The following is a 72,089-nucleotide window of genomic DNA, read 5'->3' as shown; positions in this document are numbered from 1 at the left end:
TCTTTTCGATGAGAGTTTGGACTTGATTCTTTCTCTGTCTCAAGATGATATACGGGAATGCAATTTAAATCAGGTGGCTGATAAAAATCAAACACATTGACACAGAGACTGTGCAGGTGTTATGAATTCACTATTCACATATTATTTACTAGAGCATTTTTCAAATCAGTGTTCTGTGTTTCTACACTTTAGCCCAAGTTTGGAACAATAAATCTTCAGGAATTTGAAGATATTATGGAGGTTTGAAATCCTGACCGATCCATCTGATTATTAATTTTATTTTTCTTGTCCTGTTTATTCTGTGGTCATGTAAATTTTGACTGTAAATAAATAATAAAGACACTATTTCAAAAGAATGTTCAGCTAATTTTACTATTATCAAAGTATTAAGACACATCCCACTCTACGTGTCTTAAATATTATGTCACTCTACTTTGTCTTTGTCTGAATATTATCACCCTTTTGTATATTATGTAGATAGCTGCCTATATGGACATAGTTGTCTCTATTATAAAGTATATGTCTCTGTATTTGTCTATTGGATGGATACTAGTGTTTGTCTATTTGTTGAATTTATAGAGAGTTAATAAAACTGATTCTGATTGCCCCTTGAGATTTGAATTCGGTGACATAATTTCATTTATGGATCTTAGAATAGAAGTCTTGCAAAGTAATTCCACCAGGTAGGCGACTGTGCTGAAACATGTATATACACAACAATATCTGTCCTCATTCTCAAAGAAATGAATTGCCTTTTGACCAAGACACAGTCTTTGCGAGTGTCAAGCCTGGCACTGCCACAAGGGGGCCCAGAGTGAAAACACACTAGAACCAGAATCATATATGGTCACCAGATGAGCGTTGGAGCGCTGGAAAGCCCATCATCGAATTAGCAGGGGTGAGTGGTGGTTTCATGACTGTCACCACCCCAGCCAAAGTTATTTGCCACAAACCAAGTGCACTCCCTCATTTATGCACACAGTCTATGTTACCATTTTTCTTGTCCTGTTTCTACTGTTGTGATGCAAACATTGACTACCACAGGTGAAACCCACCACTGACCAAAGTAATTCAGATTGACTTAACTACTCATGCAAGTGTTGTGTCCCTTACCTAACTACTAACTGTAAATGTTTCATCATAGGAGGACCATAATCCAACCTCTGAAGGTGGTATGAAGGCCATATTACTGTATTAACCAAATGTCTTCTGTGTTTTGGCTATGTAGACCGGGTTAAATGCTCTTTTTGAATACAATAAAAAAATTCTTCAAATGGATCTCAGTACTTCTGAAACTCTGGCTACAGCCATAGCTGTGACGTGCAACATATGACATGAACTCTTCTTTCCATGAAAAAGGAAAGTTTGCTCCCAGTCCGTCCCTGTGTATTATGTCTTACAATGTTACAAAACATTTGCTGTTTGTTGTTTGTTTCCCCCTGTAGCCTAGGCCTATGTCATGCCTGTGTGAGAATTCACTGAATTAAACATTGAATAATGATGGCAATAATGCAGCACTTCAGACTTCAGACTAGGTGGGGACGTAAGACAAGGAAATGTGTTAAATGCTATGTATGACCGATAACTCTGAGTCACGCAACCGACTCAGGTGTGAATGTCTCCCTCTCAAACAGGCATCTTCATATATGGAGCCTGTTCTATGCCAGCTCTGCTGCTTAGGGTCCCAGAGTGAAATTCTGCTAATTACTGGCCCCCATATGGGCATTGACTAAAACAACAAGTTTATTCAGTGGGAAAAATATATTATTTTGTGAGCACTTGTTTATGTACTCTTGAAAGGCAGTCATGTGCGATTTTGTTGGATCTTGGTCAATGAAGGCTTTCTCTTCTTGCCTCCAATGCTTTCCAGTGCTTTCAACCGAACCCGCACCCCTTACATTTTCATCAGTTCTCGCTGGGGTCTGGGGTGGTGGAGACAGAGGGTCGCTGATGCTGTCTGAGCATGAAAGAGTGGAGCTGGGTGGCACCACATCATGCCCACTGTCCACATCCATCTGGTCATCTGCGCTTGAAGAGGGTGGTGGGCTGGGACTTGGTAGAAGGCTTCTTGGCTTTTTAATTGGTGTCAGTCGGATTTTCTTCACCGCATCGAGTTTTTGATTTAGAGCTTTTGTTTCAGGATCAACCGAGTCTTCATCATCCATTGTTGAGGTTTGTGGCAGTGGTACACTGGGTCGATTAATTGGTGTCAGTCTAATTTTCTTGAATTCAGAAAATGCAGCTTTGGCTTTGGAACAGTCCACCTCATCCATATCCTCCTCGCTGAGAGAACAAATGCTGGTTTCCCCATCATCATCAGTTTGAGGGTTTTGGAGTGTAAGGTTGTCAGAGATGGTTTCCTCTGGTTGTTCTGCCATCGTCTATAAAAATTCAAAAATAATCCACTACACAAACCTTCAACAGTTGATGCAACCACTTGAAATGACTGCAGTGAAATGACAAATTATGAGGTGGTTGGTGCTTATATCTGCTACCTGCAAAACACGAGCAAATCTGCTACAGTGCAACACGTGCAAATCTCTCTCTCTCTCTTTCTCTCATATTCATGCATCCATAATACATATCATAGCATTTTACCATTTTTCTTGTCCTGTATCATCTGTTGTGATGCAAACATTAACTGCAAATAAACAATAAAAACAGTAGTTCAAAGGACTTCCCGTGACATCATGGAAGGCATGGCAGGATAGAAACGGAGCTCCAAAAACCAAAAAAAGTGACAAGTATCGGTAATAGACGTTCAGATATCAGTAAATCTGCAGGCTACACAATGACTATGAATGCAAGACAAAGAACTCTCAACAAAGGTAGCTAGAAAGAAAAGGAAGAAGAGGCATGGAGACCATCGAGTCTAGCTAACGTTAGCTTAGACACCTCAGTTAGCAGCGAGAGTCAATCAACGCTAATGCTACTGGAAGAGTTAAAAAAAAAAAAAAAAAAAACGCCAAGAAAATCAAGAAGGGCATAACCAAACTAAAATGTCCCTTGGACAACTGGAGCAAGCAGTTACAGATATAAAAGACCAAATGGCTAAACATGAAGAACGCATGGGACAAATAGGCAGAGCTAGTGCGGTTGAAGACACAGTCATGCGACACCAGAGAGCGCTGTGATACCTGATTAACCGTGATATATAGACCTCTCAGCAAAGTGTGAGGATCTCCAAAACAGACTGAGACGAAACGACATAAGGATTTTTCAGATTCCAGAAGGAAGCGAGGGCAGTGATACAACTGGATTTGTGAAAGGGCTGCTCCGAGAGACATTGAAACTATCACCAGAAATGGACATCGATTGAGAGGGTGCACCGATCACTCGGACCTAAACCTAAGGATTCAGCGGCACCTCCCAGGTCGATAATAGTGAGATACCTCGACGCAGCGGTAAAAGATGAGGTCATACGGCAAGCATGGAGCCAGAAACAAGTCTTCTTCCAAGATAAAAGGATTTTTTTTGACCAAGACTACTCTCCTGATTTACAAAAGAAAAGAGCAAAAGTTCACGAAGTTATCAAACAACTTAAAAATAAGGAAATACAGGCAAAATGCCTGTATCCAGCACAACTGAAAATAAGATTGAAGACCGGGGATAAGATCTTCGTGACACTAATGAGTGCCGCACCGCTGCTGAAGGAGCTAGGAGTTGAGGTGCGCTCTGGAGAAAGAGAGCACATTGAAGATGAGCTGAAGGAAGGCTGGGGGAGCAGCACAACGAGAAAGAGAGACACGGCGTTGTCAACATTGGATCTTAAGGCTCTTTTGCAAGGACACACCTGAACCAACTCCACATATCAAGATAGCCTAGAAGAAGTTTATTAACTGAACTGAAAGGAAAAGGGGATGTCAACCTCAAGAATAATGAACGTCATAAACACTGTTATGATACAAATGTGAGTAACTTTGGATAGTTAAATGTCACAAATGTATATATGTTTTACAAAGTTCTGACGGATGCTGTATTTAGGGATAGCATGAGTGGACTACACTCACGTAGACCTTTCTTACACACTAGTGTAAAATTGGTTGCTCTCGTACTGAGCATTGTTCCCACAGAGAGGGTAGGTCACACCCCTCTGTCCCATTACCAACGGGGGTCGACCACAGTTAAATTAATGTGGACAACTGGAAATGTGGAAGTTCTGTTCTACGTTATTAAGGTTAGGTTTCTGTTCTCGCTGACATATGTTATGGACCAAAGTTTATTCAAGTGCATACAAGTAAAGCAAATCTAAATAATAGATTTGTTTAAACAAAAAAGGGGAACACATAACGTCACACAGAGATAATGACTTACTTGAATTTTATTAGTTACAATGTAAGAGGAATTAATAACCCAATTAAGAGGAAAAAAATATTTGGGAAATTAAAGAAATTACATTGCTCTGTAGCTCTACTTCAAGAAACGCATTTACCTGAGATAGAACACCTTAAATTAAAAAGAGTGGGTTGAGCAGGTCTATGGTGCATCATGTAGAGGGGGGGAAGAAAAGAGGAGTGGCTATTCTGTTTAACAAGTCTGTTTATAATAATAATGAAAAAAAATAATCCAAGACGAGGAAGGCAGATTTGTCATGATCACTGGAACGATTGGAGGCACAAAGATAACCATTTTAAATCTATATGCTCCAAATGAAGACTGCCCTTCTTTAAAAAGATTGCAAGCCTAGTGGCAGATAAAGGAGAAGGAATCATACTGGAGATCATAACTGAATTTTGAACAAAAAATTAGACCGACTACCAGTTATAATAAGACCTCAGTCCAAGATGTCTAAAAGCCTATCAAGCATGATGACAGAGTTGGGGTTGATGGATGTTTGGCGACATTTTCATCCAAAAGACAGGGATTTTACTTTTATGTCCCAAATGCATGGAAGTTACACAATGATAGATTTTTTTCTGCATGTCAAAAAAAAAAAAAAAAAAAAGACTTATATCGAGTAAAAGAAACCACAATTGAACCAATCACTATTTCCAACCACAGCCCAGTTGTTATGAAAATTGATATAGCTAAATGACCATTTCAAGTACTGGAGGTTAAATGTTTCATTACCGACAGATACTCAAGTTAAACAAGAAATACAAGTTGCTTTAACCGAATACTTTGCAATAAACGATGATGGTATTGTCTCTCGTTCAGTAGTATGGGATGCAAGTAAGGCCACAATACGTGGGAAGATTATTTCTATTGGCTCTAGAATAAAGAAACAGAGGCTTATGAAACAGCAAAAATTGGAAAATGAAACAAAAAGATTAGAGAAAGAACAAACAATTTAGAAAAGAAGATATACTTAAAAAGCTTAGGGAAACTAAACAACAATTAGATGAGGTACTAACACATAAGGCAGAAGGAAGCGTCAGGTACATAAGCAGAAAATATTACGAATGGGTAATAAAGCTAGCTGTCAGGACTGAGCAGGTAGGACCCAAATGTACGACCACAGACACGGAACGTGAGGTAGACCAGATGTTTATTGGCACCAGAGGAGAATTCAGGCAGAGGTACAAAAACGACAGGCAAAGGGCAGGTCAAACAACAAAAGATAAAGTCCAAAAAACCGGGAAGCACAAACAACAAGAGAACACTAGGATGCTGGTACATGACACAAGACAAACTGGCACCGGAGGTAGGAAAGGGGGGAGCTTAAATAGGGCACAGGTACCAGCCCAAAAGGCGGAGCTGTTAATAAGGCTAGCAGTGGATAGGGGATGTGACACAGGTGCAGCCCCGAAGGGTGGAGCTGTTAATAAGGCCAGCAGCAGACAGGGGATGAGACAGGCTGTGACACTAGCAGCCTTTCAGCTCCGGAAGGCCCAATCCAACCGTATAGTTGCTAAGATCAGAAATCCAGAAACCAACCTTGCTGAGACTCATCCTAGGGAAATATCAAATGCATTTGCAAAATATTACGAACAGCTATATAAGGCTGAGGTACAAGAATGAAAGAAAGAAAATATTAGTGAGTTCTTGAAACCTCTCAAAATGACTAAATTGTCAAATGTGGAGGCAACTAAACTAGTAGAGCCTATCACAGAAGCTGAAATAAGAGAAACTATTACTAAATTAAAAAATAACAAATCACCGGGAATGGATGGATTTAGTGGGGAATACTATACAATTTTTGTAAATTAGCTTGCCCCTATACTATGCAAAGTATATAATTATACATTAAACTCAGGAGATCCTCCAAAGTCATGGTCAGAAGCAATTATTGCAGTCCAACAAAAAGAAGGAAAAGACCCCATACAGTGTTCTAGTTATCGCCCGATAAGCCTCCTATGTGTAGACTATAAAATTTTAACTTTGATCCTAGCCACTAGAATTCAGAATTATACAAAGAAATTGATAAAACCAGATCAAACAGGATTTATTATAGGCCGTAATGGAACGAATAATATAAGGAGAGTGCTAAATTTACAGTCAATTGCAGCAAATGACAGAACACCTTCAATGCTTCTCAGCCTGGATGCTGAGAAAGCATTTGATAGGGTTGATTGGCTATTCCTGGAACAAACACTGTTAGAAATGGGATTTGGAGAAACATTTGCTACTTGGATTAATACACTCTATAAAAATCCTAGGTCAAAAGTTAGGGTTAATGGTTGTTGTTCTGATGCACAAATACAGTTCGGTCTCAGGATACAAAATTAATGAAAACAAATCAGAGGCAATGATGATATCAGGGAATTGGCCTATACAGCTGAATGAAAATGTCTCCTTCCACTAGTCCAAACAGGGATGTAGGTACCTGGGAATTGTTCTCACTGCAAACTCCACACAATTATATGATGTTAATATAATAAGCTAATCAGACAAATACAAAATGATATAACAAGATGGGAGGTCCTTCCCCTCTCTTTGCTTGGAAGAGTTGAGACAGTGACCTTTAATATGTTGGATAAACTAATTTCTAAATTTATTTGGCAGAGAAAGAGACCCAGGATAAGACTTAAAATTATTCTTCTGCCAAAGGAAAAGGGGGGTCTAGGCCTTCCAAATCTCAAATATTATTATTGGGCGGCACAGTTAAATGCAGTTATGGCATGGATTAAAAATGATCAGGAAACTGGGTGGGTTCAGATTGAACAGAGTACAGCTAAGGGTATACCTTTATCAACACTGCCCTTTATTAATATGAAATCTGTTAATAATGCTAAAATTGAAAAATAAATGGATAAAACATACTCGGTTTGGACAATAATTAGAAAAAAGTTTGGAGGCCCATTATCTGTATCAAGGGCCATGCCGATAGTGGGTAACATGGAATTTCCTCCCTCAGTGTGGGATAGTGGGTTTAAAAGATGGGCGGATAAAGGTCAATCAACTCATTATTCAGTGGAACAGAGTTCAAATCATTTACCCAGCTTCAGGAGCAATGTCAACTTCCTTCCAATGACCTGTATAGATATTTTCAAATAAGACACTATATAACAAATCATAAGGAATGGGACTTGCTTAGTAAAAACCCAAACAATATTGAGGATTATTTTATTATTCTGGCGGAAAAACACCTCCCAATCAAAAAATATGTTTCACATATATATAAAAGGCTTATAAATGATACTCTGCAAAATACTGAAAGTATTAAGGGAAATGGGAACTGGAATTAAATGTTATAATTACAGATAATGTATGGGAAGAGCTGTGTATAAATTGTCATAAAGGACTTAATAGCCAGCTATGGAGAGAATTTGACTGGAAATTAAAAATGAGGTATTTGAATACACCATTCATAATTTCAATGTATGTGAAAGAACCTAATGTGGAACTGTGCTGGAGAAAATGTGGAAACATTGGAGATCATTCTCATATTTTTTGGGACTGCCCAGTAATCCAAGAATTGTGGAAGAGAGTCAAGGAAGAAACTGATAAGATCTTACAAGTGAATTCCCCATTGGACCCACTGATATTTCTGCTGGGAGCTATACCTCAGGAGACATATAGTTCAGATCAAAGATATATGTTACGGATACTTTTACTGATTGCTAAGAAAATGATAACTGTTAACTGGAAGGACCCAAAACTAATAACCATAACTCAGTGGGTACAGAGATTGAAAAGGGTTTACACAATGGAGCGAATGACTGCAAGTCTACAACTGAAAATGGACACTTTTGAACAAAGATGGAATTGTATTACTCTCTATTTGGAGGACTAATGGAGGAATATGGGTTATTATAAGACTGTCATGTATCTCTAAGTTTGATATTGTACTGCTGTTATTCCCTTTGGTACAAATATTTATTCTCTGTGTGATCTCTCTTTGTGGTATTTTTATTGCATTTTATTTACTTGTATTTCAATTCATAAGGTCCTATGTCAGTGAATGTTTTGTTTTGTGGAAAAATGAAAAATAAAAAGTAAAAAAAAAAAAAAGTAGTAGTAGTGAACAGTAGTTCAAAATTAAGCCCTTGGGTTTGGACAATAAATTCCCTTTTATTATTGTTATTATTATTACTCCCACAAGGTGGCCCAGCTGAACTCCAAGCCATGGGACTTGGCTATTGCCAGTGGATTCATATGTGATTCCAGGGGTTGCCCACGGCTGTGTCTCGGCAATGGAGCCGTGCACAGACCACAACTATCGCATGTGGAATCCACTACCATGGCTATCACATATGAAAATCACTACCACAAGAAAAGTGTTTTAGCCATAACTTGTTTGTCTGAAATCAATTAACATGTGGGAAAAGTTTGCTAACAGGCCACAGTATGGAAAGCTTTGAGCATTGTCCTGTAAGGTCAGGAACATTGGCAGTATCCAGTCCAGGCACGAAAACAATTGTTATTGTAAATCAGCAGCTGATGATCTCTCTTTCTGCATCTTCTCCCTTTACCTTTGTCTTTTAAGACAAAAGTACAGATCACTCTCCTCCTCCTTTTCACTATCAAATATTCTTAGAAATGTTTGGGAATGTATAATGTGGCCATATTATTTCACTCACAACTCTAAGTATGGCACTATGGTATGAAGTACACCAATTGGCCTTGCTGACAAGTCATTTTGCAGTTTTCCTCACCTACAAAAGAATGGTCTATAGTCGCCATTTTGTGGTCAATTAATGTACAGCACTTTTTCAACTTTTTTGCAATCTTTTTGTTGAATGACAATTTGGGAAAAAGACTTTGGGTGAAAGAACTATAACTATACTATAACTCAAGTGCACCCACTGGAACTTCAGGCTAAAACCCCCTATCCCTCAGCCAGAGTGAATTTTCGCTAAGGCCGCACCCATATATGAGGCTCAGAGAGCGTACAGAGCGTATCTCAGTAACGCAAGCTCAGAGAGACTCGTGGCTGGTGCCATTGGAAAGCCCATCGTAGAATTAGTGGGGGAGCATGTGGGTCTCATGACTCTGCGACCACCACAGACAAAGCTATTCGCCAAAAACCCAGGATAAGACTTACCCTAACCCTAACCCTAACCCCTCGGGTGAGGGTGTCTAGTGATAATGGCCGAAACACCCAATGATCCTGGGGTCCACTACTGATGATGTGTCCTGAAATTCTTTTAACGACAAGACTCGACTTACTAACTACAACACATTTCTTCCCTCATGTAGAGATGCACACTGTGCGGAGTTCCTAGTAGCGATATGCGTCGGCCCGTGCATTACCTTTGGCTCTCCACACCAAACCGTTGAGTCGGCGGACGAAATGGGGAGGGTCAAAGAGATATTCTAATAACCATAACCCAGCCTGTGCCATCGGACAGTCCAGGTTCTCTTGAGACACAAGTGCATCTCCTTCAAATCCTCTTTATACTCTCTCTTTCTCCCTCTCCCTCCCCTGGGGGGGATCTCTGATCTCTCCTTGGGGGGAGTGGGAGATACGGGTTACGCCTAATCGGGCAGGGGTTGTGGTGACGCGTGACGATCCCCCCCACTTCCTATACCTGTTCTCCGACACTCTCTCCCTCTCTGTCTGTCTCTCTCCATCTTCTTCCCATCTGGTCTTGGGCTGGAGATCTAGTGTGGCTTGGCGCTCCCACGTCACCCTTCGCTATATCCTCATTCAGGGAGAACCTGGGTCATCCAGGGTCCCAGTGGTGCGCTCGGCGTCCACTATACTCCCTGTTCCTCTCTGTGCTTTTTGAGTGTACTTCCGGGACCCAGGGCTGTGGGGTGTTCCGTCACCCCACTTCCCTCGTGACACTCTTCCTCCTCTTTCTCTGCCCCCCCCATCCCAATCAGGTTGGGGGTCTGATTTGCTGGAGTGCTCCCACCTTCTTACCAGCCCCTCTCTCTCTATCTCTCTCTCTCTCTCTCTTACACACACACACACACAGATTTTCAAACATCTTAAAATCACAAAACATGATGAATAGAACTTAAAACCAATTTTGTGCAACATTTCAGGACCTCAAGACAATGAAATATGCCATTTAAACTTCAATTTACAAATTAAACCTCAATATAGGAACTAAGTTACAGAGAATTACAAATTAAATTTGTTTAGAGTTTGTTCACCAGGTCTTGATTTTTTATCACTGGATCTGCTGGGTGGATTCTGGAGACCTTCGCCGGACCTTTCCCTAACCCAAACCTCTCAGGGTTTGTGCCTATCCCTAACCGTGTTTGGATTGGCTTCTGGAAGCCTTTCCCTGTATCTTTTCTAAATCCTAACCTCTCAGGGTTTGTGCCTAACCCTAACCCCAACCTCAACAAATACAAGGACCATGGGATGCCATATCCCTCCTGTCCTTAATGACCCCGAGCTCCTTAAGGTGCTCACCTTCACGTCTGCCATTGGAATGATACAAAATGGAGACTTTGTGGACTTCAAGTATCTCAATGATGTTCTCAAAGAAATTAGCTTGGCTGGAATGACCCAAGTACAGCTCCAAAAGTTACAGATCTTGGGAAAATTCATTCTTCCCAATATCTTCAACATGACCATTTTTACTTCATCAAGACATCCCCTATCGTCTCACATCAAAATCAAGATCCATCTCCTTTCTTAATTCCCCTGAAAATCCAGACAGACCTGAGGATGACCAACCTGATGAAGATGTGCAGGAAGTAGAGGAGCAGGACCATCTCAGACCACCAGTCCACTCCTCTGAAACCTGACTTCCATTCAACACTTCTAAGTGCTGATTCAAGGAGGAAGAGGCCATGATCAACCCAGATCCCAAGCTCTCACATTTAAAGGGATACAAACAATTCCAGAAAGCCTGTCTGGAAAAAAAAATGCATGCAGGAGCTACAAGGCTTTCAACTACAAGCTTAAAGCTCTTAGTAAAAAACAAAAGTGCATGTAAATACTTCCTTGTGTCATGTTACCTCTTTATGGTTTGTTTCTTGTATTGTGAGAAATGTATATAGTTTGATCCAATTACATGTTTAAAGTGTTGTTTTCTAGTTTTCTACTTTTCATTGTTTCCTGTACTCTTGGCTTCCAACCCCCCCCCCCATATATATATTTTTAAATAAATAAACCATAACAAACAAAAAACATTGCCCCATATGGATTCTGCCTTGGCGTGGTATGGGGGCTTGTGTACCTCTGTCATTCTTTGGGGTGTGGCTCCATCAAGGAGAACTTTATCCTCTTTGGTATGCTTTGCTGGGTGGACGCCCATATAGACACCCCAAAGAATCACAGAGGTCAAACCGAAGAATCCCACTATTTACCTTCATTCTGGTTATACTTGCTTCCTATCACATACCTGCTGTGTTATTTCAGCTGTTACTTAGATAGGTGACTTTAGTTCCACTTAAGTACAGTTACTTGCTTGTTATTATATACCTGAACCATACCTTTATACTAACCTTAACCACTCCCTTGATGGTGCCTAAACTCAACCAAACTCACACAACTTACCTTTATTCTGTTTATACCAACATGCTGATACCAACCTTTGGGCAATATCCATGACTTTAGTGCCACCTACTTGCCCAAACTATATCCAACAAACCACTATCAATTGACTCCAAATGACCTGAACGCGCACCTAAACACTTCCCCTGGGACACCCATGTGCCCAGGGGGCAGCTGTGGCTCAGGAGGTTGGGCAAGATACTGAACCCCAAATTGCCTCCGATGTGTGTGCATCGGGGTGTGAATGTGTGTGACTGTATAGAAAAAGCACTTTGTATATACATGTGCTGTATGAATGTGTGTGAATGGGGTGAATGTGATCTGTAGTGTGAAGCGCTTTGAGTGGTCGAAAAGACTAGAAAAGCGCTATATAAGTACAGTCCATTTACCATTTACCATAAGAGTGTTGGAAATTTCACTCCCTGACCACCCCATTCATTCCCTATGGTGGGACATTTTGGACTATAACTCCATAACGGAAGGTCGTAGAGACTTGGAACCTCTATCCGTCAGACATAATTTGACCATGCTGAACACTGCATGCTGTTTGTCAAATTCTAATGTTCATCAACAATCAGGATGTATGGAAAGTACATAGCCGAAGGGAATCCTTGTGCCTATTGTAGGTGATGTAATTGCGGGCAGTGTGTGAAAATCCCCTTATCACTGCTTGTGGACGCTTGATAACCTCAGAATGAAGAAATGCTGTCTCCCAAGAAAGAAGAGGAGAAATTGAAGTCTCAACCGCTCTAACAAGAACCATTTCCTATCGGGACACCTTTTGCCTTTTTTGCGCCCTGTGGTTTATTGAGTTATTTACTTCTTTATTTTAAAAACATATAGCTACCTTTATGTGAACACTAATGGAAAAAATGGGAAAAAAATATATATTAAACTACAATCAAACTTACGGACCATGTGTGCTTACATTGCCTTTGCAATGCAAAAAAGGTAGAAGTACAATATTTATTAAACCCTGTAAAGAAAATGACAATGAAATAGGGTTTGGAAGCACATGCAGGCAAACATTTACATTGAAATGCTAAGTTTTTCTGTTATGAAGGCACATCAGAAACAAGAGGCTTCCCTATCCTCTTTATGATGTGTCGCATGTGGCATGTTTTTTTTATCACAGTATTTAAGTAAACTACCTACTAAAAAAGTGTTACAGTATGCTGAAATTTTAATCAAATTGCTGTCTGTAAGTTTTGACAGTTTTGACTGCCCTATAGGGGAATGGTAACTAATTCTGGCACAAAGTGGGTTTAAACACAATTGCAGTTTGGTTTGTTTATTCAGCTCTTTTACAGAAAGGGCTATGTAGGACATGTCTTCTGCAGAAAGGAAACATGCAAATAAATGTAGTGAGTGCAGAGCAGATTTTGTGTTTGTGCATCATTGGTCTCATTGTATTGCATGATAATAATTTCTCTACAAAATATAAAATGTAGAAAACATTTTTCTTTGCTCAAAGGGTTTACTGGACACTCAGAAATGAGACAAAAATACAACACCATAGAGGTCAGGCTTGTGTTTGAGCATGTGGAAAGATGAAAGGATCTGAACCATGGAACAGCAGGTAAACTTGTTTCATGTATGTGCATGTGTGTGGACTTCAGTTGACCATTTGGTTGTTTGGACATGCTCAGTGAGAGTTGGTGGTAAGTCTCCATCCCTCATCCATGGCCTATTTAGTATGGTCCTGTACCCACTCACACAGCCTGAGGCAGTAAGTCTGTGGACTGACAGTAGAGAAAGACCGGCCTGGATGTCTCAGCCTTTTCCACCAGTGCTCAAGCCTCTTCTTAAAACTGTAAACTGTGAAAATGTCAATGATGCCAATGAAGTAACGCTGCTCAGGCCCATCAATGACATGCAGAGGATTCTTTAAGTTAGGTAGTAAACGGCGGTTTTGGGCCCTGAAGTCAGGAAGCTCAGTTGCATCACTGTCTGGCCCAGCATGCTTTTGGCACATTTGAGGAGTGCTTCCACTTGATGCATCTGCTTCTTGTGGTTGCTTCAAACACCTGCTGTCCATTTCAGATAAAAGTAAGATGGAATCATCTTCTGGCACTTCCCCAGGGACAGCAGCTGTGCCTGTATGAACAGGGCTGTAGCCTGGATTCACAGATCTAAAACGACAGTCACAGGGAAGAGAATAAGCATGTGTCACAATTTTGCCTACATAGGCAAAATCACATTTCTGCAATGAGTCTGGAACCTCTCAGTTCATTTTATTTTTTTATTTCCAAGCAGGCCAAAATCCTTCTTTTCGTCTTCCACTCTCCTCTTCCAGTCACTGTATCAAACCTGCCCTATTTTAAATGGTTGTGATTTGCCTGACCTGTCTCAGAACGGATGGAAAACTGTCTGAACTGGAGAGGGGTCAAACCCATCTACAAGAGTGAATAAACATGAGCTCACTGATTCGTCTTGTTTACAGGCTACTAGATTAAATTATACATCAATTTATCAGCACAACAGATCAAACTGGATTAAAATATTAATATATATAAAATCATTTTATGACTCATGGCATAACTTCCAGTGAGAGAAGCAAACCCTCAGAAGAATCAGTGAAAGTAACAAGGGCGTACTCATCTGACTACAGATGAAAGATATAAAAGAAAAAGTGTGTGTATACACACACACACACATTCAATATTCTCTTTAAATATGCCTTTTTCCCTTTGTCTCTATTTTGTTTTTGTTTCTTTTGAAATGTGTCTCTGTTTTTTGTAGTAACAACCAAAACACCAACTGATTTATTAGCATCCCCTGCTGACCAAAAATCCACCTAAACTAACTCCAGTGATGCAGTAGCCTACTGACATTACTATTTGTGACCTTGGTCAAAACACACTTCTTTCACTTAAACAGTAACATATGTCAGTCATGCCCCCCGGTGGCCAGCATCATCATGCACACCCCTCAGCACTTGACCCCACAGATTGCTGACCAGATTCTGTGTGTGGAGTGGACAAACCCGGACTCCTTAGTTATTGTCCTTGGTGAGTTAATTAAATGCCCAACCAGAAAGGAGAACATTCTGGATCACTGTTACACCACCATAAGCAATGCTTATAACACACACACACACACACACCAGGCTGAGTTACAACAATGACAAACTCTGGTTCACAGCCAAACTCAGACAGCTAAGGCTGGAGAAGGAGAAAGCGTTTAGGAATGGGGACAGAGACAGGTTGAGGGAGTCAAAGTACAGGTTCAGCAAGGTGGTGAAAGAAGCCAAATGCCTGTACTCTAGGAAACTACACCAGTTCTCAGTAGGTGACTCTGCTTCTGTCTGGAGAGGGCTCAGGCAGATCACTAACTGCAAGCCCAAAGTCTCCCTCTCCATCCTGGAGAGAGACATCAACAGACTTTTTAAGAGACAGAACCCTCACAAGGCAGCTGGGCCAGACTCAGTCTCTTCATCCACCCTGAAGCACTGCACTGATCAGCTGTCTCCAGTGTTCACAGACATCTTTAACACCTCACTGGAGACATGCCATGTGCCAGCCTGCTTCAAGGCCTCCACCGTCATCCCTGTCCCCAAAAAACCAAGGATCACAGGACTTAACAACTACAGACCCGTCACCCTGACCTCTGTGGTAATGAAGTCATCTGAGCGCCTTGTGCTGTCCCACCTCAAATCCATCACTGACCCACTCCCGGACCCCCTGCAGTTTGCCTACAGAGCCAACAGGTCTGTAGACAATGCAGTCAACATGGCCCTCCACTTCATCCTGCAGCACCTGGACTCCCCAGGATCCTGTTTGTGGACTTCAGCCCCACCTTTAACACCATCATTCCAGCACTGCTACAGGACAAACTCTCCCAGCTGAGCGTGCCTGACTCCATCTGCAGGTGGATCACAGACTTCCTGTCGGACAGGAGGCAGCATGTGAAGCTGGGAAAACACATCTCTGACTCTCAGACCATCAGCACTGGCTCCCCTCAAGGCTGTGTTCTCTCCCCTCTACTCTTCTCCCTGAACACCAACAGCACCTCCTGTCACCAGTCTGTCAAACTCCAGAAGTTCGCTGATGACACCACCCTCATTGGGTTCATCTCTGGGGGGCATGAGTCTGCTTACAGGAGGGAGATTGACCAGCTGGTCATGTGGTACAGCAGGGCTGGTTGTAGGCAGGCATATATGAGGGGGCAGTCAGAAATGTGAAGGGGGCATCATATGTACACATCATGCTCCAGCACTTTTTTTCCCCTGTGCTTATAGTAACATGTTCTCTTCATTGAATTGGGTTGTTAGCTATGTGTCCAACCCCAGCCTAGAGAAGTGGAATGCACTTAGTCAGGCCTCTACCTTCAGACCTGTCCAACTTGGGTGTCCCACCTGAAAACTAAGCTCCTGCTGGTATAGCTCTTAAGGTCACTGAGGCACGCAAACCCCCTGACCACAATAAGGTGGCAATCCCTCAAGGGGGAAAACTGAAAAATAAAAATAAAATAGAATAAAATAAAATAAAATATCCTTCATCCAGATTTTATCAACCAACAACATAACATATATCTTAACTGGATGGCTTAATTCTCAAATAAATTTTAACCTAAAATAAGACTTCACACACAATAATCAATATTTATAAAACTGAAAAGTAGTCTTATGAATAATAATAAAAAAAAACTTCTCAAACTAATTTAGAAAACACAACAGATATAGAACAGAATGCCGTGCTGAAACCTGACACCACAATGTCCAGCTACGCCTTGGCTCATTTGCATGCTAACAGTGATTGGATGTTTACTGAGGACTGAGGGGAGGAGTGTGTGTGTGCGCTGACCAGCCTGTGAATACACACACAGCGGAGGGACAGAGAGATGAGAAGAAGCTGATACTATATCGTCTTCGTGTCCCTTTTCGGTGTTTTTTTCCGCTACTGCAGATAATTTTGTCAACTTGTAATGTATTAATTTTGTGAGTATAGTAAAAATGTGCTTTCTCAACTTCTAAAATTTTGGTTTGAGGGGGCAAGACATTTATTTGAGGGGGCGCTGCCCACTCTTGCCCCTGCGTAGAGCCGGCCTCGTGGTACAGTAAAAACAACCTGGAGTTCAATGCTGTGAAGACAGTGGAGTGAAGACAGTGAAGACACACAACGCAGCGGAGAACACAAATGATATGTAGCTTATATATAGATTGGGCACTCCTTGCCCCTCCGCTTCACACAAAAAAGTGACAAAAAGTTGAAACTGAAAACCAGTGACATTGAAAGAAATACTGACATTATTTAAAAAAAAGAAAGGCGACAGACATGAAGAGAAAAATCTATACATTATAATGCAAAAAAATCTAAATAGAAGAAGATTATAAGATGGTAAAACTAATCTTTTGATGCTTTTGTTTTATTTTTCAGTGAATATTTTTTCTAGTGGCAATACTTGTTTCAGTGCCAATACAATTTCTACAATACAAACATTTTATTGCCAGTGTTTTCTTTTTCAGTTCAGGTTTTGTTTTCAATGCCAAATTTACTTTCAGTGTCAAAGGTTTCACTGTTCTAGCTCTATAGGTTGAGAGTTTTGCCCACTGCCTCACTTTAATCTCCTCATCTCGTCAGACTCACAAACTCCTCCCAACTGACCCTATGTCATTAGCAGTGAAGTCAGCTCCATGACCTCCACCGAGACAATGAAGTCACAGCCACCTGACTTCTCATCTCTATGATACAGACAATAGACAATAGATATTCTGCTCCTTGTTCTTCTCAGCCACTTCCAGCAGCCCTCCTCTCTGCATTACCATGAAAGTCATGACAGGTGTTCAGTCCTTGCCTCTCAACCAGAGAGAACATTAGTATATGATGTACATGCCCATAATGGCCGAGAGTTGCCTTCATCCGAAAGGACCTCACAGGCCCCCCCGCTTTTAGGTGAGCTTATAGCTAAGAACGCTGAACATTTTGATAATTAGACTGCAACTTAATTGACTTGCCCCATGCAACCCAAAGGGAAAAAGTTAAACTTGTGTGGAAGACAAACTCTGAAGCTGTGTATAGGTTTATACAGTCACTATCTCCCAGTGTCAGAAATGACTACAAAGAGCTCTGTCAAGCCCTTATAGAAGAATTCCCCTCTACTGTTTCTCTGCTTCAGGGCAGAAATGCACCAGGCTTGGAAGAAAACTCCACCTTCTTGTTCTTGCAAAATCTTCATCCATGGCAAAGATGACCATGGTTTAGAAGATGGTCATTACCCATTAGGCAGTGACAGTGATTCTGAGTACCTCTCTGCCTCCTGCTACCCACATCTCGAAGCCACCTGTAAAAAAAAAAAAACTGAAAGCACAAGAGCTCCTCACAGTACTGACAGTGAGACAGATGCTAGCTCAGAGCATCTTACTTTTCTTGCAGTTACACAGGCAAACTTGAGCTTGTTAGCAACAGTGGAAAATTCTAATTTCAGTAATTGTTGCAAAAAGCCAAAATTCTGATTCAACGCCACAGCAAGTACACTTGGATCAACTCCTTGGTACGGTTTTGTTAGATAAAAACACTATTATGATCTTATAGAGCTAATCTTACAAATGCCCTTTCCAACAAGCTTAGAACATTACATACAATGTTGGACATGTCAAACCTTATCACACTAGGTGCCACTCTCTCCCAACTTAAAATATCAACATGACCAACAACATTCATTTTATACTATGTCATCATTATTGTTGTTTATCTGGATTTAGTTTGCAATCTGTCCTTGCTTAGCCAAGATTGACAGTATGGACAAAATGCCCAGTTTAATGTTACAACTTAAATGGACTGACAAATGAATTCTTAACTATGGACTATACATCATGCTCATACATTGGGAGGAATTCTGACACCAAAAGGGGGTCTGTAGAGCTTCAGTCCATTCAAAATGGAAGATGGGACAAAATGGCATCTTTTGTTCCATTGACAAAGGAGAGCCATTGAGCACCGTCTCCCAGGGTCCTTCATCTTTTCATACCTAGATATAAAATCCTCAAAACTCCATCTCTTCCTCATCACCCTACCACAAATGTATAAACAAAGCCTCTGACCTGCATGAGGTCTGCATGAAGCAGAGGCCTGCACTGAAATGATCCTTGAAGGAGGTGTGGGGGGAAAGGTCTTCAGGGCCTGTCGAGGTGGCAATCTGAGAATCCGTTTGGTGGACACCAACAGTGAGGGAGGCCATGAAGCTGGGGGGCCAGGAGGGCTTATACAGTCATAAAAGCAAAAACTCAGATGTGGGAGGAGTTCGGGGAGGCTATGGAGAAGGACTTTCGGGTGGCCTAAGGGAAATTCTGGCAAACCATTCAGTGGGAAAGCAGGGCTTGGCTCAGGCTGTGGTTAGCTGGGGAGGAGAACTGCTGACCTAGACTGGGGATATTGTTGAAACTCTGCCAAGATGTCTTCTGTGGATGAGGCAGAGTCTGAAGCCCCATCAATATCCCTGGCAGAGATAAGCTTTTTAGTGGCAAGCAACCTGGCATGGATGAGATTTGCCCTGAGATACTGAAGACTCTGAATATTGTGGGGTTGTCTTGGCTGACACGCCTCTTCAATGTTGCAAGGAGGTCGGGAACAGTACCAATGGAGTGGCAGACTGGAGTGGTGGTTCCCATTCTCAGAAAGCAGGACCAGAGGGTGCTTCAATTATCAGGGCATCACACTACTCAGCCTCCCTGGGAAAGTTTACATCAGGCTGCTGGAAAGGAGGCACCAAGTGATTGTTGAACTGCATATTCAGAAGGAACAATGTGGATTCTGTCCTGTCCATGGAACAGTGAACAAGCTCTTTACCCCTGCAGGAATGTGAGTGGGAGTATGACCACCCAGTCTACATGTGTTTTGTGGAATTGGAGAATTATGGGGTACCAGGGCCATTGAAGTGAGCCATCAGGTCCTTATATAATCAATGTGGGAGCTGTGTCTGCATCCTTTGCACAAAGGCAGATATGTTTTCCATGGGTGTTGGACTCTGCCAATTTGATTTCATGGTGCAGCCGGGGTGAGGAGTGTGTCTGGTTTGGGAACCTACCTCAGGATAGCATTGCTGCTTTTTACAGATTATGTGGTTCTGTTGCCTTCATGAGATTAAGACCTCCAGCGCACACTGGGGCGGTTAGCAGCCAAATGCAAAGCGGTCGGGAGAGTCAGTATCTCCAAGTCTGAGTCCATGGTTCTCTGTCGGAAAACGGTGGGCTGTTCCTTCCGGGTGGGGGGAGGGTTGCTGCCTCAAGTGAGGGAGTTCAAGGATCTTGGGGCCTTGTTCATAAGTGAGAATAAGGAGAGGTGGGAGATTGAAAGATGTTATACTGGACCGTTGTGGTGAAGAGGATTTACCAGTTGATCTACATTCCAACCCTCACTTGTGGTCATGAACTGTGGGTAGTGACCAAAGGACGAGATCACGGATTCAAGAGGCTGAAATGAGTTTCCTCTGCAGGGTGGCAGAGCTCAGCCTTAGAGATAGGGTGAGGAGTTCAGACATCTGGGAGAGGCTTGGAGTTGCTGCTGATTAGCATCGAAAGGAGCCAGCTGAGGTGGTTCAGCCATCTGATTAGGATGTGTCCTGGGCACCTCCCTTTGGAGGTTTTCCAGGCACATCCCATTGGGAGGAGACTTTGGGGTGCAAGTGGATAACTTGCAACTAAAATTCATTCTATAACTCTGACACTGGATGTTTGTTCCCTAAATCCAGATGAATTATTGAAAAAAAATTTCAATGACTCAAAAGGGTCAACCTGAGGAGGCATGAAGACAGTTGTACCAGAGGCAGTAGCAAAACCTTGTGTACCTAGTGTAATGGAAAAGTGCAGACATATATCAGTTCACCTTTGTTTCAGAAATGCACCACTTCCTTCTGTTTCAAATATGTCCCTTTTCTGAAGAAGACATCTGACTTCACTTCCAAATGACCATTTTCACCCCCATATCAACGTCCTGTACTTTTGTTGAACCATACCATGCTCTGTGCTGCAGCTACACTATAAATATACATCCTTCAGCTAACGCTGCTGTAGCACCTGTAACAGATGATGACTGGTTCAAGCAGATTGATGCCTACAACCAGCTCATCCCCCTGTAAGTCAACAAACAAAATTGGGACAAGGTAGTCAGATTCAGTGTCATTTCACATATCCCCACTGGCTCTGTCTGCTTTCCACCACACCCAATTACTGCACTGTACAATGTCTGTAGGGGATTTTCAATCACCAATCACAACTATCGCCTCCCCCAGCTGAGGTACAAGATCTGCATGCAGAGAAGTGGCCATGGACTCACTCCTGAGTGTGAAGGAGCCAGCACATGTTTGGAGACTGAGCAGGAACTGACTAGCTATGGTTAGCACCAATATGGCATGGTGAGTAACATCTCAAACACAATTTGTCCATCCTGCAGTGTGCACTAATGCTGTGATCAGAACTGCTGCAGACTTTTCAGTCGTGAGTGAGTCTGCATACTTTGTTCTGAGGTGGAATGTGGGATAGCTGAGCATAAATAAACTGATGTGTTGTGACCTTAAATTTGACTGGCTCCCACAGAACATCTGCACCTTACTGTGCAGGTGCTCTGCACTTCCTGGATGGACTGCTCACAAGGTGGTTTTAAAGATCAGAGCCAGTACCAAGTTTAACTTTGAAGCATGGGTGAAAATGGTGCCATACGAATCAGAGTGGGAGAGAGTATTTTGAATTCATAATCATTTAAGATTACTGCATAATTCGTTTAACATTTTTTATATTTCAATGGCTTGGCTAAAATAACACCAATCAAAATCAGTTCCTTTCATTACTGTAGTCTGCCATGTTTTGTTGGCCTCAGCTTGATTGTGTTTCAGCTCCTCTTCTTTATCATACCTGGCCTCTACAATGTAACATTTCACTGCATATGCAATGAAAATTGGTATCCGAGGGTGAAATATTAATTGGGTCCAGCATCGAGTGACTGAGTTCATCCACTGAGGTTGGAGAGATGCACACCACACCCACATTAGCCTCATTATGGTTAGATCTCGTACAGCCAGCTATCTATTCCTTGTGTTGAACTATGTGCAGCCCTATCTGGTACCCAGCTGGCTAACATTCTCAGTTCCTCGCTCACAATTCAACTACAGTCAATGACCCTATGGTCAGATTCCATAACAGTCCTAGCATGGATAACATTTTAGTCCTGTCACTACAAGATGTTGGCACAAAAATAGCTGATATTCAGGGTGACTGGCATGAAGAGCTGAATATATGCTGACTTAAAGAATAATCCAGTTGATGACATAAAACAGGGTAAAACACTCCCAAAAGCTTTCAAAGTGGCATAGATGGAGTCAAGGTCCAAGTACAGTGGCTGGGATGATCTGAGTGGGAGGGGGACTTTGGAGAGAGAAGACCCTTGACCATGACAAAATCCAGTTATACGGGATCCAATCCTTTACACCAGGAAAAAATGGGAGACTTACAAGACAAACTTGGAATCAGATCAAGTTGAGATGATAGTTGACCCCAAATATCCTCAAGCATCATGGCCCATTGGAAGGATAACTGAAACCTAGCCTGGAAAGGATGGAAAGGTTCACCATGCTAAGGTTATTATTCAGGGTTGAGAATACATACTCCCAGTTTCCAGATTAATCCCATTCCCTGAAATCACAGATGAATAAAGTTGTATAAAACATTATTTGCTGCACAAATCTGGGGGTGGCTGTTGGAAACTGCAAGTTTATATTCCCTACTTTCCACAAGGAGGCACCAAGTGATAGTTCAGTATACTACTGCAGGTATTGCCTCCTAGTTTAGAAGTAGAGGCCAGAATGAGGACTTTCTCCTCTTTGTCTCCAAACCCCTTCGCCTTGACTTGGGGTGTCTGCCACGTGTCTTGAATAACCTTTAGTGCAGGTGTTTGGCTAATCATTATTTGAAATATTTGTGGTACTTTAGATGCAAATATTTATGTTTTAAAGGCTGGATTTATGATGATACTGGAATTGTTGTATATATGTATGTGTGATCACAATGCCAAGATCAACATCCTGATGACTGTCAGCCATCAGCCCAACCATATATTATAGTACAGTAACAACGCACAGCTGTGGTTAGTTTCCGCTGACCAGTCAACAAATAATTTAACTTAAAGCACCCCTATGCCTAAGTACAGCCTCACAGAGTGCATGACTGTAGACTCTTTGTTATGTTATTTGATGAGTCATTTAAACAATAAATAGCTATTGGTTATTTTTCCACTGAACGACTACTTTATTTTTTCCCCACTACAATGGTATGCACTGACAAACTGGTACAGATTATAGTTTAATTGCACTGTAAATGAAAAGGTAATTGAAAATAGCATCACAGGCCAGTCATGAGTACCAGGAAAGGGTTGTGTAGTGGCGGAAGCCAAATGTCAGGAAAACAAGTTAAAGACACTGACTTTTTGGTTCTCATGATGAGACTTGCAAAGGAAAGACTCTGGTGACGCTCATCGTGGTGTAAGGGCTGATGGGCCAGGAGAAGACTGTAGTCCAATACATTGAGCCTACAGAGGAAGTGTGTGTCGATCTCCACCTGCCGCAGGAGCCAGGGCCGCTGCTGGTCTGCACACATACACACCATTTAACATTACAGCTCAAACACGACTACAAACATGTACAGCGTGTTTAATAACCACTGAATTGATTATTTGCTACAGCATCGCTACATGGTTTGGCAACCTGTCTGGTAAACTCAAATCACAACTCCAAAACCTGATTAAAAGTGCTGGAAAAATAACTGGTATACTGCCCCCATCTTCAATTCAGGAGATATTTGAGGAGACAGTGAGAAAGCAGGGCCTTAAGATGACCTGTGACCTAGACCACATCTTTCACAAAGTATGAGCTGATGCCTTCAGGCAGAAATTACAGAGTTGGTACCAAGTACCACTGAAGTACTACTGAGTGGAAAGATATGAATTGGGTGTGTGTGTATTTGCTTTGGCTTTTACTTGGGGAACTGTCAAGAGGGCACAGGTGTGGTTATTGATGTTGAATGTTGTCTGTAACTTTGACTATGCGTGCATATGTGGAGAGATTGTATGTTGCTGTGACACTGATGCTTCTTGGATACCTAAGACAATAAAGGCTAATCCTAATCCTAACCCTTAATATATAGATATTACTACTGACATTTAATTTTGATTTGAATGATATTTATTTGAATTGGATGTTTGCACATGGTAAATTTAAGATAGAGGCACGCATTTTGGCACAGTTGTAAAAACAATTCACTGACTAGCCTGATGGGAGGTGTAACTATGTCACCCTTACTGCTATTACACACTGGCATTTGACACACACACAGCACACATAAATATCACATTGTGTTCGCTTACCCAGAGTGATATACTGGCCTTCAAAGTTGAGATCTTTGAGAACCACGATAATCTGGCTTCCCTCCGGTGCAGGTTCCGTCCAACGACTCACCTCACAGCCCTTAATGTCATACCTGGCAACAAGAAACACACATCATACCATATAAAGAGGCTGCACTGTTACTAATATTACTTGTGCTTTATGTTTCTGGGAACTACCAAACCAAACATACCTGGCATTGATTCGATCATCTGGATAAAACACACTTTGCATGACAATGAAGTATTTCTGCAAAAGCACAAGGGACAAAGAAAATTCTATAATTCTAGGTAACATCCGGTAATTATAGTGCCACATAGAACAGTAATAAAATGTGATCTGTACCTTCCGTCTGTGTGGGATTTTGATCCTGTGAACACCTTGAAAAAACAGTAAGAAATCACTCAGTCCAGTGCAACATTTAATCTGACATATTATCATCTGATAATGTAGTTATGGTGAGCATGTCGCCCACCAGTTGGCTATTTACACATTCCAGCAAATACAGAGTAACATGAACATTCATTTTATTCATGTTTCTGGCCACTCAATGAATTTAATTACAACATTCATCCTTTGGTGTCCATCAGCTCCTTAGTTGCTATGAATGTTTCACCATGTTCCCTAGCTACTAGCAAACTTTGTCATTTGAGGCTGAGGGGATAGTGTACAGTGGGTTTATTCTTGCTTTGTCATTGAAAATAGCTGCCTGCTGGTGGAAATGACGCTGAAATAACAGTGAAAGTGAACCAAATGAGCAAATGTAGAAAGTAACTCTCAGTAGTTTATAATAATAATAATAATAATAATAATAATAAAGTATTATTACTTATTACAGAGGACTCCTTGAGAGAGTCATGTCTCTCTCTTCTGCTCTCTGACCTCATAGGCCTGCACTGGACTGAAATTTGGTAGCGACACAAGAGCCTACCAAAGGAACAAGTACCAGCAGGTATGACACAAGGTCTGCCAGCTGCGTTCACCAACAGAAAAAAAAGCCACAGCACAGAGTTAGCATCAACCAGCTAACTCTGCAAGGAGAACAAAGGAACTTATCTCCTCAACGACACTGAAATCACCCAGCCTGGATAACTGCTGTTTACTCGACCTTAACAGCAACAACAGCACTTTTCAGAGCAGCACACCAAAGGCATCTTCTTTTTCCCCTAAATTTGGTAATATAACTGGGCTTAGTTTACATACCTTTCATTGCACAGCTTGGCTAAGCATAGGGCTTTTCAACATTGCCAGTATATGTATTGATTTAATTCAATTATTACTTGAGCACTGTCTGTTTATAGTCAGGTTACTGGTTGTTAGCATTTATTGTTTTACACAGACACACACACTCACATACACATTCATACATGCACACATCCACATATAGTGTTGGTAGATTAGGTTAGAGTTTGTGTTTTGTCATTTCATTTGGTATGTGTTGACATAAATACTTTTGAATACTGAATACACAGAGTTTTGCTGGTCTTTTTATTATTGTACAAAAGTGAGTATTGCTAACCTCTATGCTGCAGAACTCCAAATCCATCAACTATTGATACAGTAATTTTGGTTTTAGTTAGTAACTTAATTATTAATCAAGGTTTCAAATTAATAATTAGTATATGAGACAGATTTAATGAATTGACTATCTGGTGCCCCAAGATGGATTTAATGTAAATTAAATCCTATTAATTTATGTAATAATTAGTTACTTAATAGTAATATTTGTACTAATTTTGATAGTCCATAACATCTACTTGTGCATAATATAAAAATAAGTCTATAATAAAATGCATCAGTATTAATACAAATTTCTGTCCATGAAAAAAAAATGTAGATTTTGGTTAGTTAGTCCTAATGTACTGTACTATTGTTTAGATATCTAAGTCAAATTATCTTTTTAAGTTTATCATCATACATATTTGTGTAATGTGTACCTAGGAACTTGACGAGCAGTGAATGTGGGTATGTCCTCAGATGTTCCATGTAGATCTTCAGGTTGGCCAGAAGGAATTTGATTTCCCTTTTGTTCTGGGTCTTCAAAAAGAAGCGTTTATCATTTCTGGAAATTGAAAAGCACAGAGTAAGTACATATCCATCCTGTTAATAATACAACATCCCCAGACTCTAACTCTTTTATCATAAAAAAAATTGTTATTCTATATATTGTCTGAGATTTACCAATACTAAACACAGCATACTGGATATAGTCATAGAATTTGTCATTCAGATTTAGAATCTTGTTTGTGGACTTCAGCTCCACCTTCAACACATCCTTCCAGCACTGCTACATGACAAGCCCTCCCAGCTGAGCATGCCTGACTCCATCTGCAGGTGGATCACAGACTTCCTGTTGGACAGGAGGCAGCATGTGAAGCTGGGAAAACACATCTCTGACTCTCAGACCATCAGCACCGGCTCCCCTCAAGGCTGTGTTCTTTCCCCTCTGCTCTTCTCCCTGTATACCAACAGCTGCACCTCCAGTCACCAGTCTGTCAAACTCCTGAAGTTTGCTGACGACACCACCCTCATTGGGCTCATCTCTGGGGGGGATGAGTCTGCCTACAGGAGGGAGATTGACCAGCTGGTCATGTGGTGCAGTGAGAACAACCTGGAGCTCAACGCTGTGAAGACAGTGGAGATAGTTGTCGACTTCAGGAAGAGCACAGCTTCACCCTCCCCCATCATCCTGTGTGACTCCCCTGTCAGAAGGCCCAGAGGATGTACTTCCTGCAACAATTGAAGAAGTTCAACCTGCCAAGGACAATGATGGTGCACTTCTACACCTCCATCACTGAGTCCGTCCTCACCTCCTCCATCACAATCTGGTACACTGCTGCTACTGCCAGGGACAGAGGCAGACTGCAGTGTGTTATCCGGTCTGCGGATAACACGCTGCAGATGATTGGCTGTAACCTGCCTTCTCTCCAGGACCTGTACACCTCCAAGACCCTGAGGTGAGCAGGAAAGATCATGGCCAATCCCTCCCATCCTGGTCACAAACTCTTGGTCACTCCCTTCTGGCAGGAGGTTGCGGTCCATCAAAATCAAGACCTCACGCCACAAGAACAGTTTCTTCCCCTCTGCAACTGGGCTCCTCAACAAGACATAGCCCCCACCCCACCCCCCCAACACACACACACAGACCGTCACAGACTATAATCCCCCCACCCCCCACTACATGTTACATTAACACACATCTCCCCGGACAATCACTGCCACCTTCAAACATTTGCACTCTACACTTTACACTTTAATTTAATTATGTATATTTATGCTCCTTTACTTATGTTCCTGTAAATATAGTTTTTGCTTTTTGCTTTTTGCTCTTTTCTTTTTATTATAATTGTCCTTTAGCACCAATATACCAAGACAAATTCCTTGTATGTGCAAACTTACTTGGCAATAAAGTCTGATTCTGATTCTGATTCTGAATTGCAACATCTTGCTTTCTTAAACTGTAAGATAATATTAAGCAGCTTTTGCACAATAGTACACTGCTGTACTAACTTCACACTCATCATCTCACTTGAAAAGATTCACGGAAGCGAGGACTCACAAAACACTGTATGTCAGGGAAAGTTCCAGGGAGGCTCCTATAGCTTTCTAAACAAACTAGATTTTTCATGAATCACTTCTGCTAAAAAAAAAAAAAAAACAACAACAAACAAACATAGATGTTGAATAAACAAAAATATTATTGTTTTTTTAAAAGAAACTACCACCCTTGTCTAAAAATATGAAGTAAGCCACAAGGCTGGATTGTTAGTTATTAGCATAATGAAAAGAAAAAAAGAAATGTTGATGGGATTTTGAATGAGGTTCATACCAGACTTGGAAAATAGATGTGACCACGGATGATAGCAATTCCAGTGGTGTAACTACAACAATGAATCTGCAGTGCATATCAAAGTGTCATCCTGCTGTCTTTGTTTCACCTTCCAAAGACCAACTGGAAGAAAAAACTGAGGCTAGCTGGACCAAATGCTCAGCTCTCCATCCGGTAAGAAAAAGACAACACATAAAACAATATGTGAGGCACTACATGAGGTGTGACCTGCCAGAATAGACTCTAGCATCTGGGTGTACCTTTTTCTGTACACACTATGATGGAAAGTTACAATGGTAGTTGGGAGAAAAGGTTAAAGTTGTATTGGATAATTAGTTTGGTAAAAATAAATAAATAAATAAATAAATAAAAATAAAAAAACAAGCAAAACATCCAAAAATAAAAAGGCTCCTCTGAGTTGTGTTTTGGTGAACTTAGGAGCAATTAGCCATAGCTAGAGTCTCTATCAGTAAGCAGTAGGGTTGAAAATTGAATGGTGTGTATTTTGTCTTTCAATTCTTGAAGTTTGGTAACTTACAGGTATCTGTTTGCTATGACCTCTCTAGCACCAGTGCTCTATGGAAAGCCATCCATGGCCTCACACATGTAAACAAACAAAATGGTCTTCTTTTGGTCAGATCCAAGCAATTGAAATGATTTGTGTGAAAACCACAGCTGCAGGGGACTAATGCAGCTTGCCTTGATATATGTTGCTTAGCATGAGTCCTCATTTCTCCAAATCTCTACAAGGGAGGTGGCAGGTGCAAGGTTAGCAGGGCGTAGAGAGTCATGACAGCTATCTTTATGGGGAACACAGCAGGTTGAAGTAAGCTAAATATGTTAGGTCTAGAGTTATAGTATATACTGTGACTTTTGGGCTTGAGTTTAGGCAAATAGGATTTAAATTCCAAATAAAAGTTAATTTCTTATAACAACAGTTGAACAATTACGTGTGTGAGTGAATTACAATTGTTGTGTGTTGACTCACGTCAGGAAGAAGTCAGCCTTGCTCTTGGAGTTGCTAATGAACTGGAGATAGCAGTTTTCAGAACAGAGTGACTGCTGATACTCCTGCTCTGTCATTCCTAAAGAGCTGCGTAGGCTGGCAAACACCGGGCCTGCAAATGTCTCCATTGTAAAATCCTACAGACACAGATACACATGCAGCTAAATATGTGGGTGGAGCATTCAGCGCAATAATTTAGTTACAAAGACACAGACACATGCACCTACCTTGTGAATCTGAGTGACCTCTAATCTGAAGTCATCATCTGACACCTCATTCTGGAGTTGAAGAAAGAGGAAAGATGTCACTGAGTAAGAAAGCTAATTATCTGTTAACCAAAATACATTTTTACACACAAATATAAGGTATGGCTGTTGAATAACAAGACTAAAGCTGTAATAAAATTTTATTGAACATAAACATTTTTCAATGTCTTTCTCCTCCAACATACTCTCCTTCTGCATCAACATACTGCTGCATTCAGGTCTTCCACTGATTAAAGCAGTACAGTAGGTCTTCTTAGGAGAATTGTCTCAGAACCTCTGTCGTTCTTTTCTTAACTTCTGACACAGAATCAAAACGTGTTCTTTGAGCACAGATTAGATCTTAAAAAGGAAAAAATCACACAGTGCTAGATCAGGTGAATATGGAGGGTGATCAAGCACTGGGATTTGTTTTTGGGCCAGAAACTGCTTTACCGAGAGCGCAGTGTGAGCATGACAAAGAATGAAACAATTTTTCCACAATTGTGGTCTCTTTCTTCAGATGTTTTCTCACAGTAGAACCTGTTTGTAATAATGTTGATTCACCGTTGACCCTTCTGGAACCCACTCCATCTTGCAATGCAAAAATAAACATCGTAACTTAAACCATTTTTTAAACCACTGTCCTTTTCCCACAAACTTTTTGAAGGCCCCTCGTATATACACACACACACACCCACACATATATATATATATATATATATATATACATATATTAGCCCCTTGTTTTCATTGTTTTCTGAGATGGAATCACATCTTATCCATGCTGAACTGAAAAACAATCAACTTCCCAACTACAGCTTGGTGGCAGACTGAAGTAAGCTGATGGCAGCCATGATATTTCACAGGATTAGTGGAAACACAAGAGGAAAAGTTGGTGGATCACCAAAGACAATATGAATGCTTGTACAAAATTTCATTCTGGACTTAAGTGGAGTAATATCAGAATCAGAATAACTTGATTGATCCCTGCAGGAAAATTGCTTTTTTACAATAGCTAAGCACGCAGCATGCAAAAATAGTAATGGTAAATAGTAATAACAATAAAAACACACAATGTGAATAGAAAAATGTACAAATGCAAATATGCAAAGGTCACACACGGTTGCCTGGTTAGGAAGTAAACAACAACCAAGATGGCATGTGAGTACTCCCTGGGTATGCATTATTGATGTAGCCCCACAGCTAACAGTTCAATGTCCGGGTTGCAGAAAATGCAACCAGGGTGGCACTGTCTGTCTGCCTCAGTTCTTTCGACTCTGAATTATTCCTGTCAACGCAAAATGTCTGAAAGATAACACTGCCATCAATAGAACTATTCCACTGGCACAGCTAAAAATCAAGAATAAATGCACATATCCAGCATTATTATGCTCCATGTCACAAAGCAAAAGTCATTTCAGTTGGTTTTAATGAACATAACACTGTGTTCAGTATGGTGGCCCTGAAGGTTAAAACACAACATTTCAGATTAAGGAAAGGAAGGGACAACACATTTTATTTGGACAGAACCTCGGTCAGTTCAGAGTTTATCCAGTGGAAGTGTTTGTGGTCTGTAGGTGCTAGCTTTGAGCATATTAAGAGAGAAAAAAAAATAGTATGGTCACTATAACAGTAGAAACTCTTATAGGGAGCCTCCATTAACATCCATGGTGCTGGAATGAGATGTGAGTGTAATGTTTTGGTGTCTACATACTTTCTCAAGTACATGAAATGTATATGCTTCTAAGTGGCAGGAACCTGGAGAGTTAAGGTCTGAAATTATCTGTCATATCTGCCATTACTGTCATTGATGGCAAAAACATTTAATCAATTATATGGTATTTATTTTATAACACCGCCACCGTATGTTATACGTAAAGGTGTGTGTTGTGTTGTCAGGACTCAATAACACAACACAGGCTACACAACAGACAGGACACTCGTGCATCAGCATGCTGAGTCAGCAGTGTGTCTGACTAGGATTAGGGTGAAGCAGCAACATACAGCTGTCTGTTGAACTGCCCTGGGACTGTTCATTCAGCAGCAGCAGCAGGGTGGACACTGCATACCACTCTCTCGTTTAAGGCCTTGTTCATGACAGGATTCTTGCTGAGGGCTGACTATTGGACCAGAGGGAGAGAACACATTTCACCTGTTAGAAAGTCATTACACTGGTTACCTTTCAGTTTATCTGTTGATTTGAAAATCCTTTAACTTGTCTTTAAAGCACTTGGTCACATGGGCTTGGTCAAGTCTATTGGTTGGTCCAAAGAGCAGGACAAAAACTTTACACTTTTATGCAGCTCAGAGCTGTTGGACCAGTGTGCAAGTATCCAGTAGTTCAGTGCTGATATCTTTAAACTTAAAACCCACCTCTTTAGCATGGCTTTTTATTTGATTATTTATTTTAATTAAATCATTTATTTTATTGTATTCTATTCTATTGTATCTATTTTAGCTATGTTATTGTTTTTTAATTTTTTTTTTTTATTTCTCATGTGCATCAGTCTCAAATTGTTTTGTTTTATAGTTGTAGTGTGTGACATAATGTCAACAGGGTCAGACTTGCAGAGGAGCAGCAGCAGCTTCATCTGCCTTTCTTCACTGGGTGTGCTCACGAACAGCACTGATAGTTCTCAGAGTCTAAAATGCAGTCTATAGTTATGTGTGTAAAATGGAACTTCTTTTGTGGTACACCACTACACTTTGTACAATGAATGTTACTTCTACCTACCCTAATGTAAGTAAGCACAGGAAAGGCTGGCAATGACTAACATCTTTCATACATGCTGGATGTTATGGAAAGAGCTGGACTGCTGGAACATCTCCTCATTCATTTATAGAGAGTGGTCCAAGTAAACTGGTCAAGGGAAGCAAGGACAATGACCTACTGATGAGTCAAGGGAAGTCTTTTTGATCACCAAATTACAGGTTACTAAACACCCAGGTCTAAATGAGGATCTAGATTTTACTGCTTTTATGTAAACATTTATTATTTGCAGACATTATTTGGTTTTTTGTAACAACTGACATTGTTTATATTCACTCTGTTGCTCTTTAATTCAGCTTTGTTAAAAACTGTGGGCCAAAATCTATTTTTATTTGGCTACACCCTATCTAATGGAAGACTTTTATTGGAGAAAGGGACCAGTTTTCTATGAGATGTGGTTGGCTGCCTGACAAAGGCTCGATTCCAAAACGTGTCAGAGATTGTTTTTAAGTTTAATATGACCGTGTTCATTATAATGAAGGGATTTTAATTGTTTAAAAAGGAGGGCGACTTGGAGTTTTCTTGATTTTTTTTATTTCTACATGTATCCCATCCAAAGAGCACCTCAAAAAAATCTGATTACAAAATGTTGGCTAATAATATTGTCCATGCTGACATATCAGTTGTCAGTGGGGTCTAATTAAGTATTAATCCCTTAAAATTATATTTGTATGTAAGAATAATCAAAAAGGTCTTCCAGGGTTTGTAGGGGGGCATGTTGTTGCCCCTGATCTGACACATGTGGCACACACATCACACACAAAGACACTAAGTTTGAGCTGTTTTAGCTGCTGTTTTCCAACACTGTCAACACAGAGGCCTGTAATTACAATTTAGTCACCTTTTTGTCACAGCGGAGCAAAACAGTACAAAAATTTGTCATGGTCTTGCCACACAAGCAACCTCAGCAACACATCCTGGCCTTGTTTTGAGTAGAGCCAAGTGCCTTTGCAGTTACATCACAGAGTTACCTAGCTTTTCTTACTTTCTGACATTTAATGACTGCATCTGACACAATATCGACAGAGATGTAAAAAGAATGTGCAGCCATCTTGATGCCATTTCCCAGACATAAGTATGTGAACTTGTTGGTGCTCTGAAAATCTTTCAAACATTTTAATGTTGCAGCTTTATTTCTAAACATGAAGCACACTTTAATTCAGATGTCCTCTTGAACCACTAAAACACAATACTTTTCATTTTTCACAATCTTTACACAGATTGCAAGACAACTAAATAAATGGTAATAATGTGGAGCTAGAATAGAACAGAGGTGAGTGGAGGCTGATAATGTAGATAAATCATGAATTTACAAAGACACTAGAGAACGTGTATCATGTTTGTGTGTTCAGTACAGTTATGACTCTGAGGGGTATGAATTTTGAAGCAAATACAATCATTCACTAAAGGTTTCAGAGTGCCTTAATTTAGGAGAGAATACATTCCACCTGTTAGAAGGTCACTACACTGGTTACTTTTCAGTTTTTTAGTCTGTAATCTTTTGACCCTCAATACTTTAATTTGAATATTAAGTGGGCAGACTTTAAACACCATGATGATTAAACTGTTGCCTCTGCTGATCTGTACTCACTGTAGGTGTATTGTCGATGGTATTTTGGATGGCTGCTGCCAGTCCTTCCTTCATCATGCAGGTCAGGCTGTAGAACTCATGCTGCTGATCAATCTCAAACAAGCCCAGAAGTTTCCATTGCTGCCTCAAACCTCCCCACCTCCTCCTCTTCACTGTACGGGAGCGCTGATGTTGACCAGACATCATCCCCAGGCCACCTGCAGCTGCTGACATCTCCATCTACACTGCAACACAAATCCAAAACATATGAGAGAGGAGATTTTTAAAGCTCTGACAGAAAGAAGTCAAAGAGTAAGTAGAGGCCAGTGACAAACACAAAAGACAGCTGACTATCAGCTGAGTTGTTAACAGGGTAACTATGCAGACCATCACAAAGGGATAATAGCTTCATTGACTGTGCTGTGGTTAATGGCATAGTGGTGGTCGGAGGACCACCACATCTCTTCATTAAAACACATTTTAAATGTTCAACTATGTCTACATTTGCTGTAATAAATGGAAGACATAGCACAGGTACAAAAATGTCCCACTAACTAGTGCATCTGTAGAAGCATGAGACAGTAAAAGAACATGAAGCAAGAACAAAAAGGAAAGAGAGAGGCAATGGTGAAAATAAAACATGTATAAAAAGGATGTCAATAAATCAATAAACACTTAACATCCTCAAATATTTATCACTGTGGAAGCAGCTGAGTTTCTACATCTATAAGACGGTACAAGTGTATGACCAAAATGCATTTTTACACAAGAACATAAGGATCAGTTTCAAAGGCTGGGGCTGATGATATTCTATTCATTTTTTAAAATGTATTTTATTTTATTTTTATTGACAACAAATACCATGACTGGACCAAAACTAACAATGAATGTATCCCAGTAACTCCAACTGTTTGTGTATCCATTAAAACCACATCATTGAGCAGCACTGTTGCACTGGGTGACATGTTCCTTCATCACCATGAAAAGACATACATACAAGGCATGTTTTTCAATTATATATCAACTATATATTTGTGACCCCTTCTTAAGATTTATACTTTCACATGGAACATATTATTTTCTAATCTGGGTGAACTGATCCTTTAACCTCTTGATCATCAAGTGAATGCAAAAAAAATCTGCCTGTAGTGCATTATTAAGAGCACTTCCTGTTACACTAAAAGGTGGAAAAATTCTGCATTTAAAGTCTGACTTGATGTGTTGTATGTAAGTTTGATACATTTTCGATGGTTTCTGCAAAGTGTGGATCCATAGACTACAACTGCTGTAGTAACTGATTTGAAAAAATTAAGCCAGGTCAAATTTAATTGAATTCCTCTCAAACTGTGAATTGAATTCCTGGTATCATTTTGCAACAGCAGCAGAGTCTGATTTAAAATTAAACCTTCAATCTGTGGTCCCTGTCCCACTTGTTCAGCTGCCCCTGCAATTACATCACAACATTAAGCCCTTTAAAGTTAGCTGGCTATGCTATTGGGTAGTTCCATAGCAACGAGCATGATGCAAAGCTCCTTGCACCTTTTGAGCTCTTTTCTCTGTTACTAGCAACGCTCACAGCTTCACTTTGTATTTGAAACAAAAGCTTTGTGTCTCATCACAACCTTGTGTGACCCTCTTTGATGATCCACTTGAGTTTTCAAGCTGCTGGAGCTTGAACACATCACACTTTTAAGAGAGCAGTTCAAACAGGCAGAGGGTGAAACATTCTAATAGTTATTTCTTGAACAAATAAAAGCATGATTTAAAGAGAAATGTGTGATGTTGGAGAAAATTCTCAGTGAGAACCATCTGTTGTGGATACTGCCATGTGTTATCAAAGAAACATTTAGATAAGATGACTTAACTTCTGCCACAGATTACTGTAGATGAAAGACCGTGGTGTTGTTGTCTGTTGTCTGCATGATGGGCACTGATGGGGATCTGTAGATATTTCTAGGTGTGTGTATGGTAAATCTCCTTGTTTAGAGGTGGTTATGCTGTATACCTACCACCGCTATGCCTCTACTGACAATCCTGACTGGGCAGGAGGTTTCTCACACTTTGAGAGAACATACTCCCTGAAGGGCTAAAGACAGGGTTACAAAGTACAGGAGACTCTGACCACATCCTACAAGATAGTATCACAAAGCTGACATGGGTAGCTGAGCAGCCTCACCACCAGATAATCTGTTAACATGGTGCCAGCTAACACTCCTGGCTGTGCAGGCTACACTGTTATGTCATAGACCAGACTGTGCGTATGACTATCATCAAGAGTTTTGATGAAAAACAGTGCATTTGTTGTCTTACTGTAATACAGCCCCCTTCACAATGTGATATTTCTCCAGCCACACATTGTGAACAGAGTGGGTCAAGTCCCTCATGCTCTTCAGAATCCTGAAGCAAAGGTGTTAAGTTGCCTGTCCACATACACACTGAGCCTCATGCAGCAGCGTTCTCTTAAATTTATCTTACGTTTTCTCACAATTTTCTGTTAAGAGAAAATATAAGAGAAGTCGAGACACAAAACATTCTTTACCATCCAAATCTGCTCTTTCCCCGGCAGTGGCATAGAGAAAGTGCCCTGAGATAACTTCTGTTATGATTATGCACCATACAAATAAAAAATAAAAACTGGCTTGACTTGACTGTTTCTAAATTAGCTCAAACCAGGGCTGGTATTTCAGGACTGCAGTTTCTTCCTACTTCCAGTGAGCTAATATCTGCAGATAAATCTGATATTGGTTCCAATATGTATATGGTGCAGGCTTGGGCTAAACTTGATAGGCAGCTTTTATCCCAATTTATGTAGCTCCACTAGTCCTACAGATAGTTAGTAGTTATATTAAAAACTCATCATTAACCTCATCATCATTGAATCCTATCCTATCCTGAATGTCATGGCCTGCCTTGCACATGGAGGCAATGATAGACGGCCAAGTCCTGTGTTCTATCAGGTACTGGTTTTGTCAGTGGTGGCTTTGAACAGAGCCATGACACAGCTGTTTCTGGTTAAACAAAAAGGATCTTACTCTTTCATAAAAAGCTATATCTCTGTAGGAATCTTATCCATAATGTTGTCAGACACTTAGAATAACAGCCAGAAACAGAAATCCGAGATAAAATGTTACATTTCCATATCTTTTCCAGCCTAATTGTGTAACATTAAGTCCAATAACATGCTGTACTGTCAACACCAGCCATTCCATTCATGTCCCATACATGTTAAACCAGTGATGCTGAGTATGCAGCTTGTTGACAACAGGCACAGAGGCTGTCTTTTCAAGTCCTGGGTCAGAGGTTACCTCATTCTGCCCACAGCTACAGTTTATACATCTTTATTCAAAATATCCATCATAACCATCTCTAAATGTATGTTATTGAGGAGCTATTTCACAGTGTAGCAGGAATCAGGATTAGATGTATTAATCAAAAGACAATCAAAAGACAAGACAGTCATGTTTGATTCAGAAACGTTAGTTTTATCTAAAAACGGAGCCTGGAGAACTGCCTCTTTTCCTGATGAGGATTAGCAAAATGCTTAGTCAGTATTTCTGCTTTTATGCTATTCTGCTGCCTGAGTATCAGGAAGTTAGGAAAATTCTGAGCCACAGAAAGAGGATTTATATAAGGATGTTTTGCTCTGCACTTCAATTACTGATCTCTGTTATCAATAGCTGAAATGAAGGGAACATATCCCAACACCATTATGGGAAAAAACATTATTCAATCAACGAGTACTCATCTGTTGTATATCATGACTGTCATCAGAGTAAAGCGTTTTACTTGCCTTGGTCTGACTCACGGACGAAGAGCTGAGCAGGTCTGCGTGCAGCTGCCGGGCTCTCTCTCTCTCTGTCTCTCCCTCTCTCTCTCTCTGTGTCACATGTTAGCCTGCAGACTGGCAGTGATGATGGCACTGAGCCTCACTCACCCCGCAGTCACACCCATACATTCTCTCTGACAGATTTAACTGCAGCACACAACAGAAATCATCACAGTCACTTTATTAGCAGCTTGGCAACAGCTTGGCAATAAATCCTCCTTCATGAAGGTTTTTCAGTTTTTGTTGAAACTGTGTTGAAGAGTGGTTCATTTTACTGAGGCTGTGGTTTGTGGCATTGTTGAACTGCATTGCGCAATGTTGAGGTGTTCCTATATTTTTATCCACTCAAGCCAACACACCTCTCTTTTTAATAAGGCATCACAGTTTAACAGCTCCACAGACACCCTCCAAACACTTACACAGTTCCAAGACAAAGTGAGCAGTACAACCACCATGAAGGATTTATCACAGGGCTGTTGTGGTAGACGGTAAACTTTGGTTTGAGCTAAGAGTTCCCATTGAGCTAACACCTGAGTGTCATTATCACAAATACTAAAATCAATACTGTAACATATTGTAGCACATTGATCAACTACATGAATACACAACACGAAGAACAATAAATGCCTGTTAATAAAGATGGTAGCAGTCCAGTCACAGTGCATACGCTGACTCATGGTGTCATCTGATGACTGCTGGAAATGATCCATATCTAAGCTGCAGATATTGCTCCTCATCCAGTCTCCTGGCAGTGGCAGCAAAAATACTGCTGCTCATTAGAAAAGAAAAAAACCTCTCATGGTCACAGTTTACAACAAAGAAGGGAGGAATGATACAGGAACAACCTGAGAACTGGTAAGTCATGAATGAGTGAATGAATGAATGAGTTAATAAGCTGTTCCTCATTAGTCCTTCAACATTAACCCTGAACCCACCCTGATCCACACAGAGCACTGACTAGTCATGTTGTACACTTTGATCTTTTTGCTCACTGTAATATAAAAACGAAGTTCCACCAATGTGAAGAAAGTAATACAACAAACACTTACAAAAATCAGACACCAGTATTTTTTTTTCACTTGCCTCTCAGAGCTTCCATACTGCAGACTGTTTAAAATCATCACTGATGATGTCTCTTTTATTTTAAAATGCAACATTGATTAAAATTCTATGATAAACTGTGTCATATTGATACAGAAGTGTTCAGTGTGAGTTGTGAAAGTTTAAAAATTGAAAAAATGTATTTGATAAACTCATCAGAGATCATCCTCATCATCATCCATCAATTGTCCTCTCTTGTAGATGTGAAACATACTATTTGAAAATGAAACCTAATCCTTAAGTTGTGCATGCTGTCTCTCAGCAGGTGTTTGGGTGGGGTGGTGGTGGGCTGGGCTACAATGGAAAACACACAGTACTTGGACAAGCCACTATTATCACTGGTTAAACCAGTCAACAGCTTGTAGTTAATTACAGTATTAACATATGTATCAGTAGCTAGTGTCACCATGACCATGACTATTGCTGTTAGATTGACTGCATCTACTTTACACAAGGGCTGTAAAGAGAAATAAAACATCTGTATCCAATAAACATTTTATTGAACAGAGAAAAAGGACCAGAAGTCCCATCCCCGGCCTTACTGTAGGTGTGTGCCACTGACTGCAGACAAAATGTTGCTTTGTATCCAAAACAATTTACAATACATGATCCACACTTTCACACACTACAAAACAGACACCTGTACAGTATGTCACAGTATTTATAGAGTTTCAGAACTGTGCTGCTTTCACATAAGTTGGAATTCTGACATTTTTCAAACAGTGACACATATTCTGCCATATTACTGCCAATAACTGTTCAGACCCAAACATGAGACTTTTTTTTCTTTCCTGGAAACCATGTTTCAAATAGGTGGTTGTATTATATTTGAGGATAAGACATCTAAGTATTCACAACATCAGATACTCTTTTAGAATGTAGTGTGTTGTGAATGTAACATGTTCTACTTCCTCAGAGGAAAAAAATTACTGATTAGTCAAAATGAGCAGAAAACAACATCTGAATAATCAGTCAAAAAACAGTCAGAGAAAATCATTCTGAGATGAGAGTGTGTAAGTATGAGACTGATGCAACCAGCTACATTAAATAGGGATTTACATTCTGCTTTCATAGAAGTATTCCCTGTTTCACGTTTACAAAGATTTGCAACTTTGTAATCAGAGTAGTTTTAGATTCCCCCTTTACAGTAGCTGGTCTGAGATACTGGATCCCTTTGAAATCCTTCAGAGTGGAGGGGTGTTTAAATATGTTGGTCTATCAAACATGATATTGATTTGAACACACAGTACCATAAACCCGTCAGCTAAATGGTTCCTGTTAACACTGCCTACTGCTAAAGGGGGTGAACTTATGTAAACAGTCATTGTAGAAGTGATTTGCTGACAATTTTACAAGCTGTTGTGTGTCAATGTTTTGTGTTACCTTTCAAGTTATTCCTATGACACGTTTTGGTATGTAGAAGAATGAGGCAATCCCAATGAAACTGGTCCACTCTGTGTGCTCTATGTTATCGGACACCCACTGTCTTTATTTGTACTGCCACCTGGGGGCGCCAACGTCAAAGGTTTGAAATGGTTTTAAAATACAAAAGCTAATTTTCCACTTATTAGCTCTTATCTGAACTGAACATAGAACCAAATTATAAATATCAGGAAACTTTATTTTTCACAAGTGATACGTTGTAAGCATGAACGTTGTTGTTCAGGAGCCATTATTAGAGAATGGAGGTGGGATTTTTGCTTGTGGGGCCACCAGAGAAGGTTTAGCATCTAGGCTTATTTCACGTATTCAAATCTACAACAGTCCCTATAACATCCTGAGATTAGTCCACTTTCTTTGGCTTGTGATTTTTCCACATTACAACTGCTGTGAAGGCCCCTGTGGAGAGGAGAAGAAATGACACACATTCTCACACATCACTTAATTCTATAGGCAATGCATTTAGAGGGGTTGTCTGTGGAGTCCACACTTCAGTGAGACTGCTTGAGAGTGTGCTGTGTTTTAAGGCACAGATAGTTTACTCACCTATACAGAGGAGCAGTATTACTGCTGCAATGCCAGGCAGAATGACTGAGTACTCCCGAGGGAGAAAATACTTGTGTAGTACATGATCACTGTCAACAAAAGGCTGGAAAAGGACAAAATAGCACATCATAAGTTTATTAGTATTCTTAATGTGGTTTTAAAAGTCTGAATACCTGCTAACATTATACATTTAAAAAATGAGAAATCACTGCAGAGGTAAAAATTAGTTTACTTAAGTGATTTTCACATTCCTTTTAATATAAAAATGAAATTCACAAGAATACATAATATATTACTGAAGTACTGAAATACTGGAATTGTCTTAACTGAACAAACCTGTTGTAAATTGTCTTTTTCAGCCCGTTCATGGTGAAATGTACAGGCATGACATTAGATCATTAGTATAATTGATGCCCATAAAAGTGCTGTACAGGGCTGCCTGTTATGCTGTTATGTTTGTGGGCAAGTTTCATTCACAAAAATGTTACAAGAGAGTAAAACGAAGAACTCACACTGCAAAGCTTCAAGTCCTGCTGTTAGAAATAAGCTAACAAATTAAACAGTGTCAGTAGTGATATTAGAAGACCCACAACAATTTAAAAAAATATTATTTGTAGGCTACGGCTGCTAACAGCGTGTCATTGGAGCAGTGCTATACTATAGTAGTACTACTATAGCAGAGATAATGAGAGATTGATTCAATGTTAGACAATAAAAAACATATTTCTAAAGCAAAGTGATGCATGACTGATATGAGAAGTGGTCAACAGGATATGACCGTAACAGAGATATTAATCTGCAGAATATCAGAGCCAGCAGTAGGTCTTGTTACTCTGTGGGTGATACTGGACAGAGACCTGCAGAGACTGAAGCAGCAGTCAAAGTGGGATACTATAGAAGTTCTAACACTAATGCTAAAAAAAAAAACCTCTCTGTAACTTGAAAAGCCATGTCACTGACAATATGTTTTAGTTTATTTTGATTGACTTTTGGTATCATGAGGCTCACTAATTGGGATGTTAGTGATACAGACAGAACCTACCAGGACGATGACCCAGACTGAGTAGTATGTAAACAGCAGGAGGCTGAAGACAACAAGACTCATGCCAACCACTTGGTCCACTCCTGTAGCCTGAAAACAAAGAATACAGTCACAAGCTTAAAATGCTGGGTCCTACATTTCCCATAATGCAACTATTTGACCTTCCCTCTATACCTCCAACATACTACTTCTGTGAAATATTTGAAGTCTTAAGCCTAACTCATCATAAACCTTTCTCAGATTTTAGGAACCTCCTCCAGAACCACAGCAAATGAGCAGAAGTGGTCCAAGTACCAGGAGCTGGTGGAGCAGTACCTGAGGAAGGGCTGAAGGGCAAACTGTGAGCCCATTGAAGTGGGGTGTATGAGCTTTGCTGGCCACTCACCATGCAAGGTCTACACTCTACTTAGCATCATTATGGCTGTAAAAAGAAAAAGTCCTCTCTGCAGCCACCATGGAGGCCACAGAGAGGGCCTCCACATGGCTTTGGATCATGAGGAGAAGTCCATGGGCCAGTGGTGCTGGCAGGATCTGATCAACACTGTCTGGGCCTGTCTGGGCCTCACCTGAGTGAGGGTGTATGATGCTGAGAGACCTAAAACACCAGATGACCTCAGGAACATCACTCTCCCAAACAAGGCAAGAAAACCCCATTTGCTCTTTTTTTCTGCTGAATCATTGCATTACTTACTGTATTAATGTAGCTGTGGGACTAATTTTTTAATTCAACTTAGCCCATTTTGAATAACTGTTTAACATCCTATCAAGCCACGGCAGAAACTCAGGCTTTGCTCTGTTTTGTCCATATAAATACCCAGGTCAATGCTTTTTACCATCCACTAAGACTGAGAGGTTTTACTGAGAAACCTGCAGTGACAGCTCACGTCAAGATCTGCTTAACATGGGGAGCCATCCAAAACTCCATTCAAATATCTTGCACTTAAATTAATTGGCGTATTTAGAGATAAGGCACGTCGCATAGTATTAGTTAGTTCATGAACTAGCAGTGCTCTCTTGCAAAATATACGTAAACTTTCAAACAGTTTCAGAGAAACCTATCAGTTACTACCGACTAGCGGAGGAACATTTGATTGAAAACTGTTCATGAATGTATGTATTCATGGGTTTTATACATTTGTAAGACAGTACTCATATGGCCATAATCTAAAACAGCTACATAAAAGCTGGTTATAAACGATATGATGTCAAGTATCTAGTTATAACCAACATCAATGTCTCTAGCATGCTCACATAACCCGGGGATTAGCAACCGTAACTATTTGTTAACCAACGAAACTTCAATATCGGGTTAAAGAGTCTGAAAGTCTTTTTTTTTTTCGTTCCTCTTTTTTTCATTTTCTGAGTTAGCGGTTGCTTAAAATAGATGTCAATATTCCTCTTGTATAAATTCAATCAGTTTATCGTTCTTACCATTTCTGACATGTACTGTTGTTTGCTGACGTTTCCTGTTGTTCTTCTCTCTGCTATTAAACGGCTCTTCAGCACCATCAGTGGATCTCTGCTTCCCCCTACTGGTTGAACCGCAAACTGTTAGTAGTAATGATGTACTGAGGCAGCGCAATTTCATGTACAGATACTTTACCTTTTAATAAAACTAGCATAGGCATACAACACCACCGTAATTACATTACAAGCAAAACCCCTGCTTTCAGGATTTTAGCAATAAAATGTATGTTAAATATGTAAAATGGCAGTGTTACAACTTATAATAATGTTATTCAATTATTATCATTACTATTACTGATGCATTAATGTGCAAGGAGTAATTTATTGTTAGTGTTTGTGGGGCTAGTTTTTTTCTGCAATTTTGAGTTTATTCTGTAATACTGCAATATGTTTTATATTTAGATTTTATGAACTGATCATGTTTTATATGCAAAATCTGAAAAAGCAAATCATAACTGAAGTTGTTCAATAACTGAAGTGCAGTAAAAAGTGCAATATTTGCCACTGAACTGTAGTCGAGTAGAGACACCATTAAATGGAATCATGCTGAAAGGAAGGAGAAAGAAGGAGAAGCTTTTCAACATGGTCTGCAGCAGAGGAGGACTGAGGAAGAAAATGACTGCTCTGTAAGACTCTGAAATGCTGTTGAAAGCTCTGGAAAAAGCTAGTAAGTAGATCTTAAGCTAAGTTGTTGTGGTTTTTGTCAAACTCAATTGATTTTAGTTTTACTGGAGTGCACAGTAGTAGAATAGTCACCCTAGATACTGTAGTATGAGCTGTCATGTCTTGTTTAATAAATCTACTATCTCATGTTATCATTGTAATGATTAATATATCAATAGGCACACTAATGTGTGGTGCATAAGCACCAGCCATGTGGATATGACAAGAAATAAATCCAAATCAAACATAGGATGGCGATGACTCCAGGTTTTACCATTTTATTCAGTATGTAAGTTGAGGCAAATAATAATTCATTACTTCTCAACACTGGCATTGTTTATATACAGATATTAATAGAAAAGATAATCTCAATTCTTAATGTGACTTTTACATATATTTCTCAGGATTTTTACACAAAAAGAGAAAATACTTGTATTCGTAGTCACAATACATTAAGGTGTTTTTTCATACCTATATTTCTTGTCATTCTCCTAATTTAACAAGATTAGGTCCAGTTTCCGTAGTATTACTTGAATAAATTACAAAAGTTACAATAGTTCATATATATATCCTTTAACATAACAACATAATGCAACAAAATCCCAAAATAATTACGCAATGATTCAGTTCAAATAGGCCGTCATCAGGAAAGAAAACTCCCATTCACCACATAAATAAAAGCATTTAGTTGTGTAATTATGTAATAATATCACAGGCTACACATGGTCAAGTGCAAAGTAAAGAATAAGTATTTAGACAATTCAGCAACAAACCAGTTCCGTTTGCTATATGTGTCCTGTAATGACTACACCCTTCACTATAAATAATGACTGTTTATCCCTTCAGTCCCATCCCCACCATAAGATATTAGCTTAAACATACAATTCAGTATAAATTTGCAGAACAACCTGCTTGTCTGAAAAAGGAAAATAGATTAGAGGGTTATATGTGCAAACAAGGTTCTTTGAGTAGAACCCCATATATTCTATATGTACAGGGACTGACTCCATGTCCATAGATACTGTGGAGAAGTGTAATGATTCAGTGATAAATATGGACTGCTATTCGAAGAAATTGAAATTTTTTTCATAGACACTGTACATACATTCCTGAAAATTCTGCTAGAATCAGATGCGATACATTAAACAACCATTAAAAAGTTTCTTGTGTTCACAAGTATTTGCCGACAGTTAAACTTATTACAGTACTCCTGCAGTATTTACCCACTATTAACAAGGGATTAACTGACCAGAGTAAAGATGAAAAGGAAGCTTTCCAGTATCTGTTATACATACTTTTACATCAGTCAAACATACATGGTTTGCATACTTATAGTGGTATATTCAAACATATAGTCCAGGATCAACAAATACATTAACATACACATACTGCAGGTACAGAAACAGTAGTTGCAGAGTCCAGTGGGGGTGGGGATCTGTTTTATGTTGTCACTTGTGGTACAACAGGAGCTTTGTGCTGCAGCTGAAGCACTGACCTCACTACAGCCAACCCCCAGCCTATCACTGCTCACTCTATGCATAAAATGACAGGGGCAGTTTACACACTAGCCATTCGACTATAACCTGAAAAATAGGGATTTCTCGTTAATCTACTGTGAGGTATGGGCTTACACCATATTGCAGCACCTTCACAAAGCAGGAACTGCCTAAAACTACAAAGTACTTTGGGTTCTGGCTGAAGTTCATCTTTTGGTAGATAATGTGCAGTTATTGTGAAATGAGAAGGCCAGTGTGCTTCTTGTCAGGCCCATTAATCTCAGCCTATATCAGTTGGCTAAATGAAGTTAGTTTACTAATTTATATAAATATCTTCAAACAATTAGGTCCAGCACTAGTCAATTGATCATCAGCAGTGATCCATTTGCCAGAGTCTCTAAAATGACACAAGCTGTCCATATGTGTAATGAATGTGAATATAGGCAAGAATCCTCGGAAATCTGACCAAAGTTTGACAAACTCCTGGTAAACAGCAGGAAACTCCTGATTCTTGATGAGTTGAGAAGAGCATTCAGATTCACAAAGTGAGTTAGTACTATCAAGTGCAGGGAATGGACGGTTACATATGGCAAGCCATATGAACACAGACTTTGTGTTATTTCAGGAGGAAAAACTACTGACAGATTCACTAAATTATATTTTGTCCTAAAGCAAGAGCATTGAAATAAAAAATAAATAAATTGAAATTGAAATAAAGAAATTTAAAAAAAGAACATGTCATAAGCCATTTTAGATGACCGTACCATCTCCATTTCCTTTTAGCAGTTTATAACAATCCTCCCCAAAGAGAACACATGTGCAAAACAGTATAATAAGTATGTACTGTACACAGTCATCACATAGCATTAAAGCTTCTGTTCCAACTCCAGGCTGATTTTGACTCAGTCTGTCTTAAGGACATCTGCCCTCAGTATGAGCCTTTGATGGCTCTTGTGCTGCATCCAGTGGGTGCTCGTCAACTTGTAGAGTTAGAATATTATCACAACATACTCATAAGGCATTTGACTCGTGTGGTCTTCAGTCAGTGGTTCATTCATAACAAGAACTGGAGCAGTGAAAGGGCTGCTGTGATATATAAATGACTCCAGACATAAACTCTTGTGTTTGTCCCTGTGTATGTCCTTATAAACATAAATTAAGTTATATGGAGATTAACTTGATACACCGTTTACAGCAGTCCATCAAGTGGACAGTGGATTTCATGGTCTGACTTTACCATTGGTATGCACTGTCTTGTATTATGTTAGACGATCAGGTACCACTTGTTGACAGCACACTCAGAAATGTTCAACTTAAAGCGCTGACAAGACCATCCGTAACATGGCATTTTTTCAGTGTTGCACTACACTTCTCACAATGCAGTGGTTTTCAGGGTATTGTTCAAGTAATTTGTGCACTTAGCACTGGTCAGTTTGACTAGGTGTGTTTCAGACTGGTCCTTTGTTCGGTACATAGAGAATCCCTGTACAGTTAATTAGATCACTGAAACACTGATTAGTTGAAATTTAGGACACAGATGACATTATCACAGTTCTGTAACTGTGAAAATACTGTACAGCAGATTTTAATAGTGTATGGTGCAGCATGATGTTTGATTTTAGTGTCTCATTAATTTTCGTCAGTGCTTGCTTTAACAAACTGTCTACCTTTATTAGCTGCAAGCTGGTTTAACCAGTTGTTGTTTAACCAGTTGATTGTTGCTTGGCAGTTGATGTCAATAAAATACTTAGAGCAGACATTCTGACTCACTGCAGTAGGAAAAGCACAGGTGTTTGTTGCTGATAACATTAAGAATTGCTCTGGTCTATTCAAGTGTCAAAGTAAGCCAGGAAATTGTGACAGTGATCCAGCATATACAGTACGAGGACCCTGAAACTGAAGCAGCTATATGGAATCATTTACATTATTTATTTTATTAGTTACACCCGTGTTTTTCCTACAATGACATGTCAACATGTCTACTGTGAAAAAGACCTACTACCTTGTGACCTACTACCTGTTTATGGTTCTGTTGGATGTGTTGTAATGTTACTTCCAGTCAGTGAGGACAGTGAGTAAAGACGCTCACTGCTTCTTACAAGAGAACAAGAAAAAACCTTTAAGCCTGATACTTGCCAGGTTCTGCACTTCTCACTATTTGGAAATTAATTAACAGCAAACAACAGGCACTATAACTATTTGCACCAGTAAAATTAGAAATAAAGGCCCTGTTCTTTCTTCATTTGAGTTAAAACAAGGCCCTGTCAACTATTTGAGAAAATACAGTAGTTGTATTCTACACACCTTCAACCACCTGATTAAGTATGGTAAGGCTCAATATCTATATCATAGTAGTCTTATATCAAGCTGTGTGCACTGAAGACAAGTATGCATATACACAGACAATCAGAATCACAGAATCATGAACAAACTGATGGGGCTGGAGATGTGTCGATGTATCTTTCAGTGAGTCTCGATGACTACCGGCTCAAAAATACCAGGTGTTCCTCTGTGAAAAAAAAACAGAAACATGCTGTCATTTAGATGATAGAAACTGGGTAGGTAAATAGCTACAGTAAGTTGGATATGAACAGTATACCTGTTGGCAAGTGTCCCACTGAGGGCAGTGGTCCCATCTTTGCTAACAAACAGTCTCAAGTTGCTGTCTGAAGGAAAACAAGGCATCCAGAAGAGAAGTTAAGACTGTGATACATGAACATTCTGCTAAAACTAAATACCAAAAATTGAAACTCTATCCAACCTTCATTGTTGCTACTGTCAGAAAAGTTCTGGCTCTGGACAATTTTCTCCACAATGTCATCTGCATCAATGCGAGTGTCGTCCACACAGCTGGGCTGCCTCTCCACAGTGTCCTTCTTCCTCCTGTTGTTTGGGGAGACAAACACCAGCTGAGACAAGGTACATATCTGAAACAGGCTAAATATTCTGTGGTTTTCTTATTGCCAACAAGACACTGAAGTGAAGGCCCCCATTGGTAGTGAATTGAGCTTCATTTCGTTCATTGATTTGTTGTATGTCTTTATGTCCATGTGGGCCTGGGATGTTTAAGTAATAATACAAGACACTGATGGGACTTTGTTCTTATACTCTCAAGAGATTAATCAGATGCAAGTTGTAAAATGCCATCAACAGCTTTGTTAGAATATTGAGGAACTAGAACTAGAACATATGATGAGAATGTTATCACATCAGAACTATAACTAGACAGAATAATGTACATTGTGGTTGAAGTCTGCACCCTGCAGAACAAACCTCATTTACCTTTGTGACCCTGAGCTGAATACCGTCCCAGTGTGTGGTGAAAACAAAATGACATCTTTTACAAAATGATGACAACCAATTTCTATATCGACAACACCTTCAACTTGAACTCAAACGACTCTCTTTGATTGTTTGGACTGTAATTTCACATTGGGTAGTTCACTCACATTACACATAATGATTGAAATCCGGTCAGTGTTACCTTTATTCTGAGCATGCAGTCCTTCTCCTTCTCCTGCTCTGTGTTTTGCAGTGAGCAGAAATCTGGGAACTCTGACACCCACCAAGGCTTGAACAGCCTCTATTTCTGTTGGGTTCATGTGATCATCCTCTGAGATGACACAGCCAACATAACACACTTTTCCTTTTGCTTCCGCAGCACCATGCTCACATTCTCCACATGGAAGTCAAATTCCTGACTAAAGACCAAAATGTCATCAAGGTAAGGCACATAAACGACATCTCTCAGGTCTCCAAGGCACCTCTCCATATACTGCTGGAAAGCAGCAGGAGCATCTTCATCAGAGTATCAGATTACCCAGGGTGTGATAAAGGCCATGCATGCCTGGCTCTCTTTACTAACAAAGCCCAGATGGTATGCTTCTACTTGATCAAACACAGTGAACCATGAGTCTCCTCCAAGATTCTCCAAGATTTTCTGAATTGTTGGCTTGAGTTGTCAGTCAGGGTGTCTCTTTTCAATTAGCTGTTGATGGTTGACACAGAGTCAAAAAAGAAGAGTCCTTTTTGCTTACAGTCACTACTGGTGGTTGACGTCTAGATCCATCCTCAGCTGAACAAGTCTTGTATTCATGTTCTGATAAAGATGACATCTCTCAGATGCAAACGGAACAGATTAGAAACTGCACAGGGTTTTCTATTGACTCTTGAGCCAAGGTCAGTGAATGATATAGTTCTGTGGCATCCTCATGTATGAAGTGAGTCCTTGCCTTAAAGAGCTCAGTGGTAGTTGTTGTCTGCTCTCAAAGTAGGTTTTTAATTTAAATTCAGGTGCAACACACTGGGGGAAGCAGGGGGCAGTGGTTAGCACTCTCCCCTTACAGTAAGAGGGTACAGGGTTCGAGCCCCGGTCATCATTACACTCTACTTGTCTCTGGCTGCTCACAAATCTCCCTTTAGCATGCCACTACATCAGCACCACCAGTGTCATCAGTCTCTTTTATCAAGTTGTCAAGAAAATTATTAGACAATTCTGTATCCTCTAAACCTGTGATTTTCTAAATCTTCTGGTAACCCAGGATTAGCCTTCTCAGCAGCTAGCATGATGATTTCATCTCCTCACAGGCTTAAATCCTCACTTACTGCACTGAGATCAGTGAGTGATAGTTTCCTCTTTCAACCTTGCTATAATAAAAATATGAATTAACTGAAACACTTAAATAAAGCAAATTCGTTTAACTGGACGTAGAGATATTATAAAATCAGGTATATAAATAACAGTTTCAGTGTGCTACTCTTGGTGGAGGTTCCAAGTATGTAAGTTTGCTTATGCCTGACATTCAACCCTAGACTTTTATCAGTGCCATGTCCAGACACGCCTCACAGTGAGAGCATGACTCTCTAAGACCTATAAGACACAGTGGAAAAAATGCGGAACAGATGTGTGTTGCCAAAAGCTCAAGTGTGTGTTTATCTACCTGGAGGATCTGTTGGACATGATGGCTGCTGCAGATGGTGGAGGAGGCCTCTCTGGTTTGGTAGGAGTTGCCTGTCTGTGAGGCTCAGTTGGGGTGGAGGGAGGTGGCTGGGCAGGGTGGGCAAACCCGCATGAGGTACTGCTGCTGGAGGAGGCATTCCTATGGTGACTAAGGTCAGTGAGGCTGGAGCAGCGAGAGTGACCTGTGCTGTAGCCTGGAGGAGAGGAGAGGAGAGGAGAGGAGAGGAATACAGTATGTCATGTACAGGCAGGGCTGGAGTGACATGCTATGGGGCCCCAGGGTCAAAAGTTATCTGCTGAGCCCCTATTAACCCTCATCTCTTGCAAACTTTGTGCAATGTGCAGTTTTTCTATTCCAGAATATCACCTATCACTATCTATTCTCAAATCTTCCTGCAGATCACTTCAGACTCTGAGATAACTTAAGACTGCCCTGTGAGCACAACATGTTTAACTTCTAACTACAGATTTTCAGTAATGTTCAGGTCAGGGGACTGTGAGCACTGTTCTAAAAGCTTTAGCTTGTGTTTCTTGTAGTAGTTCATGGTGGATGTTGAGTTCTGCTTTGATCCTAGAAGCTAGCATCTTTTCTGTTCATTTTCTTGACCATCATCCAGAATTTGTTGAATTCATTCTTCCTTCCATCTGTGTGATATTTCCACAATCTTAAAGCAGAATACTTCTATACTCTGGATTATCAGATGTTGCTTTGCAGACTTCGAATGTTGACTTTTGTGATGACCCCCTATATAAGGTTTCCTTCTGATGACTCCTCCATGAAGACCCTGTATGTGCATTAATGCTGCACAGTCAAACAGTGCACTACCACATCAGCTAAACCTTCCTGCAGATCTTAATGTCTTTTTGCTACAGAGGTTGCAGGTTCTACTTTTCACTGCTTTTCACATTTGTTGTTGATACTAATGTTGTTTGCAAACTCAAATCTTCTTTCATGTCCATGTTTATTCAAATCTCCAACTCATCTTGTTTTTAAAGCTTTGTTGAGTTACCAACAGTGAATCTTGACACTTCCTGCACAGATGCACAAAAGCCTTCAAATAGCTCTACGTGGAACACTCCCCTCAATTACTTGAAGGCTTTTAATTTGAAAAATGAGCATCACAAATTGGAATTATTTAGTCAAAAACCTGTATTTCAGTTACAAATAGACACAGAGAGCAGCAGAGTGGTTAGTGGTTGACCACCAGCTTGTCAATGCCAGTTTTTATTTAGTATTCCAGTTAACATTTGCAGTAAACACACACCTGAAATAATGTAGATTCTCTTGGCCTGAAGCAGGACAAGTCCATCATCTTATGTGATGTTGTGCTTTAGTGGAACATATTTTAAACTGAATTAACACAAACCAGATAATACACAGTAACACTAGAGCTGTCATGGCTCCTGGGGCCCTCGGCCAGTTGCCAAGTTTTCCCAATTCTGTGTGGAAGCCTTAAATGGATGCACAGTACCACCACTTGACTATACTCCCCCCTTATTTGTCTACCCAAAGTAATTTTGAGGGCTCAGGTCAAATATTTTCATAAATTGTGCTGGTCACAGCTCTCTCAGGTCGAATCATCCTGGTCTTTGCATGAGCAAGTAGCCACATCTGAGCCTGATGGTGCCTTGAGATGACTTTTGTTGTGATATGGCGCTGTATAAATTGAATTCAATTGAATTGAATTGAACTGAATAAAGAAGGAAAGCTCTCTGACCTGATATCTTGCTGTGCTGGCTGGCATAGCTGGAGCTGCGGAAATGACCGGTGTGAAAGACCTCATCTGGGCTGGACACGCTCTCTCCCTCCTCAGGCAGCCCTGTGGTCAGAGCACACAGAGGAAGCACACACTGACACCTGACTGCAGGATATGGAACAGAGACAGAGACAGAGACAATCTAACCCTTTTCTACAATGCTCCTTAGATACATATTAAATAAATAAATTGCATCAAATAAATATTTTTCCTGATCAATAATGATTAACTTTGGGTACCAACTGAGGCTCTATTAGTTTATTAGTACTAGTTTAGTAACAACTAGTTTATTCACCCCTACATTCATTTTTAAATGATGTAAAAAGACAAAAAGCAGCAAACCATCCCATTTGAGAAGCTAGAACCAGAGGATGTTATATGATACATAGTTACTGATACTACTGTAGTTTTCTGTGCAGTGGCTGATCCATAGAACACACTGTTTTTGTTTTTGGTAAGAATGAGTTTTCCCATGGTCATTCTGTGTTAGAAATTGGTTCTCCTAAAAATAAATAGCACAACAAACAAAACTACATTCATGTCCACTGCACAGAGCAGAAATGTCAAAACCAGAGAAATAACACAAAACTATGTAGAGCAGCCTCAGAAAGTATTCAGACCCCTTCACTTTTATTTTCTCCATTTAAAATTAAATTTAAAAAGTGCAATAATGTCTGTAAAGAATGAGAAGATGTGAATACATAAGTGTGGAGATGTATCCTATCAAAGCTTGAGCCATAGAGCTCCATTGTTGCCCAAAAACACATCAGTGAGCCACACTGTTCCACTAGGTGACATGTTCCTTCATCATGAACACACACACTGCTTACTACACACACTACTAACTACAACACTTACTACCTGTTCTAGAATGTAAATCCACCACTGAAAACAGTCTCTAACAAATGCACTATTTCTTATAACTACAGTGATCAGCTATTTTAGGAAATTCAGAAAGCACTGAGAGACAGAGTAACATTCTGTTGGTTCTGGTCTTTTCATAAGATAAGTTGACAATCAAAATATAGAATAATTTTATCTTTACCCTGTAATAATTTTGGGATAACATTCAGATGAATGTTTTCTCAACTAACCTACTTTGTTGAGACATTAGCTATCTTGTGTGAAAGATTTCATTGCAACATAGGTCTTATTTAATTTGACCCAAGTAGTAAAAAACAGTACTTACCATTCAACTCCAGGTGGTTAGAGAATACACAGGGAACAATGATGTGAGCAGTTACCTGAACTACGTAGTGACGACTGTCGCGGTTTGAAGGCATGAGTGCCCTCTGTGATGCCCCCTAGTGGCTGCACTGTGGCATCAGTACTCTCTCCCTTACAGTCTAGCTGTAGAGTGGGGTCCTCGTCCCCTGTGGAGACAGATTTGGCTGTGCTGGGAGGCCTGAGAGTAAAAATAAAACAAACAAACATGATGGGTATTTCTAACAGTTACCACAGTTACATTCTCAATATAAGCAAAAAATACAGTGTGAAGTTTAAGTCACAGGTGCATGCTGGTGTTCTGAGAACAACACAAAGTTACAAATATATAATAAATATTAAAGTGAGGCTCAAATTGTAGGTCAAAGGCAACTCTACACCAACACTGCTTTCCCTGCTTATATCATATATGTTCTTATATTCAGCATGGTTCTTATATTCCTGGAACACTGTATTCTGGTCTATCCACTCATATACTGATATTCGTGTAGAGTTGAAGGTCTGTGGACACAGACAATGCAAGGGTCATCACAGGGGTAGATGGGGGTTGTTGAGGGGATGTCAATTGTGTTAGTGTCAGACTTTGAAAACCCAAAGAGGAACTCACGTCTTAAAGCAGGGGTCCCCAGACAGAAGAGTCATCCCAATTGTTACCTATAAAAAACAGAAGTGTTACTAAACCTTAGTGCTGATCAATTCAGTATGTGTGTGTGTGTGTTTGTCTTGCCTTGAGGATTGAGTTGTCCTGTCGAGTGTTTTTGGTGTCATAACCTTCCAGGATGCAGCAGCGAACTGTGGAGCCTGATCCAGCAAACTCTGCAATATTGAGATCAGCAAATCCTAACTGGAGACAAATGAACAGACATGATAAAACAACAGACAGTGAAAACATTTCAGGTGCACACATCTCAGATCACAGATCTGAGTCGGCAGGAAAGGTTCTTCTTCTTATGCAATTCCATCCATCCATTACCTAACAAGTCTGTAACCAACACTCAACCAGTTCCATCATGTGAGGAAGTGAATGAAGGGAGACAGGAGAGAATGACTTCATGTGGGGGTCAACAGCCTCCTTTAACCTCCTCATTCATGACTTTCTTCCCAGTCAGCACTGCTTCCCACTTAAAGGGGTCACAGTGTCCAACTTGTCTGTGCCATCCGACACAGGTCCAGACAGTCATCCTCGTAATGATGGATCATTCCACCATTCTTCTTGTGCTATTATCCGGATAAAATGTGAACTTAGTGCTAATATTCTACTAGACAGATTGCTCAAACATGCTCAGACACTCAGCAAAGCAATGTCTACTTGTGACATGTCAACAGTTGCATTGTGTTTTTTTTTTTGTTTGTTTGTTTTTTTGGTCTGACTAATTCATAGTCCACCTACTAGTTTATCCCAGAGTTCTCAGCTGCATCTCATGGTCATCAGCTGTCATGGTGATAACTCAGTTGTCATCATGTGACCTAAGTATGGAACTACAAAGGTATGAACTGATCTATTTCCATGACAACTGAACAAACTCCAACCTGCTGACAAGCACAATGTGACTCTGTTAAAAGCTGTGTAAACAGTCTGTGTATGCACCTTGAGATTTTACAGTACTGTTTCCAAGGTCAAGAATGAATGTTCATGCTATGGTGGTGACAGCAGTGTTTTCTGCTTCCTATCTTGTGAGTCAACAACTTCTGTAGTGCCTCTGCTGGGACAAACTTAGCACTTTTAGCCTGACCTCAGCTGTCAGGCTGAGCTTAGCATGGTAATCAGAGTGAAATATTGTTTTATTTTACTTCATACAGTCTGACAACTTTTCTCATTTGCCACTTTATTTTACCAGTTGTGGCTAATGCATGCTGTTGCATCAATGTAATTTTGGTCAACAAAGAAGTGAGCAAGCAGTTACTCAGCAGTTAACATTTGTCACAACAGTTGAGTTATGTGAGTTATTTGTTTAAAGCATAGTTACAGCATGTACGACTGTGTTAAACTAATCTACCCTTGTTACTTCTTTTGTTATAATTTTAATTTGTTTTCATAGACACGGCATCATTGATGACACTATCAGTAATGTCCAGAGAAAAATAAGAAGAAAATCTTTAATACTGTGAAGCAAGAGTAGCAAATATTAAATGTTGAGAGAAAACAAGGGTCATATTAATGAAGATCTATAGAAGATCAGCAGTAAATTGACTTTTGTTCTTTTAGAGTTAGGCACTATGACAGGAAGGCTATGCCTCTCTAGCTGTTACATTCATTTGTAATGGATGTAAAATAACTATTAGTCTGTCATTTCAATAAACTAATGACCTACATTTTTCTGGCTCTGGCACACAATGATGACATCCCCATTCTTAATCATCATCTTCAACTTAATTGTAAATGGCTGGAAACAGCCATCATTGAGCACAACATCATACGTACTTGAGCCAATGAAAACATAGGTGGGCAGTGATTCAGATGTCTGGAAGCAGACTATACAAAGCTCAGAGAAAAGTAAAATCATCACTGTGATGGTTCTCCTGCCTGCCTTTCATGTTGTCAACTGCAGTGAATGTTGCAACCCGTGGGTGTCACAGTTTGGTAAACCATATTCTCTAAATATTCCTGGCTGTAAAGCACATTGAATTAACATATTACAAATTCACAGATTAACCTATTAGACATTGCTTTGATTGACTGTTCCTCTCTTGATGTTTTAATTACAGTAGACTGTATAAACAGGCATGAGCCAACATAGTGTACACACTCCATAGATACACACACACACACACCCTCTGACTGTGCATCCATAACAAATCCTCCTGATGTTGACATGGTTGGTATTTAACACAGCTTTTATCACTGACACTGTAAAAGTCTGTTGTATAAAGGAAGCAGGGCACTCTGAACTTTCTGAGCTCAAACATAACTAAGCCATGTTGAGCTGGATTAAAGACTGGTTTCAATATCTTATGTATCAAAGTAGCTGCTAATCATATAATCAGAAAATAAATCTACCTTTGAGAAGGCCTTTCCTCCTTTGAGTTCCTGTAAAAATAGAGAGCAAATAGTGAAGGGCCAAAATCTGTGGACTGTGTAATAAACTATAACAAACATACATTATATCATATGGAAAATATTTAGCCTGGGGTTAAACCTTGGGACAGGTGCTGTGAAACAAACCAAGTACAGTTAACATTACTCTTATCATTTACATTTACAGTGTGCATTTCCTTTACATTTAGAACCACGAGAAGCAAGGAGAGATGGTTACTGGGATTGGTAGTTTACCTTACGTACAGAGACCCTGCAAATGCAGGGGTCCAACACTCCAGTGATTGGATTAGCACTCATTTTACACACAAAAGAGAACTTCTTTTTCCATCGAACACAGTTCTGCTGCACTTCCTCCCTGTATACACACACACACACACACAGCGAGAGAGAGCGAAAGAGAGAGAGAGAGATCAGGTTAGACTGTCTGGATGACAATTGTTTAGAGCACACAGTTTAAAGTAAAACTAAATGTATGTGTAATAGAATAGAATAGAATAGGCTTTATTGTCATTGTACAGTTAAGTACAATGAAACTGTGGAAACAGAAAGCTCAACAATCCATCTAACACAAAAAAATTATAACCCTTGGCATGTTCCAGGATTTACAGATTCCATCACATTTTTTGATATAACAAGACATGAGTATGAGATATCATTTAATCATGCCCTGCATCACACAGAAAAACACAAACAAAGCTACAGTGGACTTGATTCATTTCCTCAGTCACAGACAAAGTCAATCATCGTTACTCTGGTGAGAACCTGGATAGCAGGAAACAACCTCATACCAAATGTGTTGGAGGTATGAAAGATCAAATGTGTTTGAATCTGTTATTAAACATTAGAAATGATATATCATGTACTATTTTGCACAGTCTGAGTAAATATAAGGCATCAACTGTCTCTCCTGCCTTTCCTTAGAAAAAAGAAAGGGAGGTTAGCTGAGGGGTTTTCCACTCACTGTTCACAGATTGAAAACAGATTTGGAGTTAAGCTGCATGATGTTTGGCGTAGGACATTTCTCCTTCTCCTTCTCTCAACCTCTGTCTCTATCAGTCAACACATAAATGATTTTAGGAAAGCACTAAGAAGATTTGATAAAATACTGCACATATAACTTCCATGGTGGATAAATGAAGTCAGACATTTTTTATTAAGATTCTATATTTCATTAGAAAAGTTAACACTGCAAGTATGACAAGGATATAATGGGAACCCAACACTGCATGAACTTGAGCTCTCATGTAACAGAGTAGAGGGTCCATGTGATCTACGCTGCAGGATATTTATTACTCGCTGTGCATGAGATGGGTATACTACACAGGATTTTCTATAACAGAAATGTTATAGTTTTAACATAGTATTCAAGTTTAAAAGTGACTGCTTTCAGACAAGGTGCATGTCTAAAATTGGCTTTACTAAATGAAACATATATACTTCCTGTAACTCTTTAAATTTACAAGACTTAAAGAAATATATATATCTTTACATGAAATGTAAAGGTACATGAAATGTAGAGGTTAATAAGAATTGTTATTACAAGGTTTTGCAAGAAGCCATATATTTTGTCCACATTAAGGCAATGTCTGTCACTTAAAATCATAATATCCCAGTCTCACAGTAAATGGTGACTGTATGTATAATTGGCACATGATGTCATATGATGGTGATTTATATCTGCAGTATCAGGATGTGGAGGTGGTGGTGGACTACAGGTTGACTAAGTGCCATCCTTTCCTCAATCAGCACAAATACCACAACTACACATCATCCTTCTGGAAGACACTGAACCTCAAACTTCATGAAACATCATGAATATAAAACAGTGTGCAGCTAGCAAACAGCCTGGAGGCCAAAAAAGTGTAATCTCCATTTGTGGAATTTGGGAGGTTATGGGGTGAAATGTCCCACCCTCAGTTTACAGGATTTTCTCACTAGGATAATGAATAATGAGCAAAGGTAAGACATGTCAGCTGAGACCAAAGCAGTATTAGGAAACTAATACTAAAGCTATCAACCAACTTCTCTACACACAGCACAGGCCAACAGTGTGCTGGGCTTGCCCTGACTTGGCTTGTAAACTCTGATGTAACCTGTCCCTGCCCTGCTCATGTTAGAGGATACATTACATGAGAATCGTCCAGCTCTCTACATGCAGCTCTCTGCAGCAATTTCAGTTACACGACACAACTAGTGGTGCAAGGAATAATTCTTGAAAATATTTCAACTGCAAAGCTGCATTTCATGCGTTTCAGAACACTAAACAAATAGGAACCAACAGCTTTACCAATAAAGGTAAATTAAATCTGCTTTAAATTACCATTTGGTGGCACCACAACAATATATTGTTAACTTTTGCAGAGGTTGCCTTTTTACACATCTTGCAGGTCTTTCCTCATCATTCCTTTTAGCTCTATTTTGGTCTCTACCAGTTCCTGGAGGGAAATATCTGGTCTTTAGCTGTTATGTTCACTCGCTATTTGCTGACTAGGTCTGTACACTGTTTTTTGCTGAATACAACTGTGTGATGTGGCTGCCAACAAGGTTTATGACAGTGAAGTTTGTGGGCTAGAAAACCACAAGAATGAGATAAAGGAGGCATAAAATGTCCCTCAAGCAAATGAAACTGCAGAGTTGGATGACAATTCTCTGTGGGTTCATTACAGCGAGTGACATTTTCATATTACACACAGGAATCTGATCTACTTTTTTAAAAATACAAACTATTAATATAACATAGTGCAGCTCAGAAGGAAACTGCAGTTATGGTATTTTATTTTCTTAGCTTTGATAACACTGTGCTCTGCTGAGATCTCTGAGCAGGTCACAAGCACTCACACATTTATACAGGTTGATAATGAACCAACAGTTTTTCCAGATTATCATAGCCAGATTTACTTTTGAGTAATAACTTTTGAGTAGTTTAAGTAATAATTTTATTGTTTGTTTTTTTTTCTTCTAAATAAGTTCAGCTAACCTGAAGGTTTGTTTTCAGCGTGTTTGACTGACGTGTTTGCGGACCCAATCACTGATAGTAAAAGGCTAATCAGGTCTTTAATATATGCTACTATATGAATAAGTACTGCTTTAATTGATCTTCAAATCTAAATCCTTAGCACCTTGACTTGAATGCCTCGCTTCAACTCTGACAATTACACCTTATTTCAAAAAGACTGAGTCAAGGCTTTTTAACCTTCCTATCTGTTCCAATTTCTTGATATTTCATTCTTGTTCTTGATAATTTTGAATATCATCATTATTGCTGTGATAAAGTGAAAGAGAACATTATGATGTGTTTTATAAATTTTTACTTTTCTTTATCATATTTGTTTTTATGCAATTAACAATAAAGCAGGCATTCTTTTCCAGCATTAACTTTAAGATTACCTTTATCTGAGGAAATTTTCCCTATTATCTGAAAGGTGGCCTGAAGTTTGGAGCTCCGAAAACAACAAACCTGGAAGGTGGCAGCTGCCTGAGAGAGACAGAAAATGGCCAGACAGGTTCTGCTACTTCTTTTCCTACAGCCCAACCTACCTCCCTTCACAAACACACCATTGTATGGCAGGTAGATACAAGTAACGCTTTCTCTCTCACAGCTCCAGGGCACTGTGCATATTGGATCAGAGGCTGACTTAGTGACCGATACGTGCTTTTTAATTTCAGTAGAAATTCTTTGCTGATTTTAATTATGTGATAGCACTGAAAAAGGTGGACAACAGACAACTATTTGAGCAATAAGCTTTTTTCCTCTCAAACAACATGCTGGACTGATAAAGGACAAACAGAATAAGACTACCCCTAAAGCCCTCACTAAATGTGTAAACACAACACAATATACATAGAAATGAGACTTTTTACTGATCACCATCGACCATTCCATTCTATTAGATATTAATCATCAAATCATATTCATTCATAATCTTGTATATTTTAAGTGCTATTCTGTGCATAGGTCCCACTTATACAATGTCTATATAATGTGGATACATTAAAATGGTAGATTACACTACATGCTATACATATTTTGTAGGAGCGTTCCCCCACGGGAAAATTACTGCCACTGATATTATAAAGTTGCAAAATACCTGGTTGAGCCAAGAAGGAGAGAGAGAAAGAAGAGAAAAAAAGAGAAAATGGTAGAATGAACTAGCTAACATGAAGTTAGGTTTGTATTTAGATTTTGTATTTTCTACCAGGACAAATCCTGTAGAGTTTTATTCAGCTGTGTCTGTCTCTACTGGCTCTCTGTGTGTGCCTGTCAGTCTCCTGTCATTCCCCCTGAGTGTATCAGCCTTTAAAGAATCACCACAGGCAGCAGTATGACCAATGTAAAGTTACTGCAAAGAAGGAAAGAGAACGTAATGCTACTGTTTGTTCTGTCAGAGCTGTTCTATGGTTCATTATGTGTATGTTCTATACCATTGGAATAAATACATTTTGGATTTGTTTCATTCTCATCCTTGGATTACCCTGCAACCCTTAACGGATAAGCGGTATAGATAATGGATGGATGGATCCTTGGATTAGTACACAGAGCAGTTCATATTTCAATGATCTCTTAAATGGTAATGCTCCATCACATGTTTTACATGTATGTAGTGAATCCTGGACTGAAGCTTGACTTTCAAAATTATATCGCAAATAAAATTGCAATATCTGTCAGAAAAATCACAAATTAGATTCAGCCCTTCTGCTAAGAAAAACGACAACCATCAGATATAAGTGTTATAGCTTTAACACGCTCCTATTGATAAATAGCTTTGCTAACTACCCTACCTGTAAGAAAATTATGTTTCCCTGTCCCCTCAGAAGCAGTGGATCCTCTTTTTTCATATGCCTATGTATTGCTATGTAATATGGTGCATGCAATCGTATTTCCACTAACTTCCTCACCTGTTTTGGATTCATATAATGGGGTTAAAGAGTGACCAGACAGAATGGTGAGTAAAAGGAGGGCTGGATTAAGCCTGGCCAAGACCATAAAACTGCTGCATTTTTCAAAGACAGCAGTCTTGAGGATTAAGAAATGATGGAGCAGAACACAAGACAGCTCACAAAACATTTGTTATGTCAGAGGAAGCCCTTTGTAGATGAACAGGGGGGACAATGCATTCACTGGCCTACAGTATAGGTAATATCACAATACAAGTGTGTGACACAATGACCTTTGTCCATGTTCTGTAGATCAGTGCTATGATGATAATGCTTGCTGAAAGAGTGCAAAAATCATCCAGTGATGTTTTCAGGAACAAGGAGAAGGAACCATGATAACCTTGTTTGTTTCTCCGGCTACAGAAACAAATGACCAATCAGAGTTTCACTGGATTTAAGAATAGGGATGCCAGCTTCCTGTGTTAGAGCAAGAAAAGCAGTGACAGAAAAATGACCACAAAAATCATGACTAGCTTTGTAAAATGGACAAATAAGCTGCCTTAAAGAAATGCCAACTTTTAAATGAACATTTTTCTTCAATTGCTCATAGTAACTGCAACCGCAGTCTTCACGTCAACTACAAGTTGAATCCGTCACTCACTAGCCCCTTTTACACAGATATTAATAATAGCGTTAAGACAACCTTCGAATAATGTGTTTCTATTAAAACTAAAGTGATGCTTCAATTGTGCTTGGATTCTGTCCTCCTATTGGTCACTATCTTTTTTTCTGCTGGAAGAATCTGAGGAATGCAGCAGAGTTGCAAATGAGCCCTCTCCTTCACGTGAAAGATGACAGTCTAGCAACAACACAACACAACATCTTCCAGCATGTAAACGTACATTCCTGGTAGATTACTTTGTAACATGAACAGTGTATTTCTACAGTTACCCACTACCTTGTGACTGCTACAACAAAAGATAAAATAGCTACCACTGTGATAACTTTCCACAGTTGTGTTCTGGTATCTGATAAGCCTTCACATGCAATAATGTGTTAATGCAACTTCTCCTGTTTTACTGCAGGACTGTTTTTGGTCTGAACAAAAAGTGCAACATATCCCTCTGAAACAGATGAATCAATTAAGTAGTTGAAGTAGCAATAATAAATAAATAAATTGTCCATGTATTACTGAGATCAACTAAATGATAATCAGAGTTTATCACATGAATGTACAAACTTGATTTTGTGGCATCACAGCTTTGGGAGCTAGTTGGGGTCAGTATGCAACTTACACATGTGAGATGGTTGTTTGAAACCTCCAGGACACATACACTGAGAATGAACTTTTCAGTGAAGGAGATATCTTGTGCCCAGTGGTAAAGCTTTCCTAATGAACAATATTTTCATCTTCACAGATTCTGGATTTGTCAATCAGAGAGAGGATGATCAGTGTAATTGAGGACAGTACACAGTGTGTTGTATGTCTTAACACAAAGGGATTCATTAAGGGGTATCTATTTACTCACTCACACTCACAACTTCACACAAGGTTTCCTGGGTTCCAGGAAAAAATTCCACGGTGGAAAATGGCTATTAATCTAACCAGACCATACCTCTTCCTAAATGTAACCACTAATGTTATTGTTGGTTTGGTGGGCCAAGCACTGTATTTTCTATGCATAACTCTGGTGTTATGCAATGCAATTTTTCATGTTCATGGACACCATATCAGAGTGAAATTCCTGTTTATTTCAGTTTGGTATTTTTTTACCATAAATGTAACATAAATAAACAGCCTGTTCAAGGTGGGAAAATTGCACCATTATTCCACCTCACTGCTCTGTATAAAAGTTACAAAGGCAGAATGGGGCCTTGTTGTTCCACCTCTACGCCGGCAGCAGAGGTAGCTGAATTGACGTCTGTGTTTAAGGAAGAGCTGGCATTTCAGAGCAGACAGTAACACCGAGGCTGCTGTGTTACACATCACACCCCTGATTCCACCATGCCAGAATTCTGTAAATAAAAACAAACACTGGGGTGGCATTACACTGGCTTTACATGATTCTGTGTAACAAAGCAAAGGCAGCGTAATCAAGGGTCTTCTTAAAGGCTACGTGACATGATCTGTAGCTAAAAAGTCTACAGAGTCTACAACCTGCATTGACCCACCTCTTAATACCGTAATTATGATGTCATGGCTATAGAAACCATAAACAACATACAGAAACACAGTATAACAGATCTTTGCAATCTGTACTAACGTGTTTTAGCTTGTGCTAGTAGATGCAGTTAGCTAGCCCTGACCAGTACGCTCTCTGACCATCCAATCAAATAGCATAAAAATTTCAATCTCATGGTAGGCCTGCCCCTGGTCTCACCAACTTGAAATCTGATCGATGTAAATTAGGCATGTTAGCTTGCTGATATTTGCCAATTAGCACCTAAAGCAAAGTACAGTTAAGGCTAATGGGAATGTCATTCGTTTTACAGATATTTGGTCATAAACAAAGTATTAGAAAAATTTTATGAAATTTCATGACAATCCATCAAATAGCACAATAACCGTATTTTGGTGAAAATAGTGTGTTTGGAACATAAGGAACACATAAATGTACGGAGTAGAAATAGGCTGTGTAGTTGGTATGGTTTGAGGACCTTTACACTTTTTACAGTAACCATGGTCACCACTGGAATCTACTGTGAGTGATGTGAATCCAAGCTGAATACAGCAGCCACCCTGTGTGAGGGAGCAAGATTAAACATTTTTAAATTCACTATTCACCACTATTTGTCACATTTTATGTGGAATGCCACTTCAAGAGGTTAAGCTTGGGACACAACCTGATCACACAATTTACACAAACTCATGGTATAGTGCAGTGACGCAGAGTTTTTGAGCATCTTAAGGAGATTTACAGTTGAGAAAACAGAAAGAGGAAACTGAAAAGCAATCCAAAGACAGAGCTTTACAACTTACATCCTTTATCATATTGTTTTACAGCACATGTGGTTTTAACATTTATCGACAAGATAAGTAACTACATTTGTGCTATATGTTGAACCTGCTGTTGAAGGCTTGGGAACTTGTTTTCTGTTCCGCTGATAGCTGACAAATTATTCTGACATTAGTTCTGACAAAGACTATTAGAGATTAACCAAAGTGCAGACACACCTGATGGTAAATAGTGAAAGTAGACTATTTCCAGTCAAAGCAGACAGGAGACCCTGAGCAGACTCAGTGAGACTGGCAGATCAGACTGGTTACACTTCCCTTTTTGAAAGCAATACTGCAACTAGAAACAGTGTTGAGTTGAGTTCTCCTCAATACAAAAGCCAAAGCAAACCAAAGCACTATGCAGAAGAGCATAACATAGGCAATTCAAACAATGCTGCTAGACCATCAGCTGAGGTTGATATAAAAGATTTGTAATGGAGCCATACTTACAGGATAAACACCCAAGTCAGTGTGTCAGAAGCTTTTGACTCCTGGTACAGTGAATTTAAGTGTGAAGTCCTCATTAAACCACTGCACATTAGTGGTTTCACAACATTAAAAAAACAACATGACCTGTCTTCAGTAAGCTAATCGAAGTGATGCTTTAATGTTTAAAATATGAGGTACAAAATTAATTAGATACAAAATTGGAAATTATTTTGTCTGGTACTTTTTCGAGTGGTGTAGATAACGCATACCACATCCTGATGAATAATTGCCTTATGTGGATAAACTCTTGCCTGACTGTTTTATAGCAAAATGGTCAGGGTTATATTGTACAGTCTTATTGACTTTTTGGAACTCCCCTTACAAAAAATCCTATTTGATTATTTTTGTAAGAAGACTGGACAATGGATCTAATAATTCTTGGCTAAGCATGAAACTCTGATTGAATCATTGTTACATATGATTAGAAAGAAATAAAAATGATATGATCATCATTTTAAAAAAGTCAGACACACTACATATAGATACATGCACTATCAACTTAAAGAGAAGTCAACAACAAATCCCAAAGGATATTGCCATAAATAACATCCAGTGAACTGAGCTGAGGGATAAAATACATCTATCAGGACAGTACTTGGTTTGTGACAATATTTAGGTGGGTGGTACGAGACAAAGTAATGTCCAGATGAAGCGCAGGACCAAAGGTTCCTCAGCAGAACACTGTGTTATAACGAGATGATCAATGTTATTCACTTCATCCACCAGTGGTCATAATGTTATGGCTGATTGGTGTAAGTTTAGTTCAGATTCCACTTTGGATTTCGATCTTCTCCACTGTCCCTTCCCTGCAATAGAAACCCATCATTTCCGCCACCATTGAAGGACAATATCTTTGGCTCTGGTCTAAAAAGGGAATTAAAATATTTATAGAACCTACTTATCTCTAAAGTTTGAACTTAACTAAAACCCATCTCTTTAAATATTTTCACAAAAAATCTCCCACATTCATGCCTGTATTCTATGAACCTTATTACCGGACTCTCTCTCATTCTCCAGCTATAGCTGCTGGATGGGATTAGGTTGTAGACATAGACCACAGGTTTGAAGGTGATGAGTGGGAACAAGCTCTCAGTAGAATCCACTCTTCAGCCTTCTGAGCTGGTCACAATCTTATTCAGTTCAAATTTATACATTGCAGATATTCTACTAAAGTCATCCTGGCATAGTCTCACCATCCCCTGTTAAGACCTATACCAAAAGTTTCCTCCTGCTCCCAGTCTTTATGCTAAGCTAAGCTAACAACATTCAGACTCTAGCTTCCTATAGATATTGATCTTCTCAAAGACAAGAAAGCAAAATAGGTCTATTTCCTGAAATGTAATCAAATTTATGTTAGTACTGAGAAGTAATTACAATATTCATCTATCTCAAGTAAGAACCTTTTAAGTCTACATAAGCCGATTTCCTAACTGTAAAGAAAAGAATGAAAACCGGGAAAGAACAAACTAGGTTTTCAAAAATCTAAATTCTAAAATATGTTTTGAATGCTCTAAATTGGTTAAAGCATGAAAAACTTTGGTGTGGTTCTCAGAGTCTTGTCTATTATTCTATGAAGCTTGAGACCTGTCATGACACTTCCCCACAGCTTACTCATACTGAGCCACAAATGTAATGAGTGAGTCTTACTGAAATCATGCCAGTGAGGTTTATACACTGGTTGCTGGAGGATGGGGGTGTGTGATTTGGGGGCGATCAGATGCCTTTTGAACTACTGATTGCTGATAAATGAAGAGTAGTTCACCCAAACTACAAAGAAGTTTTAGTGAACACATTTTACAGATAAAAACATTCAAGACTCTGGCTGGGACTGAGGGGTTGCCAGAGTGAAGAGGTGTTAGTTTGAATCCTACTAGCACAGTGAATGAATTTTGCTCCAGTGTGATTGTACAGCAGGGTGGAGCTGAGACAGCACGAGGGCAACTTTTCCAGGAGACATATGAGGGTAAAATAACACAGCGTCCTAAAGGTTGAACTGCAAGACATGCAGTTTCATACCAGTTTTACAGTTGTCACCATCACAATCACAGTGCACTCTCTCCCTTATCTGAGATAGAAAACTAACAAGAGGTGAATGAAATCCCTTGTAACAGAGTGCGTCTGTATAATCTATCTCTGCTCTATTTGTAGAAAACAGCAAAATGTCAACTATTGAAATGGAAAAGAATGACATTTAACATCTGTGTAGGCAAAGTCTGTGAGTTTTCTGCTGAGAGCAGATTAACCACAGGTGTCTAGTGCAAGCAATAGATGTTTTAGTGAGTTAAAAGAGGGAAGTGGTTAGTTGTTGTAAATACCTGGATGACAAGACGGCAAAGTCCCCACCATCAATGAGCCGGATCTTACAGAAGAGCATTCCATTGACAAAAGGCACTGCTGTAAGCTCCTCCAATGTGAAATTCACTTGAAACTTGAACTTCTTCTTTTTCATTAAAAAAGACATTGTCCCCAGTTGCTGTGTGTGTTAATGGTATTATGCACACCACTGAGTAAAAACTGAAAAAATGTAAATAAATAAACTGTATTTGGCTTTAAAGTGGAGGTTGAAAATCCTTCTTTGCCTTGAGGTTAATCATTTCTGAAGAGTTGTTTAGACCTGGAATTGGAGGGGGGAAAAGACTGTTATAAAACAATATGAACTGGGTTTTATTTGCATCTGCATATTAAGGTTTTTGCAGCACTGACAGCTGTTGGAATCATGTGGCCCGTGTATAATTTTCTACCCTACGTTACAAATATATGACAAAACTTCCTGCATTGCAGTTATACAGTTTTATCAGGTATTTACAACTACTTTTAGACATTATTTTTGAAATGTTGCGGGGTTACCTGCCTTTTCTCTAACATGACTAGACTCCCGATGCAGGGAGCTGCCACGCACACAACTAAACGAAACCACTCAGCGAGTTAACTACCGAGCCTTCGTACTACACTAACTTCCAGCAGACCTTACCGTCTCATCGGTCTGCTGCTCCTCACTCGGTAAAACCGCTCCAGAGAACTGAAGTGCGGGTACCTGATAGTTTCTTGGCTTCAACGCATCTTCACTAACTTTGCTCTCTCTCCACCGGAGCTCAACAATAGTCAGTCAGAGCGGTTCCATGAACATCGCACGGGGACCAGTTAGGGACCGTCCACAAATTCTGAGCAGAAGTGAATGAGGAAGAGGAACAGGGACACTGCTGTAAAAGGAATTACTATTATTTGGCTGTCACTTACATATTGACTCAGTGAGGCACCCTCCTAATGAAAAAAGACTAGTCAACCGAAGCCCAGACGTTCCGGCTGAAAGATTCCTTATAGGTGTCCCCGGTCAACAAGGTGTGAACAAAGGCGCTAAGGTAAAAACACAAAGACACCAATGCAGTCCATAGCAGTGTGGCACTAGTGTGTCAATTCATTTGTTAGCCCCCATAAAGCATAAGAAAAGCAAAAAAGAAGGTAACTGCAACAACTGTCATTGCTGTTTATGCAACACTATGGTTGGGTCCAAAATCACTCACTGCTCACTATATAGTGGACTATATGGTGAGGTTGTCATTTTGTAGAGCTGTCCAAATGTATAGTGAGAATTATTATACCACATGTAGTGGACTCATAGTATCCCACAACACATTGTGAAAAGTAGTGCACTACTGATGGTCACTAACCAAACAATATATACCATCATGCATTGCACTTATGCTGAAAGAGAGGGAAATGATCTGGCACCTTTTAATTATGTGCCAGCAATTATGTAACTAATGGCACTGAGAAAATGACAAAGTGTTTTTAGGAAACATTTAGCAGATGAGCTCACTACATAGTCATCTACGTAGAACTCCCCAGACAGTGTGTAGGGAAAAATCTATGAGTGATTTCTGACACAGCCAACTGCCAAATAAACAACAAACAACTACCTAATAGTCTTGTCACAATTTAGAGTCAAACACATCCCAGTTGCTTTCTCTCAATTCACTGGTACAGTCACTTGTTAGCTCATTACCTTACTAATATGCAACCTGGCTCGTAATCAAAATAGCTAAACTCCAGACTGCCAGCCTTCAGAATGACTCCATAAATTAGCTGTCCATCAGCAGAGCTAAGCGTGGACTGTGACGTTAGTGGAACATATTCACATGCTGGCTAATCCACTATCCTGTTGCCATGGCTTGAGTTAGACGGACTTTATTGATCCCTTTGGGATGACTCCCTCGGGGTTGTTCCCCCTACTGAAGGAAGACCCTTCCCTATTGCACTCAGACAGAATAATTGCTAGTTTGTATTTAGATGATGATTTTCATTCATTGTATGAGTGACTAATAGACTGTGTATTCTCTTCATGAGCTGTTAGCTGCTTGGGTTACACTGCTTTCAGTGCCCTTCACCATTTTCCCAACAGTTTCAAACCCTGTAATTACCACTTGTGGCAGCAGAGGCTGCTGTTGCTGCAGCTCAGCCATAACAATACAGACTTGCTTTAAAGCTGCTGATCAATATCTTTATGTTGACAATGGTGTAATGTGAAAGGGGTCACTTGTAAAGGCAAACCCACTGAGAATGATCTGTCAACTCTGCACTTCCGCTCAGCTCTTCAGAGATTTATAGCATCTTTCAGGGCCATAAAACCCACAACAGAAATCTCAGAATCCATTTCTTCACTAGGCCCTAATCATACATACTGAGAGATAAAGATCTTTATAAATTCCATTGGGAATTTGCAGTGCTTTTTTGTGATATACAGACCTTCTGTATGAGCTAGCTAACACACACAAGCCATGTGGTAACTGAAAAATAAAACATGACACAGAAGTTAAGCAAGTCTGTCTCAATGGAGTACTTTTTTTCAAAGCTACAATAAATGATTTTTTGGCCAGCTAATGGCCAGCTGAAGGACACCACCACAAGCTGAAAAAATCACCATCTGACATATCATCACTTTATTAAATTGTTAACAGCTTCCTATTTACACATCCAGCAGATGCAGAGCAACATTAATGTTCATATGGAGTAGTGTTTTGGCCACCTGGTGAATGGAGGGATATTCACTCTCCATTTGTCTCTGGTTTCAGCTTTAGAGAAAAATATCTGGCTCTTTAGTTGCTAAATGCCCCACTATGTTCACCAGCTGCTCTCTAACCATGACTGTCTGCTGCTCACTGCAAGGAGTGCAGGCAAAATGTAAAGGTTCTTAGGCAAAATAACCAAACATATTCTTAACTTTGACTGATGTTCTGACCCCTTCACTTACTGTGAGATGCTTACTGAGACTGCCCTTCAGTGCTACTAATACCCTGGCCTTACATTTCTTCACTGGCCCTTAGATACTGTAATGTCCACATATAATTGCAGAGCTGTTCGATCAAAGAGATGGTGCACTTTTAAAAGCTCATTTCAGTTGAAGAACTAGCCAATGGATTTACAGATTTGCTTTCACCAATTCTATTATTTACAGCCATTTTCTTTTTAAATATATCTTACTTACTGTTCACGTGCCCGCAGACTCAGAACAGCACTTTGTTGTTGTGAGGGAAATGTCTTTGGGTTGTTGTTGGCAGAATGTAATTTTGAGTATTTAACAGTGGTATTCCAAATTTTCAAAAAGAAATACTGTATTTCACAAAACACACAGATTTAATCCTAAAGATCTACAGTTGATCATGATAAAAACTTGTTTACACACTGACCTCTTCTGGTTGATCATTAGTAATGCAGTCTGTTGGAAAAACAGACTGCTGTTTTCTTTTTCTTAAAATTTTATTGAGTTCTGATGTCAGGGTGCAAACTAACTGAAGAACCCAGCTGACACTGGCTGATTATTCTTCATTCAGGGTAAACTGCATAATTACTTGAATAAACAGAATTAAATGTTCAGCCCACATCAGGGTGATTTTGCATTTTGCAATAAAAATATAATTTCATTATCAAGTGTGTTTTAGGAACATAAACCAATTACTGACTGTAAAAAGTAAAAATGACATTCTCAACGTAACCTTTCACTGTTTCTGTGACTGCTTTTCGCAAAAACAAAACAACGTAAAACAAAAATAAAATTCTATGCATGTCTCCCTAAGGCAACTCTTGACAAGCTTTTCATTGTTCAATGGAGCCTGTGTGCATGGAGTCCTTTGTGTGCAATGCAGACAGGAGGCAGTGGCACACACACGTTTACACACACACACAGTGTCTATTGTGTCTCCTCAGCTTGCTGTGGAGGAGGTGGTGGTGTTTTGGGCCTGCTCTGTTCCTCTGCTCCTGACCCATCAGTCATTCCTCCTGCTGCTGAGCTGCTGGAGTTTGCCACCTCTGTCCCACTCTGCAAGAATTTGCGTAAGTCTTTTAGAGCAGGCCTGAGCATCTGCACTAATGCGAGCAGGGCAGCCTGTGTCCCTTCCAAGGCCTGGGCCTGTCTTTCCTGGGCGAATGCTTGGGCCTCCTGGGAGCGCCGCATCATCTGCAGCAGCTCATTCTGGCCCTCCAGGTGCTGGGCGATCTGTCGGATGTGGACGTTGGTGACTCTCTGCTCCTGCAGCAAACGGGCGGAGTTGAGGGCAATGCGGCTCTTCAGCTCCTGAGGTTTGGCCTGACCCTGAGGAGGGGGCGGGGAAGCTGAAGATGAGGTCAGCATCTCTACTGGAGCCTCGACAGCTGCCACCACAGTGGGAGTGGAATCACTTACAGTGGTGGTGCAGTACTCCACCACACCTCCGTCCTCTAGGGTGTGGTAAGTTGTTTCAGCTGGGACAGAAAAGCTCTGTTTTATTAATCTGTTTTGGTTTATTTGACAGGGACAGATACAGTACACAAAGAAAACTGAAAGCAGCTATCTGATGCGAGTATCATAGTGTTTAGAGCAGATGTCCTGATCTAGTAATTCTCTTAGACTTAGACTAGACTTTATTGATCCCTTGGGATGACTCCCTCAGGGAAATTAAGTAGGTATGTATCTGTCAGAAGTGGGATGCCATGTCTCATGTCACACAAAGCACCAGTTAAAGGAGTACTTCAAGATTTTGGGGAATCTGCAAACAATGTTTTCTTACTGAAGTTGAGATGTAAACAATCCAAAACTCTTTTCATCCATTATCATATATTATTATTGCAGGCTGTTAGGGGGTTCTCAAGTTATTTTTTGGTCACATATTGATTTTAGAAATTGTCTTGTTTTGTCGTGTCTGTTTTGTAGACGCTGTGGAGGAAACTGCACTGTAGCTTAATTCTGATGTTCGATTTTCTTTCAGTGCTTGTAAATCTAATCATTTATTAGCATATGTTTGTAAGGTGCTGAGCAAGCTGGTAACCTAAATACCTTCTATGACTTTTCAGTTTAGCTCACTCTCCTGATACCTTAGCACTGAGGGCTGGTTGGGGTTTCGCTTGGGGACCTAAAAAGAGTTGACCTTGTCCCCAGCATCTTCAGTAGCACATTAAAAGATTCTTTTCTAATGAATTATTCAAATCTGATATGCATCAGGTATCTGCTGTTGAGATTCCATGAATGCATACCTGCTTTGTACAACAGCTGTTCTGAATGTCAGAT

At 39.8% G+C, this 72,089-nt stretch overlaps 4 protein-coding genes across 7 annotated transcripts in view; all 4 read right to left on the bottom strand.

The window, feature by feature from the left end:
• Positions 1–12,754: 12,754 nt before the first annotated feature.
• Positions 12,755–34,032, bottom strand: pip5kl1 (phosphatidylinositol-4-phosphate 5-kinase-like 1). Its single transcript, XM_018699169.2, has 9 exons — positions 33,653–34,032; positions 29,274–29,324; positions 29,029–29,183; positions 26,149–26,273; positions 24,557–24,591; positions 24,405–24,460; positions 24,193–24,305; positions 23,254–23,416; positions 12,755–13,974 (listed from the first exon to the last, which is right to left on the bottom strand). Exons 1-9 carry the CDS (start codon positions 33,869–33,871, stop codon positions 13,530–13,532), a joined length of 1,362 nt encoding a protein of 453 aa, XP_018554685.1. The 5' UTR covers positions 33,872–34,032; the 3' UTR covers positions 12,755–13,529.
• A 5,009-nt stretch (positions 34,033–39,041) lies between these two features.
• dpm2 (dolichyl-phosphate mannosyltransferase subunit 2, regulatory) lies at positions 39,042–43,144 on the bottom strand. The gene is made up of 4 exons (XM_018699171.2): positions 43,018–43,144; positions 41,587–41,676; positions 40,545–40,647; positions 39,042–40,397 (listed from the first exon to the last, which is right to left on the bottom strand). The coding sequence occupies exons 1-4, from the start codon at positions 43,093–43,095 to the stop codon at positions 40,342–40,344; spliced, it is 327 nt and encodes a 108-aa protein (XP_018554687.1). The 5' UTR covers positions 43,096–43,144; the 3' UTR covers positions 39,042–40,341.
• Positions 43,145–43,978: 834 nt separating this feature from the next.
• On the bottom strand, positions 43,979–67,726 carry LOC108898981 (protein FAM102A). 4 transcript variants are annotated; one of them, XM_051072721.1, is made up of 12 exons: positions 67,524–67,725; positions 66,868–67,166; positions 56,425–56,545; positions 56,152–56,181; positions 53,881–53,997; positions 53,761–53,807; positions 53,174–53,334; positions 51,891–52,034; positions 50,153–50,366; positions 47,974–48,095; positions 47,812–47,878; positions 43,979–47,721 (listed from the first exon to the last, which is right to left on the bottom strand). In XM_051072721.1, the coding sequence occupies exons 2-12, from the start codon at positions 67,011–67,013 to the stop codon at positions 47,676–47,678; spliced, it is 1,215 nt and encodes a 404-aa protein (XP_050928678.1). In that variant the 5' UTR covers positions 67,014–67,166; positions 67,524–67,725; the 3' UTR covers positions 43,979–47,675. The 4 variants fall into 4 exon arrangements, with proteins under 4 accessions (XP_050928678.1, XP_050928679.1, XP_018554682.1 ...); XM_051072722.1 differs by having other exon boundaries at positions 67,587–67,724; XM_018699166.2 differs by having other exon boundaries at positions 51,891–51,992; positions 67,524–67,722.
• A 1,748-nt stretch (positions 67,727–69,474) lies between these two features.
• Positions 69,475–72,089, bottom strand: part of naif1 (nuclear apoptosis inducing factor 1) — an 8,067-nt gene continuing 5,452 nt past the window's right edge. The window contains exon 3 of the mRNA XM_018699143.2: positions 69,475–71,287. Within this exon, the coding sequence (XP_018554659.1) occupies positions 70,737–71,287 (551 nt within the window). The 3' untranslated portion in view covers positions 69,475–70,736. The remainder of the gene's footprint in view (positions 71,288–72,089) is intronic.

This window comes from Lates calcarifer, linkage group LG9 (assembly GCF_001640805.2).
Source record: "Lates calcarifer isolate ASB-BC8 linkage group LG9, TLL_Latcal_v3, whole genome shotgun sequence".
NCBI lineage: Eukaryota > Metazoa > Chordata > Actinopteri > Centropomidae > Lates > Lates calcarifer.
This window is presented reverse-complemented; position numbering and strand designations above follow the sequence as displayed.

What these genes read in the sequence shown, in the direction of transcription:
- LOC108898981 (XM_051072721.1), bottom strand. Translation starts at nt 67,013, where the DNA reads ATGTCTTTTTTAATGAAAAAGAAGAAGTTCAAGTTTCAAGTGAATTTC. An exon ending in GTCGTCACTACGTAGTTCAG is followed by an intron (nt 52,035 to 53,173) that starts GTAACTGCTCAC and finishes CATATCCTGCAG; the next exon opens with TCAGGTGTCAGTGTGTGCTT. An exon ending in AGTGGGACACTTGCCAACAG is followed by an intron (nt 47,722 to 47,811) that starts GTATACTGTTCA and finishes TTTTTTTCACAG; the next exon opens with AGGAACACCTGGTATTTTTG.
- pip5kl1 (XM_018699169.2), bottom strand. Translation starts at nt 33,871, where the DNA reads ATGGAGATGTCAGCAGCTGCAGGTGGCCTGGGGATGATGTCTGGTCAA. An exon ending in AGGTCACTCAGATTCACAAG is followed by an intron (nt 29,184 to 29,273) that starts GTAGGTGCATGT and finishes CTGTGTCTGTAG; the next exon opens with GATTTTACAATGGAGACATT. An exon ending in CTCATCATGAGAACCAAAAA is followed by an intron (nt 13,975 to 23,253) that starts GTCAGTGTCTTT and finishes CTGTCGTTTTAG; the next exon opens with ATCTGTGAATCCAGGCTACA.
- dpm2 (XM_018699171.2), bottom strand. Translation starts at nt 43,095, where the DNA reads ATGGTGCTGAAGAGCCGTTTAATAGCAGAGAGAAGAACAACAGGAAAC. An exon ending in CAGTCTGGGTCATCGTCCTG is followed by an intron (nt 40,648 to 41,586) that starts GTAGGTTCTGTC and finishes GTCCTTTTCCAG; the next exon opens with CCTTTTGTTGACAGTGATCA. An exon ending in AATACTGCTCCTCTGTATAG is followed by an intron (nt 40,398 to 40,544) that starts GTGAGTAAACTA and finishes TCCTCTCCACAG; the next exon opens with GGGCCTTCACAGCAGTTGTA.